Source organism: Homalodisca vitripennis, chromosome 4 (assembly GCF_021130785.1).
Source record: "Homalodisca vitripennis isolate AUS2020 chromosome 4, UT_GWSS_2.1, whole genome shotgun sequence".
Classification (NCBI taxonomy): domain Eukaryota; kingdom Metazoa; phylum Arthropoda; class Insecta; order Hemiptera; family Cicadellidae; genus Homalodisca; species Homalodisca vitripennis.
Genome location: NC_060210.1, coordinates 75,234,818 through 75,306,906, shown reverse-complemented (window position 1 = coordinate 75,306,906; position 72,089 = coordinate 75,234,818).

Genomic DNA, 72,089 nt, shown 5'->3' with positions numbered 1-72,089 from the left:
TTTATTAATAATCACAAATATATATGAATATGATATATAATTATTGTTTTTTGATATTCATAACTAGAGACTTTTTCCACCTGATTTATTTGTTTGTTAAAACTAAATAATTTAAAATTTACTTCTCATAATCGCATCTAACTACAGAATAAAATAAGAATAATAAAGCATGTAATAATAATCCCAAAAGTATTAAAAATTCCAAATCAGTATGTTGAAAAAATTATTACTACAAAATTGCACCTTATGTTTTATATTATCACCCGCCAAACAATATAATTAAACACAACAACAACAACAATATTACATTAGTGAACCTATTTTAATTGCATTAAAAAACTTAGTTACAGGAAAAATGTGTTCACAAATATCAGGATAGGAATTGTATTGATAAATTTACCTCAGGTAATTGAAATAATAGCAATGTTAACATGCAGTAACTTTACATCTCCAGAGTCCTAATTAGGAAGTAGGCTCCAGAAATCACGAAGTTAATTAATTATAATTAGCAATTATCCGATAGCTGCAGAGAAGCTTGTTGTGAGTAACTAGTCTTGATACAAATTAATTACCCAGAACGATTTTGTTGGGTTACTATTATAATTGTATTCATTTAATGTTCTTGGCTTAACACATTTTATAACAATGTATTAAAACTAAATACCAGGAAACTTCAATCCAATTTTGTAATAGAAAATGGTATTTTAAAAACATATTATGTGAGTCTTGTTGAAAAGCCATTTAAATTTTAATCTATTATGACAAGGATTTTCCATTAGATTATGAAAGGGTTTGTTTTTTAAGTAATAAGTTTTAAAATGATAATTTCGTAATTAGATGAGTAATATGTATTTAAACTCAGATCGTAAAATATATGAATAATATCTACGTAAGAAGGTAATTGTCTTTGCGTAGATAATATTTATTACATGTTTATTTCTTTGTTAGCTTGATAAAATATATTTTGTTCAATCGTTACCTCAGATAAATTTAGTCCTAATAAACAGTAAATATATAGTCATTTCAGAATTATTGTTAATGTATGTACAATCTTTCAGCCCAGAGCGTCTCTCTACAATAGGCCTTCATAATGATGATCTTAGATACTAACATATCTATCAGTAGGAGCTTTATTTATTGTATATTAACTGAGACATTATTATATATCATATAATAAACATGTATAAAATGATATAGAAGTATGCATGTTTACTGTCAGTTACTTTATTGTTGGAATGAACCCCGAATTACAGAGAGTTATTTGTTTTAGCAAGTTCTTGATATAAGTTTGAGTTGGTTGCTAGTAGTAGAGCGGGAAGTCAGCTCGTTCAGTAGGACAAACCACATCATCACTATAGAAATTAAGGTTAGCCGCAGAGTTTTCATTTGTTTTACGATCCTGGAGTGGTGCCATATTGCAGTAATAATTCAGCTGTTGTGTAACTAACATCTGATGTTAATGTAGTCTGCCTTCAACCCACTATCTATAAAACACTAGGAATTAATTCACTAGATTTGTGTTTATAATGTGTATAGGGCCAGGTAATAGAATAGTTTTATAGGCGACAGCCAATTAATTCTATATAACCTACACAACGTGGTTTTCTATATGTCGAGAGAGAAAATTTTCTTAAGAAAGAAATAGATTTTCAGCCACCCTAATTTTGGTGAAAGTCGAACTGGGAGGATACCGAAAGGGTTGAATATAAAACACGCGCAATTCTCCACTGAAAATCGGGAATATCGTCAGCATAATCCTTTTAAATTAAATTCTCAACAATCCTGAGTTATGGGATCATTACTGAAAAATATTCTAGTCTTCTGATCCATTTTAGATTTAAGTTTAAAAAGCACCGGTCCGTTTTTATAAGTACCGTGAAATAACTAGATTTTCTATCCAATATTTAAAATTAAACATATAAGCTATTTTAGTCCAACGTGGAGGATTCCTAAAGTTGAAGTTCTTAGATTTTCAGTTAACACTCCTGTAGTGTAATACATAGTGGGGATCTATGTAACTTTGAAACGTAAGTTGATTTCGAGGTAATCCTCCTTTCAAGAATATATACAAGTATGCAGGTTTGAGAAGCCTAATGTGGCTAAAAATTGTTTACCTATGCAAAATGTAGTTTATTCTTCTGGTCTAAGTGTTTTGGTGACATAAAGTACTTGTCATACTTCCGTATAAAAAGCCTACTTCATTTAAAAAACAACTAAGGTGCATTTGGTAACAGTCTGTAAATATGTATAAAATTGACTTTGTCTTTTATATCTGCATTAAGCTAATGATCAAGGACTGCATTCTTGCTGAAATGTACAATTAAATGTATATTTTTACTCAAATTTATAATGTTATTATCAAGTTTACTTTTTGCTTTGTAGGCTATAAATATGAACAATTTTATGCAATAGTTTAAGTAATTGGATATATAATATTTAACAAAGTCTTTCAATTGATGACATTTTCTTATGTAATATATTTCTTATTATATTTCTCACAAATTTAAAGACCAATGAGGTGAATTCCAGTTTAGAAAAAAGAATAGGGTTATATATTAACCAGTAATCCTAAGAATGGCCCTATAGAATTTTAGTATAACTTTCACGGTTTTTATGTAATTGAATAATACACACACAAGCAGACATACACTATTAGATTTGTATATACCATTTTAAATTTAATAGTTATATCACCGTCAGACAACTAGATCAAGAGACTGGAATTCGCCACTTTAATGGTACGGATACAGTAATCTGACACTAATTTAACATTTGTATTCAGTCGATTTTAAGTCTATCAAGGTATGTTTCTAAGTTACTTTGCTTTGATATCCAAAGCTTGTAAGAAAACTGTAATCGTTTAGTTATATACGTGTTTGATTTAACTACCAATAAGATATGTGTAAACTGTAAAGTATATCTAGATAAATTCTGAGGATTCACACAGATATAACAATGTTAGTTTCGTATTTCCTTTACGACATAACAGTTAAGGAAAAATTCAAAATTGTTTATTTTTTGGACAAGTCCTCTTGAAACCAAAGGTTTCATCTTCAGGCAATTCCACAACTGTTAATAACAGTTAATTATTAGTTTAAGTTTGCTGCCTAAGTTTTATTTATAAGATCAAGAGCTTACATAATGTTATCTAAAATGACAATCTTTTCAATTTCTGTTTCGTACCTATAGTTTGCAACGAAAGAGAAGAGTTATTCGATACGTCATGTACAAATTACATAAAATGTTTTCATTATATTCAATATTAAATCATTTAGGCTTAGAGAGCTAAAACAATTGTTTAAGTTAATTAAAAAAATCAATTAAAACCTCTCTCAATATATAAAATAATTAGCTTTTAAGCTTGTAATGTTAAATTACAGTTTCCATGTATGTTATCTCACTAAGGACAAAGGCACAAATCAGTGTGTGTAGCTCCCCAGGGAGAGGTGTTGGTTGGATTACAATGTGGGTGGAGATTGTTGTGGATGATTACAAAACATCGTATATGCTTAAAAGCGCCATTTAAATCCACAAGAGTTGTTTTTGACAGACAACGATCATCTGTATACTAACAGCGAAACGTGTTACTTATTTGTGCTGTAATAAATCCTATTCTAGTTGAAAACAAAATTTCAGTGTTTGGTGCAAAAGAGATCACTAGGGAAAAAATATTGCTCATCAATATTCTTTATGTTCGTACTGCAAATTACATAACAATGTAATAAAAACGTAGTCAAGTGAATTAATTTAAATGTTACAAGAAAATTTATAACAACACATGCAGTACATAAAAATAATTTGAAAACTGAAAAATATAGAGCATTGGCTGTTGTTTGAACTCATATTTCAAAATAAGCTAAAGAACTGAATTGTTAACAAATAATTTACGCAAGCATTAGGCCATAGAAATTGGATTTATAGTCTTGAAAACATTGAGCTTAGATAAAAATAAATATTTGAGGGAAACATTTTATACTCTGCCACTAATTTTTTTACATTCAACAATTTATTGTACTGTTAAAATACAGGTAAATGAGTAACTAGGATTTCCATTGATATAAAAAAAAACCTTTCTAGCAGATTCTCAATTAATTAAAAACATGTTTCTTTTAACACAATATATATACATTAAACTGTATAAATGGCAATAGCCTTATTTAATTTCAATAAACATTACACACAAAAAGTGTGTAATGGTAGCACATTCACCCGGCAAGTGAGAGATCCGGGTTCGACTCCCGGCGGAGCAAGTACTTTTTGTGATTCAATGTTCATTGAAATTATATATATATATATATATATATATATATATATATATATATATATATATATATATATTATATCGCGTTTAGAAACGCACAGATATATTTTCATTATGGAAAAACTGATTTTTTAGCGATAGTTTTGTAAAAAACAAAGTAGAACAAGACTTTCCCGTAATACAACAAACGAAATGAAGACTTGATGTTAGATGGCTGTGGAAGGACGTATTGTGTTTGTTAAGTAAACTGAGGCCCGGTAATAAAGAGCAACAGAGACCGTGGGGCAGTCCCAGCTGTTCAATTGTGTTGTATACTGAATGTATTTAAAAGGAATAATGGTTCGATAGATATATGTAAAATATATGAGTCTTGACAGTCTAGAAGACGAAAGGAGGTAGTAAATTCCATCATATTTATACTGTCTTGTATGGCTTCAAGAATTTTGAAATTTGTTTAAAACAAATTATGTAAAATATATTTATTAGCATACGACAAAATACCCAAGCCAAGCAGTGTGTAATATTCTAGGTATTAGTATAGCCTCTTTCTGTTAGCGAATATAGTCTACGTTGAATTCAATAACAGCACACAAAACATTTAACAAGAAAATACCATTATTATCATATGTGTGTGACGTAACTCTTATACCGTAGAGTGTGTAGTAATGAATGAGGAAGATGGATATATGAAGTTGGTAAATACACTTCTGATGGTCAGTTTTATTTTTTTTACAATACAAAATGTAATAACTGACTTAAAAGAAACGATTATGACTGTGATTTCTATACTTTGTAATTAGGCTGTTCGATTATAAAGTTATTAGTTATATCCTTAGAAATAAATAAGAACATTGCAAAATCAGTAAAGCTAAATAATAACATAAATTTGAATATATGACAGTTTTAATACGCTTGTATAATATATATATATATAGGCTATTGCCACTTATACAAATTTAATAAACGTAAACAAAAGTCATTTGACAGGTATTTGGTCTTCCGATCATATGTTAGTTTGGTTATTTAAACGCATAAGGGACAGATACGGCCAAATACAAAATAATTGATTTGTTAAAAGTAAGGGCTCTGTGACGTAATGGTAGCATATTCACCCGGCAAGTGAGAGATCCGGGTTCGAGTCCCGGCGGAGCAAGTACTTTTTGTGATTCAATGTTGATTGAAATTATATATATATATATATATATATATATATATATATATATATATATATATATATATATATATTAGCCTAAACCCGCGGCTCCGCTCGCGTGGCAGTAGAGAGGGCTACATCAATCAAGCATCGAAAAGAAATACTGATTTTATTATACGTTTTTCCAATTAATTTATTGCTCTACTAATACATCGTAGCATATCATAAAATCTATTATAAAAGTTTTTTGTTTATTTTAATGCGTTTTGCTAAACAACGTTATTAGTTGTATTATTTGGAGCATAAATATAAAGGTTCTTCGGGTTTCCGACTCTTGAGCAAGCGACGTATAATTGACCGTGCGAGAAACATGAGGGTTCCAGATGGATTCCTGCGACGTTAAGTGATTGTCCTTGTGCCTTATTAATCGTCATTGCGAACGCAAGTCGAACGGGGAACTGAAGTCTCTTAAATTCAAATGGCAAGTCGGATGGAATTAAGGGGATGCGAGGGATGAAGACATCTTCCCCGGCAGATGTTCCCGACAAAATCGTTGCTTCAATGATATTTGGATGTAAATTTTTGACGGTTAGTCGAGTGCCGTTGCACAATTTTGGTGGTCGTAAGTTTCTCAACATCATTATCGGTGATCCTACTTTCAAGAGTAATTGATGTGACGGCATTCCTGATGGTTCAAGTGAGTTTAAAAACTCCACAGGGTAGTGTACAGCTTGTTCTGGATCAAACTGTCAAAAATAACAACAATTTTTTGTCGCATTATATATGTTTACAAAGAACAGCTGATTAAAAATTTGAAAAGACTCTTTCACTTAATAACATATGTTTGCTGCAATGCATTTCTTACGGGTATTTCTGTAACCAGTGGGGCGGAATCCTGAATCGGGAAAGGGATAAAAAGTATCCTATAACCTTCTACAGATCAAGACGAACAAATTAAAAAAAAAATTAGGCGAATCCGTCCAGCCGTTTGTGAGTGATGCTGTTACACACGAACAGTTTCATTTATATATATATATAGATATTCTGTTATAACATAAATTCCCTATCGTTATTGCAAGTATATTTTAGTATTAAATGTGTTAAGAACGAAACATAGAGCTACGAGAGAAAAGTGCCCTTTGTGTGGATTGTTTCCAGTTATATATCACAACAGAAGCTGGTACTCGCGATATATTACATGTCTGGTGGCTGCAATATCGCAACGGTCTACAGTCTCAAGGAACTTGTAACAAAATACTTGAAGTGAAATTACCAGAGTTATGTGTTTTTACATATACTAGCGTCCTACGAGCATCATACCTCTCACCCTGACTCTATACCATTGTAATGTTAATTATAACACGTAAAGAAGATAATTTAAGGTACATACCAGAAAATCAACCAACAATTGAATTGTAAGATAATTCTCTTCACACACCAAGGAGTGTTCGGACGGAAACTATACTAAAATAAAATGTGTTATGTTATCACCCTACTGGGAAGCACTCGTTTGCGTAAAAAGCTTGGCCGAGGCAAAATGTTGTGATAAAAAAGTTCAGGGTCATTACTTTTAACAACGTAATGCTTAAGGGATGACATTACGTTTTTCTACATGATGTAAAGTTGAACCAACCATCGAACACACACAAGCTTTTAAGTTTTAACAGCAGTCTAATCACAGTTTGATTACTTTTGTTTTTTTGAAAGAGAAGAATCATTATTTACCTAGGATCTGAGAGTTAATTTAAACTGTGTAAACGAGCAAAGAAATGTGTAGAAATATCCCTCCTAACAAAGCATGTGGACGTCAATCGCCCTAATTTTGATGGAGGTCTGAATGGTAAGGTATCAAATTGGTAAAAATATTCAACCATATTTTTCTCACATTGTATATTTCTTATTTAGATGTACGTAGAACGGACTGTCAGACACATAAATAATAGTTAATTGTACTACCTCAGATAACTAGATAATGAAATTACAAGTCGCAGTTTAAGAATCTATATAATTATGATAAATGACTCTGATTTAACATCCAGATCTGCGAAATTGTATGTTCTTGTGTTATACATTGCAAGCAAAGTACATGCTTTCTAGAGAAAGATATGTTATATACCTTTCTTATAGATTTGATTCCGTAATATTGAGAATCTATTTATTCATATTGAGTGTAGACTGTCTGAAAAGTATCTTTGCGCACTTAATCTTTTATTAAAATACTAGATTAATAAAAACGTTCACATACTGTAGTTTTTTTTAAATTCAAGCCTATGTAAGTTTACATTTTTTAAAATAATTTCAAAGTAAATTTAAATTTAAGAATGTTGCTTAATAGTGTCATAGTGTTATTTTTGTAATAATATGTAAACAGGCAATATTAAAATCAAATTGTCCCACATTACCCTTCTTATAGTTAGGATCTATAGATTTATAGGATGTTGTTGATTTATTTCTGTATTTGCATTAGCTCAATAAACACAATGTCCGCTTAAGACTTAGGAAGAAGTCACTTCCAAAGCTGTACTCGCCTTTCTTATTCATATTTATTTATTGTCTATTTAATTGGTGAGTTGTAAGGTTTCAGAATATTATCTTTTCACTCTGTGAACTCTATTGAATACGTGTTTGGAAAAAAAATGATATCATTTACGAGATATCATCACGACAATTAGGTTAACTAGTGTATTCTGTTCTACCTATGTACAGATTCCCTTTCCCAATATCTGTTCATTTTTAATACTATTCTGTGTTCTGCCTGTTTAAGTTTATTATGAATTCTTGCAATTTTTATTCTTTCTAGTGGTCGTGCTCGAAATTCCAATTGTAAATATCTGTAAACCTCTTCAATACCTTCAGTATTTTAGTAATAGTCTTTAAATACTATTTACTGTGATCCAAAGACAACTGGTCTAATAAAAAAAATAAATGTAAGAGGTTTAAAAATATCAGTTAAATATAGACAGTGATGTTTTTAATAATAACTTTAGCTGGAATTTGACACAACTGTACTAAATATAGAACTTGTGTAAACATTCTTAACGTGCATTATAAACTTTCCAAAAACTGAGCAGGCTGAGTATTGAAAAACTTAAACTTAAAAGTGAAAACATTTTTACCCTTCTATTCAAACCCGCCCTCTTTACAAAGGATACAACGATATTGTCATCCCTCTATCACATTATGTACACACCAATGACAGGTACAACAAGATATCTCACTTTTGGATATGAAATATACTTAAAAAAAATATATATATATATAAAACAATAAATAAAAAAACTATAAAAATTTATAATTTTTTTTACTTTCACAAAGTATTCTTGTATAAGTAATAAATATTACTAACGAAAGAGTATGGATTATACGAATGTTTTTGTAAGAAAAGTGGTCGAGTCTGGTACAAGACAAGAAGCCAATTAAATCTATTTAGAGACACAGGTTAGCCAACGGCACAAACAAGATTATTAAGAACGTGACGTGGGTGAGATAGTTGGTAGTGACACAGATTTACGCTATTCTCACCTTATATAATACATAGCAGTTGGAGAGTGAGGTACCCTTCTCATGTTAAGTTCTAAGTGTCCATGCGATGTAATAATCACACCACAACCATCCGCCTCTGTTCGAACTCATTGTTTATAGATTTATGCGATACAGTGCGAACATTTAAATACGACGATTACCGTAATATTTACTTTAATACAATAAAATGTGATGGTTTGTTACTAATGATATAAACATGTGATACATTTTATTGGGCCTACCAACCAGATCTTTAATGAAATGTATAACAATTTTTAATACTAATAGTTTCATATACATCTTACAGTTATAAGAGGGCAGCCTTGAAATGTTCTAAAACCACACAAATATATTACAGTTTTAAAGCGAAAAAACACTTCTAATTTTCAAATTGGTGTTATCCATAATCATTTAATGAAACCTGCCGAGCAAAGCACTTAATCTTGGTCCTAGGAGGTCTATTATAATACAATTCATCATTAGTTTGTAGCCTTACAACTTCCAAATTAATTTATTTCTGTATGGGCCGACACTAACAATGCATTAAAATAAACTTTATATTTATTTAGAATTTAAAACTGCCTCTTTAGAAGTTTTTTTAGCTCTCAAGACATCACCATTCAAAGTTGCTTGCTCGAAGGAATGGAAAAGTGGTAAATACAATACATTTTTTGTGATTTAATTTATTGCTATGATTAAATTTCTATGCGAAGCTCTCTAAAGCTATGCGTATTATAAGCACTTAAAAGTTATGGCAGCTTTTATTAAAGAGTGATAGTAAAAACAAATGTCGTGAGATTGAACAATCAGATACCGTACTTATATTTGATCTGAAACCTTAAGAATAAGTACTAGCAGCAAATACTAAAAGTAATGAATGGAAGAGGTGCACTAACAACACATTTTGCAATTATTTCTGAAAACTCCCCAAACTGAAAGTTCAAGGTGTCCTCCATAGAAAGCTTCTTTGGACTATACTGGTAAGGATATTGTTTAAAATCTTCCATTCCGGAATGAGGTAAATTTGTTCAAAAATGGAAATAATCCTTTATAACTTTTATGTTTAAGAGTGTGGATAAATTAGAATGAAACTATAGTACTGTTATTGTTGAGAGAAAATGCCCATATGACAAGGATATAATTGCTTAGACATGGGATGTGCAATATTTACGCGAAAATTTATCAATGAAAACATCTAAATATACATTGTTCTGATAGTAGACGTGTATACTAATTATGTAAACTACTTTGCGTATTTTTATGACATGATTAGTAGAATAGCTCATCTGCAAAATTGAAGCCTAATCATTCAATTTTAACATTCTAAGACCATCTCTAGACAATAACAAAACTCCTAATTCCTCGGGACATAATTAAAATAGTTAGATGATGTTGTCCGACTGTACCGAGCTTTTCTGCGTGAAATACTCCCAATAGACAGCGTTTTAATGAGGCCTACTCTACTTCAGCCTGCTCTGTATGTCTGCCAAAACATGCTTTATGCCTCATAATTCCTAAAAGAGTTCTACCGGTTTGGGTGGAAAATTTTAAAACAAAATCAAAACAAGAAGCGTTTATACCAATACATCAAATTGTTATTAATGTATAGCTTTAGTCAAACCTGTGAAATTTACTCGTTTGGCATTTCAATTTCTGACATACATGCGTAAAACTCCAAATGGAGTTTCATAATTCTGACAATTGTGTGGAAAATTTACAGAATACTTGTTGTATGGAGGGTCCACAATTACTAAATTGTTATAGTTGATAAAATAAATAAAGAAATACCCACCTTACATAGCGTTGATCTCACTAGTTATACTAGTTGTACAGTTTTTAGAGTGATTTACATCATATTATAGAGCCAGTATACAAGTAATATTCTTAACAAATTATAAAAAAGGTTATGTTTTGTGTAATCCAAAATAATTGCATTTAGTTTGTGAAATGATGTTTTAAAGAAGTAACACAAACAATACATTATTCTTTGTTAAATAGTTTTTGTTATATTTCAGATTTTTATTTAAAACTGTCTCTAACAATGCATTATGTAAGTTGAGTATTGCTCAAGCTTTTACATAAATGATATCAAACATAATATACGAATAACTATAAAATATAAGAAATACCATGTGTCCATATTCTTGTTGGAATTTTCAAATACGCAAGTAATGTCAAGTGTCACAGTTTCTGAGTTCGTTTTTGTGCCTGTGTCTTGTCTTATCCAATGACTCCTGTCTCAGTTTGTGTCGTAGAGATGTAATATTGGTAGCAGTAAAGGACAGTCGCTTGCACACTGTATTTATACAAACAATTCTCTCTGCGCTTTCATAGCGTTATTATTTCATTATATAAAATACTATTTGGGATATAAAATAGGGTAGGGATGTGCTTTATATTTCTGTGTAAAAACATCTTTAATACATTAACAGTGAATTTGGACAGAAATAATTAATTTCCAATAAATTGATTTTTTAACATTGATTCTTTAAAATGTATGAAGTATTTTATACCATAATGTATTTTTCGTTTAGATTTTTATGAATAATATTTTTACGATTTTTAACTATATTAAATATGTTAAAACCATATTTTGTTCGCTCCAAATACATTTGTAAGGACAAACGATTACAAAATAATATGTAACGCCTACGTGTCTTCACATTTTATAGAAAATTCCCCAGGGAAAATGTGTTATTTAGATCAACAAAACTCTTCAATGCTTTTCAAGCAATTCGTGATGAAAAATTCTTAAAATGATAAGTTCGTACTTAGAGAGTTCTCAAAATGCCAAAATTTGTTGATACAATCATAAAGACTGGTAACTATTTATACCTGTCAGTATTTTACTTACAGTGTTTTAGTAAAATTACCAATACAGTTGTCTTTTGTTTAGTAAAGGTAAGTTCTTTGACGAATGTAATAATGTAATAACAAACATAAAAATTGATGTTAATTGGACTAAAAATTAATGTTGCACAGGTAATTAATAATTTAGCGTCATTACAAATGTAACATTAATAAATAAATTCTCCTTTACAATTAAATGTATTTTAAACCATGAACTATGAGATTTACATATTATTAATGCATTATAAGAGTTCGAGGTTAATTCACGAATATAAATTTCCTACTTAGCTTGTTTATTGTTAAAATTTCTGGTGCGATGTGATGTTCAAATGAAGGCTGGCCTCGAATAAAAACAGCGCTCAGACGCCTCTGTTCACACTTTAAAGCGGTGTGCTGTTGTATGACAGTTTAATGTAAGCAACAATTTCGCCCCTTACCACCAGCGTCTAAAAATATTCAAGTCAGCCCAGTTAATATGTTTGCGTAACAGCAATCTGCATTGCAAACATATACATACATATATATATATATATATATATATATATATATATATATATATATATATATATATATATATACTATATACATACATATATATATTTAAACACATATGTGAAAGAAAAAGCCAAATACAAAATAATTTTATCCTAAAAAGTAAGGGCTCTGTGGTGTAATGGAAGCACATTCACCCGGCAAGTAATAGACCCGGGTTCGATTCCCGGCGGAGCAAGTACTTTTTGTGATTCAATGTTTATTGAAATTAAATTAAATTAGGCTATTGCCATTTATACAAATGTAATGAATATATGTGTGTATATATTTTATAATATTATTATGTATATGTTTGTTTTGTTGAAATTAAAAATGCCTGTATTATAGAGACAGAGTTAGGGATGTTGGGCTCTACAATTGTATTATATACAATGATATAGATTAGAAAATGATATAGAATCAAACAAGAAAAACAAACATTATAAATAAATACAGTAGATCAGCAGCTGATGGGCCATGGCATGACGTGTGTGAATAAGTTGACGAAAACTAAATTTATCTTAAATTAAGACCCCTTGGATGTCTTGTCTGAAGCACCAATTGGTGTGCAGTTTCACTTTTTTTTCAATTTAAATCTATTAAGGCTTTCGTTTGAATCTTCAGGGATCTTATTTATGCCTTTGACGGTGTAGCAATTTTCTATCTGATTTTGTTCATGGACATTGATAGCGTGACTGGTTAAAGGTTTTTCTATATCGCTATGGACAATTTCAAATCGATGGCCAGTTACTCGTATCCGTAAAGGATTCGATGTCTGGCCGACGTATTGTTTTTCACAAAATTTACAGTCAAATTGGTAAATAAGGTTTTTTTGTGTCACAGTTTATAGTTCATTTGATAGGATATACATGATTGGTTACATTACTTTTGAAATTTTGACTTGTAGACATAATCTTACAGGTTCTACAACGGGGTTTTTGGCAAGGTTTACAACCAAAGGACTGTGATTCCTTATTTTCCTTTTTTAGAGGATCAGTACAGACCAACATATGTTTAATGTTGGCGGGCTTTTTGAATACAACTCTTGGAGATTTTGAAAATAAGTCTTTAGTTTCTTGAAAATTTTGAAGTAGGTTAAAGGCTGTCTTCATGATTGCGTTGATTTTGTGAAGGCCAGGATAAAATTTTGTTATGAATTTCGGATCGTTTTGGGGAAAAGGGTTATTATTTTTGTTTGATGGTTGATTCAAATTGTTCTTTATAACTTTATCGGGATATCCTATATTTCTAAAACCACAAGTTAATTTACTGATATAATTAATAAAATCGTCCTCATTACTGCAAAGATTTTTCGCACGAATTGAAAGACTCTTCGGAATACTTTTTTTCACGTAAGTGGGGTGACAACTATTGTAATTCAAATACTGCATAGTATTTGTGTCTTTTACATGTATTTTAGTTTTTAACAAACCAGACTCTATAAAAACATCTACGTCTAAGAAAGTAAGAATTTCATGAGAAAATTTCCAAGTAAATTTGAGGGTTGAAAACGTGTTCAATGCATGTAGAAATTCTTGAAGGATTTCTTCACCATGATCCCACAGAAAAAATACATCATCAATAAAACGAAACCAAACTAAAGGAAGATGGTTCTGAGAATTTAGGAATTTTTCTTCCAATAATCCCATGAATAAATTGGCAAAAGAGGGAGTCATCCTTGTTCCCATGGCTGTGCCTTTGACTTGTAGATAAAATTTATTGTGAAATCTAAAACAGTTCATTGTTAAAACAAAATGTATAAGTTTTAGTAAGAAATTTGTAGAAGGTTTAGAGTCAATGGGTCTGCTGTTGAGAAAATGTTTAGCAGCATTTATACCATCATCATGTGGTATGGTTGTGTACAGTGATGTGACATCAACAGTAACTAGAATTGTGTTTTCCGAAACAGGTTGATTAACTTTTGATAGTTTTGAAATGAAGTCATCAGTGTTCTTTACATAGGAGGGTAGTTGTTTGACAAATGGTAGCAGCTGATCATCGATAAATGCAAAAATTCTCTCAGTTGGGCAACCGTAGCCGGTTACGATTGGACGTCCTGGAGGTGGTCTAATATTGAATTTTTGGAAGAAGATAAAAAGTTGGAGTTCTTGGAATTTTTGGAGTTAATAAATTTATTGTTTTAAGAGACAGTTCTTCATTTTTCCCATTTTGTTTAAGAAATTGTTTAATAATTTTATTAAATTCATTGGAAGCATCTTTATCAAGTGATTGGTATGTATTTGAGTCAGACTTTCTGCTTCAATGATGTAATCTTGCAGGTTTTGAATAAATACCTTATCTCCTTTGTCAGCCGGTGTTATTATAATGACCTTTTTATTTTGGAGTGATTTTATAGACTTTATTTCAATAGGCGTTAAGTTGTTTCTTCCTTTTAAGGAATCTTGAAATGAAGGATTAGATAGGTTTGACAATATGACGTTGATGAGCTGTTCAATGGGATGATCAGGGGCTAATGGTTGAGGTTCCCAGTCACTTTCTTATTTAAATTTATTTACACATGGAAGAGTATTAGAGGAATATGAGCTGTTTGTAGAAAAATAGTGTTTTATGCGAACCTTACGTGCAAATGTTAATGCATCATCCACTAAATTGATTTGGTCAAATTTGGGGGTAGGGCAAAAGGTAAGGCCTTTTTTCAAAACACTTCCCCTTCTGTGAGTAGGTACACAATTAGACAGATTTTCAATGTTTTTTTGATTGTCTTCAAAAAAATTATTAGGGTCAATATGAAGGTTTTTTTATATTATAGGTTGGTTTAGATTGATCAGAGATATCTACTTTGGGATTTTCATTTTCGAAAAAAAAAATTGAGTTTACAGGCAATATTGCAGAGTCTGACATTATATCTGAAATAATTTTGTGTCTAAGATCAAAGTCAACATTAGAAGATTTCGCGCTACACCAAAGATAGCTTAATTTTTTATACAAGTTGTTCATTTTTTCTCCATGAACGATTCTATTATCAATAAGAAAAGATTAATCTCCGGCATTGGATTTTTTCCATTAAATTCTGTAATAATCTTATTGTATATACATCTCAGCTCATTACCATGTAGTTTGCAAATTCTTTTGTATGATTGTAACACTACATTTGACATCATAAAGCTTGTTTTAAGAGCTAGTAGGTTAACGTCATGATGAAGAAAAACAGGCAATCCAGATGTAGGTAATTTTGTAACAAAACCTTTTGGACATACGCCTAAAAGAAGGCATGTACTGATAAACACGATATGACAGTTCAGCTTAGCAATTTTCATGGAATGAAATTTAAATTGTTTCATTAAAAAGTGGTAACTGTCTGATCTATTGATATTCATAATGAAGAAATTGAAAAACATAAACGATGAAATAAACAAAGGTGTATCAAGATAACAAATCAGAAACAAATTTAAAATGAATAGAATATAACTATTTACCAGAAGGTTTTTTTTCAATCTTCAAAGAGAGGTTAGGTGCCAAATGGCTCACACATTTACAGAAACAGGTTATTCTCTTCTTAACAAATAAACCACGGTATATTGGTTTGAAACATTTATAAATTTTCGTGTATCTAGGTACACTTCTTCAGATAAATATACATGTATAAATATTTACATAAATTGTGAAAAAACATTAGGTTAGAACTCAAACAAGAAAAACAAACATTATAAATAAATACAGTAGATCAGCAGCTGATGGGCCATGGCATGACGTGTGTGAATAAGTTGACGAAAACTAAATTTATCTTAAATTAAGACCCCTTGGATGTCTTGTCTGAAGCACCAATTGGTGTGCAGTTTCACTTTTTTTTCAATTTAAATCTATTAAGGCTTTCGTTTGAATCTTCAGGGATCTTATTTATGCCTTTGACGGTGTAGCAATTTTCTATCTGATTTTGTTCATGGACATTCATAGCGTGACTGGCTAAAGGTTTTTCTATATCGCTATGGACAATGTCATATCGATGGCCAGTTACTCGTATCCGTAAAGGATTCGATGTCTGGCCGACGTATTGTTTTTCACAAAATTTACAGTCAAATTGGTAAATAAGTTTTTTGTGTCACAGTTGTCTTATATATATTTATAATTACATAATAATATGCCGATCCTAGACAACTTTAGGAGCCAACAGTAAATCAATGTAGAAGACTATTCAAAGGACCATAAATTATTTAAAAAATCTTGTCCGAAACTGTTTCTTTTTAGTTTAAAATATATGCAAATTTATCAAGAATCTGTTGAGAAATACTGAAAAGTCTCAGAAAATTAATGAAAATATTCTAAAATCAATGTAAAATCACAAAAAACGTCAATAATCTCTCTAAATATAAATCTGTTCAAGTCTGTTTCTTGAAAAAAAAAAATTAATACATTTGTAAGCAGCTATCACAAATTTTTATAATTTATAGTGGTGTGATAAAAAAGCAATCGGAAATGCCAGAAGTTTAAAATAGAAGTCCAGAGACGCGGATATTGTTGGGAAAGCTAGTTTTAGAGTATTTATTTCAAATCGGTGTTTTTGATGACTTTTACACCAAACATTTGAACCCGACTAAACAGTATTATTGTATGAAGGTATCAATATGAATGACTATAAAGTAACAGATACAACCACAGAGGTTGGTAGTTAAAACTGAGTTAAATACTCATAAATAACAAAAAAAGGATGTTATAAATCAGTGAGTGGGGTGTAACCTAAAAGGAATGATGAATGTGTATACTGTTCGGGCAAAATTCTTTAACACCTCTAAGTGCTCTTAACTTCGTCATTTATTTTATTAAAACGTAACTAATCGTACCAGGTGTCAAAGTGAGAACATACTAAGATGAGTAAATTATTAAAATAAAAATACAACTAGTTTCTGGTAGTTGAAATGTATTTTATAGCAAAGATTTATAGCGTAATCATTTGTAACTGTCACACATCACCGTCACACACAATCGGATAGAGAGATTCTTAGAGGCTGAGTATTTATAGCTGTCGTTATTTAACACATTTTCACATCAGACAGTTGAGTGTAAGTGTGTCAAGCTAAAAAAGCAATTGGATGATATCTGAAAACAAAGAAACTTAAAAATAAAAAAAATAACAATAAAACAAATATAAACCAATGCAAACAATATTCGATTCCATAATTAACTAAAATATCAAGAATGTAAACGAGACTGCAATATTAAAGATATTTCAATATTCCTTGGATAAATAATGGAAACAGTAACCATATTTTTTTATGCCCGTAGCATAACTAATAATAATAAAACTTTGACTTAATCTCCAATCTTGAAATATATTTGTTAATTAAGTTATTCCTGGAATCGTTCAACATGATTTTTAATATGCCTCTTTGAGCGTACAATTGTAAAAAATAAGAGCATTTTCACTAACTGACTCACTTTCTCACTTAATGACAACTAGTAATTCATATTGCCATACAAAATCGATGTAATTAAAAATAGGTCTTTTGTAATAAAAAGGTAAAGTTACTAGAATCTCAAATAAAAACTATTGTCACTAGTTTATTTGTTTGTGTATCTTGAAAATCAAAATGTTGCAATTTACAAATCATTTTCGTGTAGTATCAAATAAGATAAAGTAATAACTACCAAGTATCAAGTAAAATACAACAAAGTAAGTTAAATCTTGACTTATACGTAATAATTTTTGTGTGTCATTTACACGTAAGACATATGTATATTTAAACGTGATAAACTTCGTTTATCATTATTAACGTGGAAATGAAGACACGAAAACATTGGTTTTAACCCTTCTCGACAATTTCTTAAGAAACTCTTAACACAATCGGTACATAAAACTTTTAAACCTTTTACATATCGATTCAAAGGAGTTAAAATATACTATTACGTAGAATTTAAGTAAATATAGTAAAATTAGGCCAGTATTTCCTAAAGAAATATTTTAAAGCTTATTTAAATGCGGAATAAAAGTGTATAACTATGCTTTCATTTGTTTAAGAATGGTATCTATATTGTTTCATGCATCAACAAATATTTAAATACAGTATTATATGTATGATGTAAGTACTTTCTTAGTCTTAGTATCCCTTTACGCTTCCTCGGAAGAAAGGTAGATCTCACATGTGACTGTTATCTCAAAGTTAAAACTGAAGATGCAATGTTTGTTTACACGTGTCACTTTCAAATAGTTTCACACTCCATTATCTTGAAACAAAAATCGTATGAGTTTATAAATATATAATTTTTTAAGTCGATTTTATTAGTTATTAATACTTTTATTGTTTGACATTAAGTAATATACTTACAAAAAAATATATATAAGTGTTGTCTTAAAACCAAGTTAATTTGAATCAGCTAGAAGTTATGGTAATTAGAGTGTTAACCATTATTTCCGCAACTCTGTTATATAATTTGTACGTTCGCTGTTTAAATATACATTACAGATTATAAACAGACGTAGGAACATACAGTAACTTAAATTACCTAGTGATTAAAGAAAGTGTTGTTTGCTATATGATGTGAAAATGAGATATAACATTCATTTTCTACAATTGTAATGCCTTCCATATTGACACCGGAAGAGATATAAAAAATTGCAAGTATATAGTTTTTTTGTTCCCATACATATTTTTGAAATGTGTTCATTGTCTATAATTGGAAATAATTGGGTTAAATGTTTTGCACAAATGGGAGTTTTTTGCAAAAAATTAAAATATTTTATTGGTTAACACGTTCTTGTACCAAGTTTAGTCTGGACGAGTTAGTAATGACGGCTGTTATCACGTGTTGCATATTGCACTTATATTACAAAACTGCACATAAGTTATTTAAATATATAATTTATTATTAATATAATTATAATATAAAATAATATAAATATAATTAATATATAAATATTTAAATTTCAGATTGTGGGAGTTTTTTGGGGTTGTGGGGATCATGGTCGGAGAGAATAAAAAAACTGTCCAAAAAAATCTGACGTGAGAGTGATTCTTTCGAGATGTTTTCTAACCTCAGGCATTAGGTTATTCTGGGCGCAAAATTACTGTAAAATAAGTCGGGCGCTCACATTGGAAGAGCAAAGATACCTGGCTGAGAAGATTCTTCGCTTAAGAAAGGTCTCTCTCTCTCTCTCTCTCTCTCTCTCTCTCTCTCTCTCTCTCTCTCTCTCTCTCTCTCTGAAACACCGATGAAGACAACCACTTCACTTCTCAAGAGTTTGGTTGTACTTGGTAGAAGAGATGCCTTCCACTTCAGTCCTAAACTGTAATATAATCCCCGCTGTTACTTAAAAAATACTTAAAGGCCGTATTTATTAAAACATTATGGCCATTCCTCTTAGTCTTTATGTAAAATTACAAGATTTAAACCTAGTTATAGTTTGTATTTAGTCCATTTAGGTTTAAATTATTGAAGTGAGTAATTGTGTAAAGCAATTTATATTGAAAATAAATTTGAAAAAGGCGTTTCATTATTATTGCATTACAATAGGTTGATTTATACGGAATTTCCTAAAAAATGTCAGAAAATTTCTTGTTGTCAGAGAATGTTTAAAAACATACTTCAATTATGTACTAATAAAATATATTTCATCCCTGAATACGAAGTTATACTTAAAATATTTACAAATTAAACAAGTTAAAACCTTTTACATCTATAGGTCATAATATTAACAAATATGTCAACATGTTTTGAAACAGTACGGAATACTCTCCTATATTGTTGAAAACAGTTTGGAATTAGATATTTTCAAACTAATTGAGAAAAATTTAAAAGGCAAATCTCCGGTTGTCAGAGTCCAAAACATATAATTAGTAACCAATATTGTTTTACTTAAAATTGATCACAATTTTTAAAGATTTGCTTGAACGATATATAACACTATAGTTAGTATTAGGATTTTTTATATTTGTCAGAATATCAGTCTCCAAGTAACGTGCGTCTCTTTAAAGTCTCTTTAAAGATTTTACCGCTTCAATAATGTTACTATTCATAATGTACTCAGTACATTTTTTGTAGTAAACTTTCATTTGTGATATTCTTAGTATTTTTGATAGTAGTGTAGTTATTAATCGTAGCAGGGAATTACTGTTTTAGCTGATCAATACAATAATTCTGGCTCCTTATCAAGGACCCACCTGGTCCTTCTTAAAAGCATGGTGTTGTCTGTCTGTCCGTGCGAATCTCTGATTGAAAGGATCTCGAAACAAGATACCCCGTATTGATTTTGGAGTGTGGGCAACAAAGCTAGCTTAATTTGCAAATCCTTTTATTTTCAGTAAAACAAGTCACAAAGTCAGATATATCGTTCTTTTTCATAAATATTGGTTGAGTGTTAAAATATGGGATTCACCTATTTTTATATACAAACATTAAACTAATTTATTTATATATGGGTCATGTCACGACTCATTAGAATTTAGAAAGTGTAAGTTTGTTGTTACTGGTTGTTGGTTCTGAATTAAGGTACACTTACTATATGTTAAAACACCAACAATCAATCTCATACCATTGATATTAAATGTGAGTTCTAATCGTCGATTTACTGTGATACGAATAGAAGGTTTAGATTAGGTGTTTGTTTAAAAAACAAAGATCGATTTTACATTATATCAATTTTTGATGGGTTAATGAAAACATGGTAAAAACAACCTATGAATATAAATTTATGTTTGCACAAATTTTAATTGGATTTATGCACGTATTTATTATTTATTATTATTATTTAGTTAATTAGTTATTTTTACATAAACTTATAATATTCTGAGGGAAAATAAGAGATTGTTTATGTAATGGCGTCAGTAATGTTAAGAAATGTTACAACATATATCAGAGACAGTTTTCTCATTTAAAAGTAAATTACCATCTCATACATAAAGCTTATCGAAGCAGGCCGCAGACCCAGACTAATCTACGCAATGCCCTAAACTAATTTTGCCACCGTCGGCTACTGTTCTAGAGTCACACCTGGACCCGTGATTTGTACAGTTCACGTATTTTCTTGTGCGGAATAACTGTGCTAATTCTCATATATTTAGGATTTCTACATTAAACATATGAAATGACAAGTAAAGAGTCTAATCAATTTGAAGTGTTTATGTTTTAAAACATTGATGAAACGAGATTAAATACAATATAACTGACAATAAGGCAAGAAGGTTAAAAAATTAATAAAGGTTAATCCAATCCCCAGAAATTACGATTATATATTTGTTTACAATTTGTTATTGACGGGGGAAGGATTGTGAAGAAAATATTGCTTTCCGGAAAATTGCCATATTTTGTAATACAGATCATCTATAACACTACGTTTCGAAGTCTGCATCCTAATTTATTTCCCAAATGGATAACCAACTTAACACATAACTGAGCAACAGTGGTTTTGGAAGTCAGTGTAACTTTGTGACCTGTATTCTTTAGTTAGGATTCAATATTAGTTTTCTTAAGTGATTGTTTTCGAGACAGTGCGCATTTAATTATATGAAACTTGCTTGTCATTCTTCCTAAGTTATGCGTATCACAACGCTCCGGACTGATTGACCTGGATTGCGATTAGAAGTAATCTTAATTTAGTTTATGGATAAACAAAAACTTGTGTATTTATTTGCATCTTATAAAAACTGGAAAGTACCAATAATATAGATTGAATATAATATAGAAACAAAATTTCCTTCCAAGCTTCAATCCGTTGTATACATTAAACTAATGCCATTCTTTGTTTGTTTTTTACGAATAAAAGTTTGTAAAGATAACAGATTTGTCGGACACTTACCACCGTTAAGTAAAAAAATAAAAGGATGTAATTTGGGGCAAAGATGGACAACAAGAAGAAATCGTTAAAACCTAAATTGGACCTTATAAAAAAGGATATCCACATTATGTAATAAATAAGCGCAAAATAAATAATAGGAAATCCCCTAAGCCAGAAAACGTAAACAAAGAATTATTTACATACCTGTCAATGTCTTACGTGCCGGGACCGTGAGAGAGAATTAAAAGAGTAGGCAGGAAATGTATTAGAACCGCTTTCAAAACAAAACACTCTTAGACACTACGTCCCTAAAACCCAATCGTAAAATGGCACAAAGGGCTTAAAGATTTGTGTTTAGAGTATAACATATTCCTGTAATGGGGAATGATAGGTGATACAAAATGATTATGAAATATGAGAACCAATGGACCCAAAGAAAATACGAAAAGAGATATAGTAGAATAGTTTCAAAATTGCTTTGCACTGCTGCTCTGGAAATCATCACCAGATGATCATATTTGTGTCAGAGAGCAGACATGTGTTGTGTTGTAACTGTACAGCTTGTATTATATTACCGGTGAGTGGCCAAGCTGTACAGGCAGCAGAGCACCTCAGTCTCAGTGTCGTCATGTGTCAGACAGCCAGACATGTGTTGTGTTGTAACTGTACAGAATGTGATTATATTACGGGTGAGTGGCCAAGCTGTACAGGCAGCAGAGCACCTCAGTCTCAGTGTCGTCATGTGTCAGAGAGCAGACATGAGTTGTGTTGTAACTGTACAGGTTGTGATTATATTACCGGTGAGTGGCCAAGCTGTACAGGCAGCAGAGCACCTCAGTCTCAGTGTCGTCACGTGTCAGACAGCCAGACATGTGTTGTGTTGTAACTGTACAGATTGTGATTATATTACCGGTGAGTGGCCAAGCTGTACAGGCAGCAGAGCACCTCAGTCTCAGTGTCGTCATGTGTCAGACAGCCAGACATGTGTTGTGTTGTAACTGTACAGATTGTGATTATATTACCGGTGAGTGGCCAAGCTGTACAGGCAGCAGAGCACCTCAGTCTCAGTGTTGTCATGTGTCAGACAGCCAGACGTGTTGTGTTGTAACCGTACAGCTTGTGATTATATTACCGGTGAGTGGCCAAGCTGTACAGGCAGCAGAGCACCTCAGTCTCAGTGTTGTCATGTGTCAGACAGCCAGACGTGTTGTGTTGTACTGTACAGCTTGTGATTATATTACCGGTGAGTGGCCAAGCTGTACAGGCAGCAGAGCACCTCAGTCTCAGTGTCGTCATGTGTCAGACAGCCAGACATGTGTTGTGTTGTAACTGTACAGCTTGTATTATATTACGGGTGAGTGGCCAAGCTGTACAGGCAGCAGAGCACCCTAGTCTCGTTGTCGACATGTGTCAGACAGCCAGACATGTGTTGTGTTGTAACTGTACAGCTTGTATTATATTACGGGTGAGTGGCCAAGCAGTACAGGCAGCAGAGCACCGTAGTCTCGGTGTCGACATGTGTCAGGCGGCCAGACATGTGTTGTTTTGTAACTGTACAGATTGTATTATATTACGGGTGAGTGGCCAAGTTGTACAGCCAGCAGAACACCCTAGTCTCGGTGTCGACATGTGTCAGACGGCCAGACATGTGTTGTGTTGTAACCGTACAGCTTGTGATTATATTACCGGTGAGTGGCCAAGCTGTACAGGCAGCAGAGCACCTCAGTCTCAGTGTCGTCATGTGTCAGACAGCCAGACATGTGTTGTGTTGTAACTGTACAGATTGTGATTATATTACCGGTGAGTGGCCAAGCTGTACAGGCAGCAGAGCACCATAGTCTCGGTGTCGACATGTGTCAGGCGGCCAGACATGTGTTGTGTTGTAACCGTACAGCTTGTGATTATATTACCGGTGAGTGGCCAAGCTGTACAGGCAGCAGAGCACCTCAGTCTCAGTGTCGTCATGTGTCAGACAGCCAGACATGTGTTGTGTTGTAACTGTACAGATTGTGATTATATTACCGGTGAGTGGCCAAGCTGTACAGGCAGCAGAGCACCTCAGTCTCAGTGTCGTCATGTGTCAGACAGCCAGACATGTGTTGTGTTGTAACTGTACAGATTGTGATTATATTACCGGTGAGTGGCCAAGCTGTACAGGCAGCAGAGCACCTCAGTCTCAGTGTTGTCATGTGTCAGACAGCCAGACGTGTTGTGTTGTAACCGTACAGCTTGTGATTATATTACCGGAGAGTGGCCAAGCTGTACAGGCAGCAGAGCACCTCAGTCTCAGTGTTGTCATGTGTCAGACAGCCAGACGTGTTGTGTTGTACTGTACAGCTTGTGATTATATTACCGGTGAGTGGCCAAGCTGTACAGGCAGCAGAGCACCTCAGTCTCAGTGTCGTCATGTGTCAGACAGCCAGACATGTGTTGTGTTGTAACTGTACAGCTTGTATTATATTACGGGTGAGTGGCCAAGCTGTACAGCCAGCAGAACACCCTAGTCTCGGTGTCGACATGTGTCAGGCGGCCAGACATGTGTTGTGTTGTAACTGTCCGGTCCGGTCATTTACCGTGTATTGTGTAGCGATGTATTGTCAATAGAACACTGGCCTGTTAACCACAGTTTCCGAGTCATGTCGATGCTTGTAAATATATGGATTTAATATTTTGAAATATAAAATTATTTAAAAAAATATCATAACGTTTAAAGGTACTGTATGCTTTCAGTCGATAAGCAGTAACCATAGAAAATAACATTGAGTTTTTACTATGTTATTACTAGAATACTCAAAATATTTTATGGTCGCATGTATTTTATGCAAATTATTCACAACTATGGGATAAGTAATACTACAATACAGTACAACTTAAGGTAAGGAAGTTTAGAGCGAAACATTCTGTACAACTACACCGCTTGTATTTTGTATGGATGAGTTTCAACAAGGGCTAATAAGGTCTTTTTGTAATGAAGTTAAATGTTTGAACGATACTTAGGATAGTTTATATGAATTTAGAGCATCGATTTGGAGCAAGAGGGCATACAGGACTCTAATTTAGGGATTAAGTATTGACATAAATATTGCAGGACACATAACTGTTACCAAAGTAAAGTTATCGAGAAATTTTATAACGAACAAGATGGAAGATATGGAGAATTGTCAAAGAAAACTAATGTATCACTTCGGATTTAAAGAATTTAAATTATGTTTTGTATAATGTCTAATGTTGACAAAGCCTCTATAACATTATGTGTGTGTGTGTGTGTGTGTGTGTGTGTGTGTGTGTGTGTGTGTGTGTGTGTGTGTGTGTGTGTGTGTGTGTGTGTGTGTGTGTGTGAAACCAACCACTTTAAAGATACGCTTGTACAAGCTGGGAGCAGCAAACATATTATCTTTAGACAGGCATCAGCTGTTTTACATAGGCTACAAAAATTAAAAAAAATAATAATTTTAACATTTTAATAGCAATTCCAACGGTACTTTTTCATCAAAATCCGTTAACGCATAAGCGAGCATGCTCATTTTAAAGATACCCTTGCACAAGCCAGGAGCAACAAACAACTGATACCTCTCAACTGTGAACGTGTATGGCGCTGTCTGGTGCAAGCCTACCTTTAAAGTGGTCGTGATCACATATGCGTTGGCGGACTTCGTTGAAACAAGTACTGTTGAAATTGTTATATATGGAAACCATCACGGCAACGAGAAAAATCGAAGAATACATAAGTTTCAAAACAGACTGAGTTAAATCGTATAAACAAGCTTCATTACTTGAAGGCTTTTAATCCTTATTATTAATTTTCTTGTCATTATAACAATTAGTAATTAAATACGAAATTTCATATAGCAATGATTAAAACTTTTAACAAAGAGTATGGTTTTAATAACTACGGACTTTCATAGGCGGAAAACCATTCCCAGAATTCTAAAGCACTTTTAATAGTGTCTTCTTGACAAAATCACCCAGTTAGACTGAAAAGAAAAGACCTTCAAGAGTTAAAGACCTTAAAGCGCTCTCCTCTGCTCCTTGCAATTTTACTAATGAATAATTAAGTGCGCAGTTTATATTCATTTAGTTAAATATTACGAGTAGAATGTCAAATGAGGTAAAGAAAATATTTTTTATTGAGTTTGTGAAATGTATAGTATATCTCTATTGTGGAAATAACATTCAGTGCAGCGTGCAAGTTAATCTTCTTTGAAAGTGGTTTCTATGTAAATCTATATGATTAGAAATACCAACGCACTGAACATTAAGTATTATATGAGCAGTAAGTACTCTAAGTGTTGATCATTAAAAATGACAGTGAATACAAATTACTAATAATTACCTATGTGTATGAATTTATCTTCCTTGCTATTAGCATACCTTGTTGTTGCATTGATTATAAAACGGTGTTTACTGTACGATAAAATAAAATGAAAATAGTTTGTGTTTATATATTAATTTATTACCTTTAGGCAGCAATCAATAATAACATAACAATTAATAGTTTTGGTAATAAACAAAGCTGTAAAATGAAATGTATATATGTATATGTATATATGTATTTATATTTTGTTTAAAATTGATGGTACACTTTTCCCGATGTTTGCAGTGGAAACCGCTATATCACACAGTACTCGCTTTTAGTAATTAAATTAGTAATAATTATACTAATTTAATTACTACTAATACTTTTAGTAATTATATATATATATATATATATATATATATATATATATATATATATATATATATATCCTTCACAAATATGTTTGAATAAGGAGATTAAAACGTGATAAATTAAACAAATATCAGCTAGATAAAAGATTATACTATTCATTTTGAATAACTTTTAAATCCAAATTAATGTGTGAACGTAACACTACGTTTCTTCGATTAGCTTGTAACAATTACCTGTCTAGAAGAATGTTTAACACCAATAAACATAGAAAGTAACGGTCTAGTAGTACTGATTCATCCACAGTGGTACTGTCATCAAACATTTAGACTGTAATGTACATTGCGTGTTGATACTGATGGGTCGCCCAATACTGACGTGACGTGTGACAGACCGGTTCAGTATCATCGTCAACTGCTCCAGCCTTTATATCGTTAGTAAACATTTCATCGCTGATGTGATTGGTGGATTTTCTGTAATAAGCCCTAGAATAAATGTAAATCTTTTACACAATGTCAGGGATCACTCTTAAGTGAAAAAGCAGCAATGAGAGTAACGTTTGTGAATGTGTTGCCCCGAATTCCGAGAATTTACTACTCGTTGACTGTTCTCTAATTCTCTCCTTAGCTGTGGCCGGGACATCACTGTCAACATCTGGTCAATCCAGTATATTGTCCGAACAATGTAGTAAACATGTGAATATATTTTAAACAAAAAACATTATTACTGGTAGTAGGCGTTTACTCCTTAAATACTTTAAACATTTTCTTGATTAAGCCTTGCTATTTGTTTTGTATATCAAGTACATGGTATGCTAAGAAAGTCGTCTTTAATTTAGCATTATCTTTATGTCTTTAAACCTACTATATCACTGATAGAAGGTATTGAGATAAGATAATAATTTGGCGTTATAACCTAGAACACAGTATACAAGTTTTCCGTATAAAAAAACTATTTTCCACTTTTTACCCAACCTTCAGAGGAACGAAATGATAAAACTAAAGTCTATAGTAGTAATTTTGTTTTGACAAGGCTAGATTTACCTCTTACTTGAAAAATAACATTTAAGCATTGTACTAAGTTTATGTGGTTGGAAGTAGTTCTGAAATTATTGCATAGAAGGGTAGGGAATGATACCTTTGCCAACCTCCACCACTGCCAACTCTGATACCTTTTGCCAACATTGAATAAATAATATTTTTGTTAGCGTAGGCATATATTTAATATAAGTTCATTTCTTATTCATGATAGTATTATTTGCAGAGTTATGTAAGATTGGGTGCTTGGCGAAAAATGCTTAGTATTTCAGTTAATATATATGTTTAAGATTCGTAAAACTATTTAAAAATTTGAGAATTTCAGTCTCGATATTATTTTACATTTATTTTACGATCACTCTGTATTTACAAAGCAGAAAAATCTATTAATAAAATCATAAATGAAATTTCAGCCATAAATAAAAAAATGTAAGCCCTATCTCTAATATCGTGATACAAGTAAAGGGAAGCAATATCGACTAAACTGCTGATCTTTGCTCTTGCACTAGTCAAACACATTACGTGGAAATTGGTTTTCAATTCATATCACTTTGTAAAAGTTGCGTCAATGTATACAATATGGAAGTTGTTAAAGCAAATCTTCGTTTCAGTATATCGAATATCAGATGGACAGAATAGATTTGCTTTGTGACTGATTTGTAATTTTTATGGCAATAAACTGTGACGAAAGAAATGTTATAATTGTGTTTATCTTTATATATATTTTTGGCTTCACAAAATGAATTGAAGTCTGAAAAACGTTGCAATATAATATGAAGCCTAAAACCAATAACAAAAATTCCAGACACAAGTAAAAGAAAAATGATTTTTAATAAGTAATATTGGTCCTAAATATTAAAAGATTATTAAGGGATCATTAAACCTGGAACTAAAAATGGTAATTGTTGAAATGTAAAAGTATATTTTCTAATAATATTAGGCTATGGGTCATGTTAGGTAAATGTCAGATAATAATCTTCTTGAATAGCACTATTGTGCGTACTCTTCTTTCTTAATTGTCCGTCTCATATGGAATTATTCAACACTTAAACAACAAATTCCGCCGAGAGGTATTCCTTCATATTTTGGCGAATAAGTCCACCCCACTTATGAAAGATTACACGTAAATATAATGTAGAATGCCTTCAAAGTCTTTTCGTGCCTATAAAGAAACAGATATTTCACCGTCGATAGATTCATTAGCAGTTATTATTATTATTAGCTCAGGCAAATAGACACTCCGACAACTCAGTAGCTGCTTCCCGAGAAGAACACGACACTATAATTCTGGATTTATTTATAACCAGCACAATGCGTACTTAGAAGTTATTTATGTTTTAATATTCGATACATGTAAATTTTTACTTTATTGCAAATATAAAAAATATTGTCATGCATTAAAGAAATTTGATTATAAAAAACTTCAAAATGAAAAAGTATTCAAAAAACATGAGTCAGGCAATTAACTGGTGATATTCTTGCATGTATTCTGGCGATTCTTCTTCCGTGTCCTGCTACAATATTTTTTATTTAATTTATGACACAATATGTTTTCTTTATTTACAATAGTGCATATTATGTTCTAAGAGAGATACAATTTAACTACGATATATCCTTAATTATAGTTATATGTTTTGTTTTATACTACACTAAACCTACAACGCAAACGGCACCAGAAAAGTAGTTCTTTTCATTTTCCTCTAATGCTAGGTTTGGTTGTTTGTCGTGTGGTCACAGTAGTCGACAAGGTTTTTAGTACATTTGGAACGTTGTACCGCCCCACTCCCCTATAATTGTAGGATGATATGTTCTGCACATCTTTGGCAGTCTTTATATTACTGATTAATGCGAAGAGTTCATATACTAAGATATATAATTTATATTGCTGAATTCAAAACTATGGCAGTAATATATAGGAATGAATGTTGACGTTGACGTTGACGTTGAAGTGTAATAGCAAAATGTCTTTGTATTATGAAAAATATAATATTTTTACATTTCTCGTCTTATAAAAAAGTGTAGGAATGCGTCATACCACGTGTTTCTTAACAAGCTTTGCTCATATTTGTGAGGCGCTTACTTGTCTAAAATGCTTTGCACTCACCCACATCCAACGGACAAACATTTATTATAATTGAACCCAATTTTATCTTTGTAAAAATTAGAACTCCAGCACAATTTAAAGACCTAAATTCAGTAAGTTCTCGATATTGATATTGATTGCGAAAAACAGAAAAACCGACACAGAAAAGAAACATTTTACTAGCCCACTGAGAGGTAGAAAAATATGCCAAATTTCAAGTTTATAAGTTAATCTATTTCCGTAATATCCTGCGAAAAGTTAGTCTCTGCTGATGTTCAAATAACTCCGTAGCATACATCTTCATAGAATTAGATGTTAAGAACATTAAAATTAAGCTCCATGAACGATTCGGTGTATTACTTTTCCAAATATCGTGTAAAACAAACAGCCATCAGAGTACAATAAAATAGTCCAAATATGCGTGTTATTTAAGACGATTCTTACTCTTAATTTAGTTCCCTTCTTATCCTGGATTTATCTGTTTTGAAAATTTAAATAGGCTACATTTAAAATTTTATAATAATTTTATATAAAAGTAGCATAATGATAATATGGAGAAATTGAAAATCTGTTATATGTGTTTATTTGATCTTAGTTTGATTAGATTAAACAACACAAAACAATAAGATGAGATAAACAAGTTTTTAAATTAAACAATCACTTTTGAACCAATGTGAGCCATCGCCACCCATTGACATGTAGCTGACCGTATACGTCTCGCCGGTTTGTGAACAGCATCTTCTGGACATTTCAACTCTACATAGACTATTTTTTGACAAATAAAATTAACTATCGATTACGAAAACTTCGATATGTATTTGAACACATAGAGTACTGTATTATTATAAGTTTGATACCAAAAAATAAACAGAGGATAAATTTTATATTTTCAAATCTTAAAACTGTGGGCTTAGATGTACAAATAATGATATGACAAATTATTTACTCTAATACATTAAACCTTTTATAATGTTATAATAATAAGATTGAATAAGATTTACACACGTATATTTGAATACAAGATTACTACTAGTTATTTAACGAAAGAATACACACACATAGCGAATTTTGGTATAATTCAAAATTATAATAATTATAGTGGTTATTAAGTTTTTGCAAGGGTAAGTCCTTCAGCATTAACAAGCTTTGATGAAATCTCAAAGAACATTATAGTAGTATTTAACGCACTTTCATTTGGAATTGTCTGAACGATTTGCTATGATTCGTCAATCAGTAACAAATGACTTATAACTCAGTAAAATAAGGCAAAATAAGGATGCAACCTCGGAAAGAAAGATAATAAGCTAAAAATTTGCATACGTCTTTATTTTTATGGTATAAAACTTACCTCAAAAGTCTCATATAATCACGTGTACGCGTCTTTAGATATTTAAGGTCAAAGTTCACGAAAATCAGTTTTTTGCAAATATCTCATTTCCCTTACGTTAAATGATTTTGAAGGTGGGTGGTTAGAGAAATTGTAGAACGGAAAATTCTCTTCAACTTTTGTCTGAAGTAATTTTATGTGCGTTCAACTCTTTTTGAGATTCAGCGCAAAGAGTAGGGGACCGCTTACCTGTATATACGATAATGCGAGGTCATCCAGTAGAATACAATAAATAAATTAGTTATATTGTTAATTATTCATTTACTATTATTATTATTACTTAATACTATTATTATTGTTATTATTATTATCATTATTATTAAATATTTAATATACCGAGACGAAACCACTACAACATATATCATCAATGGTGGTTTTCTCTTGCATCGCGTTGTATGGAATAAAGATGATACTATCTCTGATATTTTAAATAAATACGTCAAATATTTACAAAAACATTATGGGTCAAGTATCGTTGTATTTGATGGTTACTCAGACAACACTAAGAACATTTAAGCAATGGAACAATTAAGAAGAACTGCTAGTTTGTCAAAATCTTACGAACTCGCTCTGATGAAACAATGGAGGTGCTATCAGCCAAGAAAGATTTTTATCGAATTCATCTAATACAAAAATATTTATAAACATGCTTATCATTAAATTAAAAACTGTTAATATCACTACAAAACAAGCCACAGATGATGCTGATGTTCTCAATGTAGAAACAGCTATTGCAGAATCTGAACTTAAAAAAAAAAAACTTCTGTCATTGGCGAAGATATTGATTTGCTAGTTATCTTGATAGGACGTGCTCAATCACATCAACAAGAAATCTTTTTCCAAAAAATGGGTAAGGGTAATGTGGAGACAAAACTGTATTCATCGAAAAGTTTTGATAAATACCCTCATTCTAAGAAACACTTATTAATTTTACACGCATTTAGTGGATGTGATACGACTTCTCGGCTTTATAAAAAGGTAAAATATCGTTTATTAAAATGTTCGAAAAACATCTCGATTTAAATCAATCAGCTGAACTATTTAAACAAAAAAACTGCTCTGTACAAGAATTATTTGAAAATGGAGTACGTATTTTCTTAGCAACGTATAATGCTCCGAAATCAGAAGACGATATAGACTCTTTTCGATACACCCAGTTTCATTAAATCAAAAAAACTCAACAAACCAGTGCAGTTATCAAGTCTTCCTCCTTATGCTGTACTTGAGTACAGCAGCTCGTCAGCATATCCTTCGTGTCTATTATTAGACCCAAATTAGGTTGGGAAATGATTTAGAACCCCAGGGATTCGGCTGGGTACTGCAAAATGAACTCCTGGGACCAATAACAACATTATTACCACCAGCACCAGAAGAACTGCTGAATACTATATTTTGAAATTGCAAGAAAGGTTGTGCTAGAAATCAGGATTGCGATGCACTTTTAATTTGTGGGCAGTGTAATGGACAATCATGCCTCAACGCTTCATCAACTTCAGATGGTTTCAATGAAGAAAGTGAATATGCACCTTATATTTTGTATCTTTCTATTCTGATAATTTAGTAAACAAGAATGATGATAATGAATCCGATATTGAACAGCCAGAGGAAGAAGAAGAAGAATAAGGAGTGGAGGAGGAGGAGGAGGAGGACGAGGAGGAGGAGGAGGAGGAGAAGAAGAAGACGATGAACAAGAAGAAAATTAAAACAAAAAAATTAATCACTAATTATGAAAACAAATATTTTATATTTGTAATTTTAAGAAATTGATTATTGGATCAATAAATAAATATATAATTAAACTTAATTTGAAATATTTCTTTTAATATTGTATGTTTGGTAAAAATAAAATGGGTATTACTTAGAGAATATATCATTTATAATAATTAATATCTATAAATATGGTATATTAAATAATAATAAAAATTTAATTATAATGATAATAATGGTAACAATAATAATAGTATTAAGTAATAATAATAATAATAATAGTAAGTGAATAATTAACAATATAACTCATTTATCTATTGTATTCTACTGGCTGACCTCGCATTATCGTATACACAGGTAAGCGGTCCCCTACTCTTTGCGCTGTATCCCAAAAAGGGTTGAACGTACATAAAATTACTTCAAACAAAAGTTGAAGAGAATTTTCCGTTCTACAATTTCTTTAACTACCTTCAAAGTCATTTAGCGTAAGGAAAACGAGATATTTGCAAAAAACTGATTTTCGTGAACTTTGACCTTAAATATCTAAAGACGCGTACACTTGATTATATGAGACTTTTGAAGTAAGTTTTATACCATCAAAATAAAGACGTATGCAAAATTTTAGCTTATTATCTTTCATTCCGAGGTTGCATCCTTATTTTACCGGACTATTATCTGGTTTATAGTTTTATCAGTAGTAACACCTATCACATGTTTGTAACATTAGGAGTAAATATGCTACATAGTGGCCTAGCGGCACCAGACTGCATCACTACCAACATAGTTGACGTTGGGCAGTGATGGGAAACTGATACCGTACGTGATTATATATTTTATTTGAATGTTCATTTGGTAAATTTGTGGCATAGCTACTCAATAGAACATTTCAGAATTATATTAGACTTTATCACTTTGGACAGTAACGTGAGGTAACACATTATTGCAGTTAGTCCTGAAATAAACTTTGCGTTGCTTCTGGAGTAAGAGGGTATTTATGATGGGTAAGGTTGAGCGCATAAGTCAACTTCTGTCAAGTATCCATGAAGATATAACAAGAATTGTGATCCAGCCGCATCCAGTCAAAGCTGGTAAGGAAAACACTCCCTTATGTTTAGGCTTGCCACAGCCTTTAACACTAAGGGAGCCCCATCCACTACAATAATCCTCCTCCTCAGACCTATATACCAGCTCTTTTTACTCCATTATCTTAGCTTATTATGGTTCACATTAAACGTACAATAACTTACCATTTCTACAAAATAGTAATTATATTTATTATATATTAATTAATTTTATTTTTCAATATATTTTTAAATCTTTAATTTTCTTTATCACTAATAATGCAATGTCTTAAACATGCCAATAATTAACTTTGACCTCTAAATATAAAATGTCCCTAATAAGTGTTAGGCAGGTGAAAAACAAGGCAGCTAACTTGTTACAGGCTTATGTTGTTTGTCATAACCGTACAATAATTGCAACAAGGCTAATTAGTTAGCAATTAAAGTTCGCGTCTTCTTCACAATAAAATAAAAAAGATATCATATCATAAAAACTGTTTTACTAACTGCGAGTTGACGCAATTATCTTAAAATGTGTTAATTATATATAAAAACTAGTAAAAATTGTAGTTCAAATAAAATATCAAAAGGAATTTTTTAGACACCATTTTATCCAAATGAATAAAAAAGTAGGCTTCCGTAAGTAACTTATGAAAATAAAATGTATCTTTATATCTCAATTCGGCCTTTCGCCCAAAAGAATTAAATAAAAATTATAATATCAAAATAAATTGTTATAGATGTTCTTAAAAAATACTACAAATAAATCAAAATATATAACCTCTCTATAACAGTTTAAAATCTTTATTGACAAGAACAAATGAACCAAAATAGGAAAGTAAACTATAATAATATTATATTGTTGAATAAATGATATAAGAATATAAAATAAAATTTAGAAAACGTTTATTTTTACATCAATAAGAAAATAATAATTGTCACTTGAAAATAAAATGAAATGTAATTAATAATACGGCGTATGCATAAAATTTGAAACAAATGTTCTGATATTATAACTTTACATTTTTAAAAAGATATTATCACATTTTTTTAATTTATAGATTCAAACAAATTGAGATAAAGACACCGTACACATTTCTATAAATATTTAAAACTAATAGAAATACGATTAGAAAATATTGAACAACTTATGAAAAGTTGAAAAAACACACCTGGTGTTTATTAAAAAACCACAAGAATACCAATTACAACTCTCCAACTTGATACCATGCTTATCCAAGCACAATGTTTGTACCCTTAGGCAGAGGCCTGGTAGGGAGAAGACGCTCTAATACATATATGTCTGGCATGTCCTGCAAAACGAATAAACCTAGTAACATTTATATTCTCAGAAATGTGTGGTAATTCATGAATGACTCTTGAAGTCCTCAGACAGCTGACGCTAACAAGCCGACAATAACAATCTACTCAACTTGACACCGACTACTTGACTTCTCATGAGCTCGTTAACGTTTTCTGCATGTCCTGTAAAACGAATAAACCTAGTAACATTTATATTCTCAGAAAAGTGTGGTAATTCATAAATGACTCTTGAAGTACTCAGACAGCTGACGCTAACAAGCCGACAACAACAATCTACTCAACTTAACACCAACAACTTGACTTCTCATGAGCTCGTTAACGTTTTCTGCATGTTCTGTGTTTTGTACTTTCATAATGTAACATTTTAAAAGTTACTATTACTCATTAAAATACACATTAAAATAATCGTTGGAGGAGAGTTATTTTGTGCGCCTACTGTGTTGGCGTACTTAAGTAAAGCTAATTAACATAAGTTACATTCGCAAATTTTCTTGTGTACACACATTTTTATACCTATCATTACATGCGGTTTATACTATTTCGTGGGCGAACGATCATTTACAATTGCGTCATTGTGCGATGATAATTAATGGCCTGCCATACACATTCTGTCGGCGTCAGTGTTACATCTGACGTTAAATGCTTGACAAAATACATATCACAATAATACTTCAAGGGCATTATATAATTAATTAAGTGCCTTTCCATGTGAGACAAATGTAAATAACAGTCAATATTTGTTACGTAGTGGTATTATAATAAAATAAGATATCATAAGCCCCAATTTTAGTGTGGTGAATGTAATTATTGTTTATAATTCTGGCATGTGTTTAGTTTTGGTTGACAGAGATTTTTTAGTGAAGCCTATAAGTGGAGGTACAGCAAACATATTATTTCTTTATATTTTTCTGTAATCATTATATCTTGAAACGTACTGACTTTATAATACTTGAAGCTTTATTTCCATTTCAGGAAAATCTAGTAAGACGAAATTACATATAAGTCCATGGGTTTTGGATAAGCGTTAGCGATTACTTTTACATTGACGAAATATCATAAAATAAAAAAATTCAGTACAATCGTAGGATATTTTAACATGTGATTATTGGGGGATTGGATTGTAAGACTTACCATTATAATATATCTGGCCATTTTAAGCAGCAGTTTATATTTATATAGACAAAATAGAGTTTGGTGATGGTGTATGTCGCGCAATGGGATGTGACTGAGCGTTAGCACAGCGTATTTCAGGGTGTTATCTCGAGGGAATGAATGAAGATATATACTTTGATTTTTTATATTTTGCTTATCCATCACTATGGATTCTGACATAACCCTAAGGGTTTTGATGCCTATCTATCTGTGTATCTATTTTACGCTGGCTATCTCAAGATCAATTTCAACTATGGAATGTTTTGCATGGAAAATTTTGTATGTAACGTACTTTTTTTACTTAGGCAACGTCGTATTTAATATTGCGCATGTTGCAGTTTAGAATTTGGTTGATCAAATGACTCGTAAAGTCGTATTGCTACTCTTCTCAGGATATCTAGAAACCGCTTATTTTATTTGTGAACTTCAAATTTTGTATAAAACTTCATTCCTGATAGAAAAAACTAGCTCGATGAAAAAGCCTGCATTCCCATGGGTATTGAGCGGCATTGCAGTCCATCCCTAGAGAGCCGGCAGAGGTTCTTTTATGTAATTCAAAGTATCTCTCTGACTGCATTTTTGCCAGCAGGACATCTTAAGAATGAAATAAGCTATAGATGCTGCGAATAGTCGTAGTTTATAAACATGAAACTTCCCTAGCCATTTCATTGAACCTCGTTACGCGACACAATGAGTGACGTACTCACCACTTACATATGCACACTAGATGCATAAGGCACTACTTATTTCTTAGGTTGGAGATTCCAAACACTTTCCATGATTTATGGACCTTGATAGTAGAAATAAAATAATATCAGATATTATACAGATTCAAGGAGCATATCATTCCGCGCCTTATTTTGTTAATGGGAGTGCCGATGGCCAAGTGGTCTAAGTCGTTGGACTTTGGGTCTGAGCTAGAGATAGCGCAGGTTCAAATCCTGTCTGTGACCGTTGCACTTTTTATCAGTACAATCAACCTTCGTACTGTATCGACTCTCCCCCTTATTCTGTTTGATAAGATCCTCGCACAGGCCAGTGGCCCATGAGGACGGACAGAATAAGGCTTAAAAGGGGATCGGCCTCTCCTTAAAAAAAATTAAAAAAATTCAATCGATGTTTCTGCATAAAATAAATACTTTAAAACAACTGTGAAATAGTTTGGAACTGATTATGGCCGTCGTACTTCATCTACCAATAATGGAGTGGTATTTTCTCAAAGATCCTGACATGAGGCAGACCCTAACCCCAATTAACACCCATCCAGAATATCCTGTCACTATAGAAGCAGCACAGAAGTCTAAGACTAAGTGAAATTTCTCCGCTTCTTGTCCTAAGAGAACAGAAAAAGAAGGATGTCGCCAATGTAATACAAAGCTTTCCACATAACTTTCACGATGCACCCAACGTTATTGAGGCAAGTTTATGTAATGCTAGCAGGACTGGATTACAATCCATACAGTATATTCAACATAGTTTACAATATATTTGGTTAATATTCTGTTCAGAGCGTAATATTTAGGTTAACTTTTTCAGTTACCTTTAATAAATAAATTAGAGCAAGTAATTTTGTACATCTTAGAAATTTCAGGCAGCGTAATATTATCAATTAAAGATAAATTTTAGAACTAATAGATTCGATTCTTGATTGTTAAATTTAATTCGTTTTATGAATTGTCCCTTGTATAAAATGCTTTTCAAGGTTGACTTTTTGATTGTTTAATACTTTTCCATATTACTTGGTAGAGTCTTTACTTCAAACTTGCAATGAAAATTGAATACGTTTCTACAGACTTAAGCCCTACATTCGTATTGTATTTAATCTTTATAACCGTCCCAGCTAATCAGTTATGTTTTAGAGTGGAGAATGCAAGGTTCATACAGTTTTTTTCAATTTGAATCACACCATATCACTTTTTGTTATTCGTATTTTCAAGGAGCCATTTCTAAATTTCGTTACAAAATATTTCAAAAAGTAATGAAATTCGTTTAACAGGTTTAAGGCCTATTGTGGTATTATTATATTTATTTCGGTGCAAATCCATATTATTCAGTGTTGTTTTATTAACACATATTTTACGGTGATATAAATTTTAAGATACCAATGAATCCACGTATCTTTCTGTAAACATATAAACGAAACATAGTGTAATAATACACAAATACTACATTGCATTTTAATGAGGTTAGTTTGGTTCAGCTAAAATACAAAATCTAATTGATGAATAACAGTAATAACAGAATCGAATTTTTACTTTAAGTTATGTGTTTGATAGACAGAATATAAAAGAGAAAAGACTCTATGAGGTTCCCCCAGAGCAGCCTTGTTATTTGTTTTCACTGAGGGCCCCTGGCAGCTAGCCGAATAATGTATTCACTGTAGACAACCACTACGCTATTGCTTTTTGAATATGCATATTAAGTTTTAATATAACGTTCGAAAGATTTTGATGTTCAAATGTATAAATAACATTTATAATACGTAGTTGAAAATATAGTCAAAATATTTGTAGAATTTTGTTATTATGAATATAATAATAAACACCAGAAAAAACTAAAAAAAAACCTATACGCTATTCGTGGTAAATCGGAATTTTAATGTAACCATGTCGACCAGGTCGAATTCAGTAGAGGTAAATAAAAGTTGCAGTGAGGCCTTGCTTAGAAAGGTAACACAGTTATATATAGTATAACAATTTTATAAATTAAACATATAAACTAATAATTCATCTTTAGCTTGACATTTAGAGATGGTGGCTACACGTTAATCTTGTACACATATTAGATAATTAATTGATTTACTTATATATGAAATAGTTTAACAAGTCCTCTAAGGCATATTAACTATATTTGTTCCAAATTATAACGATATTAATCAACATTAATATGTAGTTATATGTATGTTATATGTAGTTGCATTTAGTTATGATAAAATATACCCCTCAATATTTTAAATAGGCTATAAATTAGAAAGAAGTTAAAATAAAATATTATAATATACAATTTTGGTAATTTTTATCAGTTGCCATTCTTAGATATTGACATTATTTACAAATAACAGTCACAAAAGTGGTGTGCTCCTTGTATATGGAACCTTGGATTCATGTCAACGGGACTAGATGTCTGCTTTCCCCATAAAATAACGCTGACTTCTAGTCAATAGATTACACAAGACTCTACCAAGTCCAAAACAAACAATATGGCTTCTGTGGTTGACAATATTCATTTCAAATAAAAATGTCATATAAAGGCCGAAACATTTCTCTTTTTCCACTAGCGTTAATTTTTTTTTAAAGGTTTTATTATCTATAAAACTAGTTTAGCTAAAGAAACCAAATTCACCACATCCTTTTCAATGGAAAAGAGAGAAAAAATGTCATTATTTTTGTAATATTAACATAATGGCGTCTTTTTAAACTTTTAAGAGTCAAATAATAATAAAAAAACAGTGCAGTTATAAAAATATTAATAGGTACCAACTATTTGAAAATTTAAATATAATCCCAACGGTAATTTTCTCCAATTAAATCCGTCAACACATAAGCGAGCACAACCACTTTAAAGATACGTTTGCACAACCTGGGAGCGCCAAACATGTCACAATTAAAAGGCACCAGTTGTTTGTTCCTATCAGTTAATTTAAATAATACTTTACTAGATTTATGACAGTTTATCTGTGCACAACATTAGCACAATGTCACAACATTAGCACTTGATCACCCTGCAGATGTCCGAGCGAACATTGATTTCCTCCCACGCTTTGATCAGGACTTCTAGGTCAACAGATTCGCTCGCAGCCTGATGAGTTGCTTTAAGTGTTCAGTACACGAGCACGTACGCTATGACGATGCAAATGTTTAGAAAAGTTTAAGGCAACCTTATCATAAAAAACTTTGGGGCTTATACAATTTTTATTCAGCCCATTTCCAAACAGAAAATAACAGCAAAGACATACCTCTCTATTTTGTCATAAGGCCTCAAAGCATGCAATAGTCGTGGTTAATAACGATTAAATTCCAGTATTTTATTTATAACATTGCAAATTGCAGACTTAGGGACATTCAACTCAAGACCAAGTTTCCGCAAATATATTTTTGGACTTATGACAAAACTATTTTCCATGTTTTCTTATCCTGTTTTTAGTCTACCTATCCGCGTTTTGTTCAATAAATTGCCCGTATCCATAAAATTCTTATTAAATCGACAAATATGTCTATCAGAGGGATTTTCATAGAACACATAACGATACTCAAATTGCACTTAAATCACAGAAGTAAACTTTGCTAGATACAAAATGCATTTAAATTTTCATTTTTTAGTTACCAAGTTACCATGACTACGTTTTCATAAAACGTTCACCACACTTTACTAGATGACAGCATGGGTAACTAAACTAATGAAAACAAAACTTTGTAAATATCTACTCTAATTTACATCTTTTCTGCGATCAGTAATAGAGTAGCTATATACAATAAAAGTGTGACATGACTTTTTGGACAGACCGTATATGAAAACAAAGGCAAGACAAACTATCAGAAACAGCAATACGTGAGCAATCTCAGGGAGAACAAAGTGAGACATATTGCACGAAATAGATTTAATCTAATGAGTAACTAACCTGTCCCAATGGGATTTTAAATGCGTGTTAGATGGAAGTACTGTTTGATATATCGTTGTTAGGTGTTCACTATTTGTGTAATGAACCACAACAAACATCAATCGCATTGAAACCTGACTAACAATGTGGCTGTACCACTCACTTGGGAACTGAACCTATTTGATCTTTGTCTAGGGTTATTCAACGTACTGGAATATAACATTAAACAATTTATCTTTTCGCCTTTACGTTTAACATTATTATTGTTATAGAAATATAATACAATCTGCCATTGAATGTTCATCTCTATGGGTCACTATAACATCCTGTAAATTCGTTGTATTTAAAGGAATCGTAACATAAACAATAATAAAATACAACAGACTAGAAAGATTCAATTTATGTCTTTCTATACATCTCGAGAACGAACTGGCCTACAGACTAACAATTCTGATTTAGAACTTTAGAACAGTTCTATATAAATAAAATAATCGCACGTGTCACTCCATGGGTTTTGCTGAGTATGAACGAAGAATCTTACATTGGTCTTATGCTTAACCATGATGACAATGAGAAAATCGGTGGATAATCAAATGTATAAGTAAATTCAATAGTAATATACTAATTTAACATTTTTGTGGCATATTGATACATTAAGTATAAATGTTCGTATGATATCATAAGACGAATATCATTGGTACACTTGAAAATATTCATTCCTATATAACCTAGAATGTGTTCTCCGATGTCCATGGACAAGAATGAAAATGGTCCAGTCAATATGATCTAGTTTAGCTGATCATTCAGTAATCTGGCCAAATTTCTCATCTGTTAGTACAACAGGAGATTTCATTTAAGTATAGTCTTGAAATTTCCAATGACGGCTGTAAATTTGTATATAGGTTAAGTGACTTCTAATACTCTTACTTTATTATATTCTAAGCCTACGAGTTAAAGATATAATCCAATTGTTTCTTCTTTTTCAACAAAGTTATGATTTTCTTATATTTACCAGATGACGTCGTCTTTCATTGATAATATAACATACAATTTAGTGGCTTTGAGGATTTGTTCGTTAAATTTTTATTTAACTTTTAGTACAAATATAACGAACTCGAATGATTTTCCCACCTAACTCTCTTGGATCAGACACTGAAAATGTTAACAAGAATATTACTACTATAGTAAATATAGGTAACACTTTTAACTTTTGGAATATACTTGTGTTCGTTGTCAGTCAAAACTACTCTTGTGGTTTAAAATGGTGCTTTTAAGTATTTACGAGGTTTCGTAATCATCCACAACAGTAGCCAGCTACATTGTAATCCAACCAACACCTCTCCTCGTGGAGTTACCAACACTGATTTGTGCCTTTGTCCTTAGTGAAGTAAAATGTCATTTAAAATTTAACGTTTGAAATTGTATTTGCACTTGGTGGAAGTTTTATCAGATTATTTTAGTTAGATTGAATAGCTTTTGTAACTCCTAAGCACTTTTATTTATATTTAGATTAATATTTAAGCTTTCCATAATATTTGTAATATTGTATGTATTACAAAATGGGTCAGAAATACTTAGTTTACTGTCTGTCTGTATTTAACTTTTTTCAGAAAAAAGTAAAAATAAAGAGTATAAATTATGTACAGATATTGTTCTTGAAATCTCAAAGCAAGAGTAAAGTTAATATTAATTGTAAGTAATTCATGCAAATATCTTTGTGTCTTTTGTATCAATAATATATCAAGTTATTTGGCCTTTAATCAAAAACGTTTTTCTGTGATTCCGAAATTACTAATGCATAGTAAGAAAAATAATGTTTATGATTACTTGACCATGTAATTGAACATTAGAATATTTTTAGGTTCATACAAATCTGACTCTGATGCCTCCGGCCATACCCCACACTGATACAAAGAAATGTAAAACATATTTCTAGTTGGTACCTATACCGTTATTAAGTTAATACGAAGTAAAGGGTTTGAGGATTTAATCACAAATTCTCGAAATAACTATCGACTATTATAAACTAATTTGTATGGATTTATTTATATGAACAAGAGTTACAGTTCCAAGCCAGTAGTCTCTAAATAAATTATTCTTAGTATTCGACACCAATGAAGAAAAATTTTTTGAACGTTACATGGCCGTATAGGGAAAATCTTAAGGTTTCGGGGCATCTAGGGGAATTTGACAGTCTTAGGTTTTTAGATGGAATATGGAAATCACTATGTATATAGATAACTCAACGGTAATACCTGGTAATCCGTTTACACTCACGTTTCTTATTTCAATTTACTTTGCTGTAACATTGGTAACCTGATAGTTTAATATTAGAATTCTCTATTAGATAGAATTTTAGCAAATTGCTTTAAATAAAGAGGGTATCTTATTTGTGACTATACTATTTAAAGGCAAGACTTAAACTATAATGTAATAATATTACTCCAATCAATGAAAGTCTGTTTCATTTCGGTTTAAAACGGTTCACTTCATATAGAACTGTGGATTTAAACCTTATATTCTACTGCATAACTAGAGCGAATGAGGTCATAGTGGTGTATGAGTTCTAGAATAGAGACGAACTAAATTAACATAAAGCGGTGGTTACAAACAGCTGAAATATTACTGCAATACGTATTCACTTCACTAGAGAAATGAAAACCTTAATCTCTGTTGTGATGATATGGTGTGGCCTGCTAGAAGAGGGAACTTCCTGAAACTAAAAAGGTTATTAAATACTAAATACTTTGAGGATCTTGGTGGTGTAAGTCATAAACAATATCAAATCATTAGGTGACTTCTGAAGTCGATCAATTCAACCGTAAAATGCTACTGATAGTAATTTAGGACTTCTTGTCTTATAGTTTATATTCCAATATCACGTAATCTATAGATAGAATGGTATCTATTGAAGTTTTGTGGCTTTTGTATAAGATTACCATCCCGTGTATTTGACATACAATGGAATCGAATTTCTTAACTATCAAGTTTGGTTTTGATACATGAATATTAACAAAATTGTTTCGACCGTTTTCGAGATTAGCGGTTCGAGATTAACACACGTAGTGTTTTTTTTATCTCTAAGATTATAATTTTAGTGATGTAGTTAAGCTACATTATTTAAATGAGCCATATACTACATTAATTGGCTTAAGTCGCCATGAATTTGTAAATGAAGAATATTTTTTGTTTTTATTGTCTATATATAAAATAAACTACAAAATTAAAAGAAAATATTATTTACTCTGTGGATTATTGAAGGATATACAGTGTATAACAGCTACTTTTGGAGCACGTAAATTGTGCAATTAAATTTCGTACCGAACTTAATTCAAATACGTGAATGCACTTATATGATTTACATTTTTCTAAGTTTTTTTTATAAGTTACTTTTAAACGAGTATAAACAAACACAACCCGCTTACGCAAACACTTATGACTCACTTTGGTTGTTTTTAGCAAACCAATGCTTGTATGTATATAAAAAAGATATTTAAGTTGTCGATATTATATCTATCTCTACATTTGTAACTTAACACTAAAGAAGTCTGAGTTGCTTGCCTTACAAATGGCTATATTTATTGTAAAATATATAGGAACTTACATACCACGTCAATAGCATATCATATCAAACTCATCAGCTCAACATAATTTCACTGTTTCAATTGCTATCCAATACCGTAAATTTCAAAACTACACATATGTCCTCATACCCTAATGAAGGGGTAGCTTCCAGCATAACAGCGTAAGAGAACTTCCTCATGACTGACCAGGGCATTGTAAGGGGGTACCTTCATATGACCATTTACCTATAACAGTTCTTTTTATAATATGTTACGTATATTATATGAAAATTAGAGTAAAGTTTCAAAAGCCCTGATAATACATGTTTTCTCAAGCCAACCATGGGTAGATCAAATGCTTACTTTAACAACTAGAAAATCTCTGTTACACCAGTATTTGTAAGTATTTCACTCCTATACTAAAATACGTTCATCCAATTATCGAATAATAAGTTTACATTTTATTATTTCAAACACGTTCGCTTATAATGCCTTAAAATTCAATTACTAAACCAAGAATTACATTACAAACCAATATTTTAAAATAAGATTGACAATTTACATAATGTGAATTTGAGTGTTAGAATTATAGGTAAGACTTTTGATCATATAAATACGTTATTTTTAACCCTCTCTGGACTTGAGTTATAGAATTGTACTTTTAATTTTTATTACAAATTAATATTTTTGACTAGAATACCAAATACCATAATAGGTAAGCTGAAGATATATATACATACCTAGTTCTGTTTTTTATTATGATAAGGGAATATGTTTTTAATACAACGTTCTAGCTTGTAGTATTCTTATTCTTAACATTGAAAACTATATTAATTAAAGGGAATTTTAATATAAAAACATTGAAAAGGAAGTATTTATTTCATTATTATTATTAATATGTATGAGGGAGAGAAATATAATTAGCTTAATTAATTATTACGTTTTAAATTAAATTGAGAATTAAGAATGTGATGGAAGAAAATAGACAAAATTAACTAACAGTAAAATTAAGATAACACAACAAGAAATTAAGTAATTTTTATTATTACATTTATAGGTAATGTATTTCTGATTTATGAAAAACTAGACATAAATGATATGTAAATTGCCACAGAATTGATATTTCCTGTGTTTTTATTTATCGTTTGTTGAGGCTTTTTCTTTATAGAACATTAGAGGTAAAAATGAATTTCAATTAAATTAAATACGCTACCAACTTAAAAATTATCTTGTGTATAAGTAATTTGAATCAAGCCCTTTGAAAGATTTGAGCGGAATTAATCCCAACGAGCCTCTTTGCACCTATTGGTTTATTGCTTATTATAATTAATTAAGTTCCTTAATTCTGGAGCCTACATCTTAATTAGCAATCTAGAGATTTAAAGTTACTAAGATTAACCCTTTTAACCCCAGCCATTTTTCCATGGACTTGCCAGAAAGCCCATGGCAATAAGGGTCCGTAGTGCAGATCTAGTTTTCTTATTTTTGAAGATAACTTTTAGGTTTTTGTTTTAAATTGTTCACAAATAAGTGTACTCTTAGATGTAATAGTTAAAAAGTACTTTTACAGAATGATTAGTTTTTTTAGCGTATTTATACATAAAAAAATTTTTAATTTTTTAAATTTTTTATAGTTTGGACATACTTAAAAGGGTAGAACAAAAAAATGTAGCCCCTGAAAAATGAAGCAATTTTGTTGTACACATATTTCTTACTACACAAACAAAATTTGAAGAACTTTCCTTGATAAATGCAGGAGATATATCCAATTAATTGTATTGCTGCATAAGCACTTCTTCATATATTTCCACATACACGTCAGTAGAAGTATACAGATATGTCTTGTTACTTGTACACAAAATTCCCTGGCAGGAACATCTTCAAAAACATTGTAGAGAGCCCTAAGAAATTTAACTAGATTCCACTTAGCCCCTGATTTGAACACATTTTTGAGGATGTGCAAACCACAGGTGCCTATAAATAAAAAGTATAGGATCATCATCATTATTCTCAGTCTGAAGTTCCTACTCCAGATCTTTCACAGACTTTAAATTTACATTAAGTCTATCGATAGACAATGAAAAATGTTTTTTTATACATTTATGTGCTTTGATTGACTTCTGAATTTTAAAATCAAATTGCTCCCAGTGCTTTTAGTCAAAGAAGTAGAGGTAAAATATCTTGTGGTCACTTCATGACTTACAGGATCCCAATACCTTAGTGCAATACCCATTTACTATTCTGGCTAACTTTATTCATGCTTTCGTCCAATATAGAAACAAAGGCAGATGATTCCTGGACTTCCTTGTCCAGTAGGTCTCGAAAATACTCAACAATACCAAAGTTCACCAAATAACCAATTTTAATACGCTTAAGTGAAATTTTTCCTGCGATTTGACTATCCATAAATTGACTCAAACACTTTGGATGCAACTCCTGATAGCAGGAAAACCAGCCTAAAACAGCTACCACAAAACTTTCCAGGACCAACTTTTGAATTTCAATGACTTTCCATGACCTACTTTATTTCCATGACTTTCCAGGAATTCCAGAAGCGTGGCCACATGTATGTATATTGCGATAGAGTTAAATAATTACAGAGTTTTGGAGTTAGACTTGCATCATAACTGAAGTAATGTTAAATCCAATTTACTTCACACTGATCTCCCCACAAATCACATCAATTTCAAAATCGATAATTAATTATGAGAGTTTACAGCCTTATATATGGCATTTATCTTAGTCAGTTGAAATATTTAAGAAACTTATTCTAGAAATCAAAATAAAACATTGTCTTCTTCAAAGCCTTTGTCTACCAAATCACCCGAATCATGTTCATGATCAAATTCAGCCACAGAGATCATTGTAAAATATTCATATTTAATATGTTTATTATGTAATTGTTGAAATTAGTAACTATGGTTATTACACATTCAGCAAAATATCATTCTAAATTCCAAGTTAGTGTGACCAATACATAAAATCTGAAGTATTAGTAAAACATTCACTGGAGGAAAAAACTACAGTCCACAAGACATATACTACACCTATAAATGTTCCATCCGGGTCTGAGATATTTGTTCAATATTTTGAATATTCTGAAATCGGCTAAGCTGAAACGAACACTTTAAATGTCAGTGAGCGGCTGGGACATCAACCCATGCAGCAAAAATTCTCCGTTGATTAAGAAGATTTTAACGGACACCAACACTAAATGTCAGTGAGCAGCCGGGACATCAACCCATGCAGCAAAAATTCTCCGTTGATTAAGAAGATTTTAACTGACACCAACACTAAATGTCAGTGAGCTCAAATGATATGTCAGTGAGCAGCCGGGACATCAACCCATGCAGCAAAAATTCTCCGTTGATTAAGAAGATTTTAACGGACACCAACACTAAATGTCAGTGAGCAGCCGGGACATCAACCCATGCAGCAAAAATTCTCCGTTGATTAAGAAGATTTTAACTGACACAAACACTAAATGTCAGTGAGCAGCCGGGACATCAACCCATGCAGCAAAAATTCTCTGTTGATTAAGAAGATTTTAACTGACACCAACACTAAATGTCAGTGAGCGGCTGGGACATCAATCCATGCAGCAAAAATTCTCCGTTGATTAAGAAGATTTTAACGGACACCAACACTAAATGTCAGTGAGCAGCCGGGACATCAACCCATGCAGCAAAAATTCTCCGTTGATAAAGAAGATTTTAACTGACATCAACACTCTAAATGTCAGTGAGCGGCTGGGACATCAACCCATGCAGCAAAAATTCTCCGTTGATAAAGAAGATTTTAACTGACACCAACACTAAATGTCAGTGAGCAGCCGGGACATCAACCCATGCAGCAAAAATTCTCTGTTGATAAAGAAGATTTTAACTGACACCAACACTAAATGTCAGTGAGCGGCTGGGACATCAACCCATGCAGCAAAAATTCTCCGTTGATTAAGAAGATTTTAACGGACACCAACACTAAATGTCAGTGAGCAGCCGGGACATCAACCCATGCAGCAAAAATTCTCCGTTGATAAAGAAGATTTTAACTGACATCAACACTCTAAATGTCAGTGAGCGGCTGGGACATCAACCCATGCAGCAAAAATTCTCCGTTGATAAAGAAGATTTTAACTGACACCAACACTAAATGTCAGTGAGCAGCCGGGACATCAACCCATGCAGCAAAAATTCTCTGTTGATAAAGAAGATTTTAACTGACACCAACACTAAATGTCAGTGAGCAGCCGGGACATAAACCCATGCAGCTGAAATTGTCCATTGATAATGAAGATTTTAACTGACACCAACACTCTAAATGTCTGTGAGCGGCTGGGACGTCAACCCATGCAGCTGAAATTGTCCTTTGATAAAGAAGATTTTAAACTCACCCTCTAAATCTGTCATCAGGCCCGGACTTCAATGAAAGCACCAGAACTCATATCAATAACATATTACTTGCACGACAAACTATGTTTTCCCCAGTGTAAACTTTTCACTAACCCCCTAAAATTTTGGTAATTTACTGTTTATAACTAATTCTTAAATTCTGTAATAGCTTAGTGGACTCAAGTATTGCCTGTACTTGGGGGGTGGCGGAGGGTAGCTCGCAAATAAAAATGTTGATAATATTTCTTGTGTTTATTTACAACACTAATATGAAACTAAAAATGAAATATCTGAGTTTAATTAACCAAAAATTTAAAAAAATTAAATATTACTATGAATACTCGTATAATTAGTGTATTCAAAAGTACGTGAAACTAATATTTTTTTACATTCTTGCTGTCTGAATATTGCCAATGGATACGTGACAGTTTGTTGAATCGTGTAAATATAACACATATACCTTCAAAACCCTTTAATACTTTCTGGAGTAAATATATATATATATATATATATATATATATATATATATATATATATAGTCAGTAGAAGTATACAGATATGTATACTTGTTTTTGCACTTTTGAAATAATAACAATTGTAAAATAACACAAACTAATTGTAATGGTTTGTAAGACTAAAACTTGTTTAATTTTTCAAAAAAGTAAATAAAATAATATTTATAATATATACATTTTATATAAACAACTCAATTCATTGTCTTCAAAAATAGCACAATCGCCACTAATAATAGGGTACTTTGGGATTATACCGACCACACCAGTATGAAGAACACAAAAATATAAATTTATAGAAACAAACATGATAGAACGAAAAAAACAACTCTTTAATTACAAAATTACAAGCATTTCCAGGCATTGTGATTGGTATTGTTGTCGCTGTTATCTTATCTTTCTCGAGAATCCCGATTACGACAGGCCACGCGGCATCACGTGATTTTCACGGTACATAATTGCCTTTCCATTACAATTCAATTTATATTTCTGATCAGATCTAGAATTTGATATTTTACTGATATGTACTATCTCGAGGGATGTTTTTCTTTCGTTGTGATCAGCGCGAAGGCATGGCACTCGCATTTGGGTGGCGGAGTGTGATCAAGAATAAAAACAAGTTTTGAGTGTTTTTTCAATAAAGAGTTTAGTTTTAGTTTGATCATGTTTGTTTTTATTGAATTTTTGTGTTTGGAGAAATGTAGAGGTAAAACACGGAAGTACAACAAAGCGACGCACCAGCTGAACGGGCGGCGAGACTCTGCAATCACTTTATCTACTACACCGCTCGACTTTGACCTCTGTCTAAGGATGGGGAGGGGTTTGCGATAAGACAATTCCTGTTTTATATTGACGAAATATTGTTCTACGCTAATCTAGTAATCAGTAGAAGCAAAATGTCAAATAACGATTCATGTCTGGGTTTGGTCGGTATAATCCCAAAGTACCAATAATAGTGTTTATCAAAGTGTTTTCACTCACTGGTAACTTTTCTCTACGACGTTTACTCATGTTTTTTTTACTAATAATACAATAAATCACACGAAAAACAACCGCTTTCAATTACGCAAACTAATTGAGGTTATAAGTCAGCATACAACAACAATGCAACTGAAGTCGTCTGACAGCTGACATCGACAAATAAACTACGCTCAATGACGACGACATACAATGCCAATTGGAAGGTTTATTGTTTTTGCATGTAGCCCGTTTCTTCACCGACTACTATACCGAAACTGATGGCATTTGGACATATTATTAGCCAGCTACATTAAATTATCGAGACCTTCGGTATATCGGACGTTGGGCATTTTAGCTAGACCACCTCTGTCCGATATATCGGACGCCGGGGCTAAAAGGGTTAAAAGAGGTAAAGGTATCTAAGAAATTTTGGTTTAATTTTCTATCCGATTTTTGTGAACAAGTTTTACTTAAACATAACGAAATTGTAATATTTACATAAATAACGAGACCATAATAAAAACCACAAAATAAGCATAACTGAAATAAGATACTAATTATACACTTTTTGATCAACGATAATTTAGACCATTTAAATCAATATTTGGATCCAAACTTATATACGTTTGGATTGTATATGTGTAATGTTTGACTACTATCTAAGAATAAGGTATGACGTTCTTACTACAAAGTATGGTAATATGCAATATTACAGTCTCGTTATTTTAACTTTTCATTATAAAATATATACAAACACTGGATAAAAATCTCTTGGCGGTGGCAGTTATTAACAGTGTACTTTATTTTTGTGCTAGGTTCCTAAAATCTGTGTAAAAATACAACTATTATCTTAAATTATATAGCTGCACTCAGGAAATTACCGTTTTCAGCTACGAAAGTAATTTTAAACTTGCCCACTGTCTTGAAATTATTGCCCATATTTAAATGAAAATTCAAAGTTTCCACTTTATTATACAGAGTGAGAGGTCTATATTTCAAAACTACTCTGACAATGTTTTGCCTACAGTATATTATAATGCTCAATAATAGCTTACATTAGTAAATATTGACAGTCCTTATTGAAAGTCAATAACCCCCTACTTTTATGTAATATTAATATCATCCACTCGTAAAAACAAGTATTGTGATATTATTAATTTAAAAACTCTTTATGCAACAATGAATACGTAGGATAATGAATAAATGTTTCGTAACAACGTAAAGTCGACATGTGTAAGATAATATCAGTTGCAACTCATACTAATTAAACTGTAAAATCCCTTCTCTCGAAAATATAATGTAATACTACATTCCTAAAAGAGGAAGTAAAATCCCTTCAAGATATAGAAGATCAGCTCCTCAACAGCCCAAGCACTCCCAGGTCTACAGGTACGCTGGATGATGCCACAGAGCAACTCGGCAACCTCAGAATGAAGAGGCCCAATCTCACCACTGCTCAAAGAAGAGAAGCACTAAAGGCTAAACTTCTTGAAAAGGGTGAAGCTTTTGACCCTTCCAAGTGGAGGAGGGGGAAAAAGAAGAAGAAAAAGAATCCCGAACGGCAGGAGGTCTCAACTCCGGGCCCAACTGCGGGTACCAAGGCGGGGGTGGGGTCGGCCAAACGCCCCAGAGGCACCTTGGTCACCCCGCCCTCCGCTGAGGGACCCGCAAAGAAGGCTAGGAGGGAAACCCAAAAGCCCGAAGCCCACGATCCCGAGGCCTCTGGTAGCACACCCAAGGCTACCTACAGAGAGGTCGCAGCGATTAAAATGGCCATAGCCCTCGAAGGCTACCCGGAAGCAAAGCTTAGTGCAGAGCAAGGAGAAGCCATCGAGGACGCAATTATGGAAGAAATCCAACCCCTGGAGGATGGTTCCGTTCCATCGTTTGCGGGCACCTACCTAGAGAAAGGTGTTTTAATTGCTTCCTGCATCAACGAACACACCAAACGTTGGCTGGAAGAAGTTATCCAAAGAATAAAACCTCTGGGAGATGATATCTCTCTGAGAGTGGGTCTGCGTAAGGACATCTTGAGGTCCACCAGGGTGTTTTTCGGAGCTCACCCGAAGCTTCTGAAGAAGACACCTGAAAAGGTACTTGAGATGTTCAATAAGCAGAACCCCAACCTGAATGTAAACGAGTGGAAAATCCTTCCATCCAAGCCAGACCCGAAAGGTTACGGATTCGTCTGCTTCCTGGACGAGGTCTGCTACAAGGCTGTGAAGGCTTCCAACTGTAGAGCCAACTTAGGACTCTGGCAGGTCTCAATTGTCTCCTCGACAGTCAAGGACAATGCCACGAGTTCTACAAATCAACCTCCAGCACAGTAGGGCTGCCTCGGCAGCCTTCTGCCAGTTCTTCCTCCAGGAGGGATTTGATCTGGCACTGATTCAAGAACCATGGCTTCACCAAGGGAGAGTGGCGGGCCTAAATGAAACCAAAGGTAAGTTAATTTACTGTACCTCTCTAAGGAATGTCAGAACCTGCATCCTGTTGAGGAGAGGCTTGGATTTTCTAACCCTCAACGAATTCTGCTCCAGAGATCTCACTGTGGGCACACTGACCTGGAAGAATGGAGGTATAGTGCAGAGCACAATTGTAGGCTCCGTATACTTGCCATATGATGCCAGGGAACTCCCTCCATCAAGAGACCTAGAGCTCCTGGTGGAAGAAGCACAAGCCAGACGTCAACAACTTCTTCTAGGTTGTGACGCCAACGCCCATCACTCTGCTGGATGGGGCAGCACCAACACTAACCCTAGAGGTGAGGCACTTTTACAATTTCTTCTAAGTAGGGACCTATTTATATGTAATAAAGGTAACCGCCCTACGTTCGCAACACGAATTAGACAAGAAGTTATTGACATAACAATCTGCACACAAGGAATACTTGGAATGGTTGATAAGTGGCACGTAAACGAAGAGGCCTCATTATCGGATCACAGGTATATCCTCTTCAACTTGCAAGATGAGGCTGCAGAGGTCCTCTATCGTAATCCCAGGAGGACTGACTGGTTGGGATATAAGTCTGACCTTCAGTCACAGTTGGGATCGGTAGGCGGAAGGGTGCGATGCTTCACAGACATAGATCAGATAGCTTCTGACCTGCAGAATGCTATAATCAATAGCTTCCATGACAATTGCCCATTGCGACGGGGGAAGAGTCGAACCAATAGTAAGTGGTGGACTGCAGACCTCGCTCGCAAAAGGGCTAATGTCAGGAAGCTGTACAATCAATGCAAAAGGAGCCGTATCTGGGAGTCCTATCATAGAGCTCTAACAGAATACAGCCTAGCAATTAAAAAAGCAAAACAAAGTTCCTGGAGGCAGTTTACACAGAAGGTAAATGAGTTAAGCGCGGCAGCTAGACTGCAACGCTTGCTAGCCTCAAGTCCAACCGGTCACTTGGGATCTTTAAGGTCCCAGGGAGGTCAACACACTTCCGGGTCTAGTGATAGCCTCAAACTTCTCCTTGAGACTCACTTCCCTGATTGTATCTTTGAGAATGACGACACTGGAACGTCTGGTAATCACGAGGCAGGCTCACGGCCAAGAGCTTGTCGTGGTAGCTGGGCCATTGCCAGAAGGATTGTCACTCTCTCTAAAGCCAAATGGGCAATTTCTAAATTTGCCCCTTTCAAATCTGCAGGAGGGGATGGAATCTTTCCGGCCCTGCTTCAACAAGGGCCGGAGAATCTCCTTACCCTTCTATGTGAACTATTCAGGGCGAGCCTAGCCTATGGGTACATACCACAAGTCTGGCGTCTCAACAGGGTGGTCTTCATCCCTAAAAAAGGGAGAGCGGACTACTCTGTCCCTAAATCTTTTCGTCCCATCAGTTTATCTTCGTTTCTACTGAAAACATTAGAAAGACTGGTGGAGAGGCACCTGAGAAAGGGAGTTCTCTCAGACACTCCCCTTCATCGCAACCAACATGCATACCAGCAAGGCAAATCCTGTGAATCAGCACTGCACCAATTAGTCAGTAGGATTGAGGATAGCCTGTCCGCCAAGGAATTGGCATTGTGCACCTTCATAGACATTGAAGGAGCTTTCGACAATGCCAAATTCACTGCAATGGTAAGTGGAGCACAGCGACGTGGCCTCGAGCCAGCTCTGTGCCGGTGGCTTAGGGCCATGCTGTGCTCCAGACGGATCAGGGCCGATCTCAATGAAGTATCGCTTGTGATCGCACCCACAAGGGGATGTCCTCAAGGAGGCATCCTGTCACCTCTACTGTGGAATCTAGTAGTAGATGGTCTACTTGAGGACCTTACTAACAACGGAATCTATGTCCAAGGATATGCAGACGACATAGTCCTTATGGTACAGGGAAAATACACAAATGTTGTTGTTGATATCATGAATACCAACCTTCAACATGTACACAACTGGTGTCAGGGAGAGGGACTGAAAGTAAATCCCTCTAAGACAGTAGTTGTACCATTCACTAGAAAAAAGAACCTAGAGTCTCTTTCTAGGCTGAAACTCGCATCCACTCAGCTGGAGTGGTCAAAGACAGTCAAATATTTAGGACTGACTCTAGACCATAAGCTTACGTGGAATGATCATCTTAATAATATCCTGCACAAAGCAAAGTGGGCGCTCATGACGTCCAGGAGACTAGCAGGAATCTCATGGGGCGTAAAACCCCATATAGCACTATGGCTTTACAAAGCAGTTGTAAGGCCTCAAATCACTTATGGTTCATTAGTCTGGTGGACAAAGGTGAATCAGGTAACTGCCAAAGCCAAGCTTGAAAGCTTACAAAGGCTTGGCACAATCTTTGTAACCGGAGCATTCAGGAGCAGTCCCTCAGCGACCCTCGAGGTGGCTTTAGGACTTCTACCTCTTGATGTTCATATAAAAGCTGAAGCGCGTAAGTAAGCTTATCGGCTGATGGTTGCTGGCTTGTGGAGGAATGGCGCGTCTAACGCGAGCCATGGCGCCATCACTGAAGCTGTAAACCCAAGCGCTATTCTCGAAATGGTCTCCGACACAATGAGAACGGAGTTCGTATTCAATAAGCCATTCTCTGTTGACTTCTACTCCAGAGATGAGTGGAAATCGCAAGACAACATCCCAACAATAAGAAAGAGCTTTGTCTGGTACACGGATGGCTCGCTTATTAAGGGTAGAACTGGATATGGAGTGTTTAGTCAATCCCCTAGAACTGCCCTTAGCGGCAGTTTGGGTCGGAACTGCTCCATATTTCAAGCCGAAATCTATGGTATCCTAGCCTGTGCCAACCTAGGCCTCACCAGAAGGTACCAGGAAATGAACATCTGTATAATGTCAGACAGTCAGGCAGCTCTTAAAGCTCTTGACTCCAACAGCATTTCATCCAAGCTTGTGTGGGAGTGCTTTAACACTCTCTGCAAGCTTGGATCACGCAACTGTGTGCGTCTTGGTTGGGTACCGGGCCACACAGGCATAGGTGGCAACGAATGCGCCGACAGGCTTGCCAAAAGCGGAGCAAGCATACCATACACCGGTCCAGAACCGAGTTGTGGTATAAGCAAGTCAGCCGCTTATCAAAGTATAAACAAATGGTCCAGGAAGACACACCGCTTGCGGTGGCAGAGTCACCAAGGACAAGCACTCGGCAAAAGACTGCTTGCCGATTCTAGCTCCGGATTCACCAGATGGCTGATGGGGCTGGGGAGGGATCGGGTTAAGCAAGTGATTGCCTTGATCACTGGACACGGCCACTTCAGGAAACACCTAAACACTCTAGGTTTACGAAATGAGGACTCGGAGTGTAGACTCTGCAATAAGTCTGAAGAGACTGCAAAACACATAATACTGGACTGTGAGAGACTGGGAGCAAGGAGAAGGGCTCTTTTCGGTGATAAACAACCAGGCGACGAACCAGATGCTAGTATCGGGGAAAAGCTTCTTAGCCTAATTAAGGGCACGAAGATAGGCTTACCCCTCTAACATCAAAGGGGCACACAATAAGCTCAGGTTGACGTGTGAGGATCTAGGAATCCACCCCAATATCCCAAAGGAAAAAAAAAAAAAAAAAAAAAAAACATTCCTAAAAGGTGAATAGTTATTTAATAGCTAGCAAATAAAATTCTATTTACTTATAGTAACAGAAACGAAGTATATTAATGTAGTGACAATTCGTAAAATTTAATCTCCAAAATTAAAACTAGTAGATACATAAATTTTGAATACTAAACGTGAATACAGAATAATGAAGTAGGAAAAAAGAAATTAAGAGCATAAAAATATGTTCCCGACATTTGTTTCTACGAAAATATATAATTTCTTATATACGGAAGTCTGGAAATTCGTCTACCTGTCTATAACTATCGATGGAAAACGTTTAGTTAAATATTTTATACATTGTTCTTTAAAACTATGTAGACCATTTCATGCAATAAAACATTAGCGAAAGAACAACTAGATTTACACTCAATAAAAGTAAATCATGAAAGTGAATTTATAGACAATAGAATCATGTTTAGTATTTGTAGTTTTTATCACGTACAATTTCTAGGTAAGTTTTATAAATGATGTATTCTCCATGAGAAGACAGGCAGATATGTGAAACGATCTCTGTTCGACTAATGTTTTATGGACAAACACATATTATTTCATGAACCGGTTATAGTATGGCGAATTCATAAGAAACATTTTGGGTTTCTATTTAAAGATACAATACAGTGTAGTATTGTAAACACAATAATATTTTATACAGTGGGTAGCTATTACTTTTATTTAGTTGTCCTACATAAAATGCTATGGTAAAATATGAAAAGAAAAAAGTCCAAAGCAAAAAAAAAAAAAAAAAAACGTTAAACTTATGTAAACTAACCATAAAAAAATCATTCAAACCATTTTTAAGTGGATGTCCTAGTTCGGTTCTGTCAACTTCACGTACATAAAATCTCCTAAAATACTAAATTAATCGATTTACTCTTATTTAGATGTACTTAACACTACAATTATCTATCGAAAAACTGCTCTAGTAAAACACTAATGCGCTCTAAAACGTTATTAATAAATAGTTACATATCTTATAGACCATAGGTATAAAATATTGTGCAGTAACAGAAATAAACTTTTCAAATCAGACACAAAGATATGAACACAAAAATGAGTGATAAAATACAGCCATAAACTTTCATTACATTAGTGCTAATTTACAAAACAAAAAAGTCAACAGTAACAAATATCCAGCAGAAGCCACATGGCGCTGTGGCTTCATAAATAATCCTCAGAAAGGAAAGTAAAACCTCTCTCCCTTTATTAAATAACAGTTTCCCTTACGGCTCTATTTTAAACTCTGTGTGTAGTTAAAAACATACTACTACTTCATCATTTTAGTGATTTGTGTTCTATTATGTTATATATTTGAAATAAATAATTAACTCCTTAGTTACTGAATTTTAAATAATATTACCTTATAACCAGCAAGCATTATACTGTACTAACCGTTACCCACAGCAACGCACGAAATTTCTAAAGTCTGTAACCTACTTATTCGAAGCACTAATGATTAATGACTCGTATTATGTTGGTCCCCTTTGATATTTCTCAAACGTAAGTAGCCATACGATCAGGTATAAATTATGCCAAGCGTGAGACGATCAGGTTGAGGAAACATCTCTTATATGAAGTTTTGCGCGAACAGGAGCAATCTGGATTAAAAGTGTTATATTTACGATGCCACATCTGAGTGACTGACTCTGACTCTGTTGCCCTAATCAAGAAAATATATACTACATAGGTCTCCAAAACCAACTCGGTTAAAAAACCACTTATTTATAATTTTTGTAATCTACTTCAAATCTAAAATGTTTTCAGCGTCATATCAGAATTTGCTACATTGTCCTGATCAGTAGCATATATGTAAACACATGCGACTGAGAAGCCTTCTTCATGTTTTAAGGACCTTCTTCAGGCCGTTTAAAATAATGTCCAGGCTAATGTATTTATGGTATCAAATAAAAGTTAACTTTTGTGTCCTGACCAAGATAATATCAACATACGTTGGTCTAAGAAACCTATAACTGTCAAAAAAGTTCTAGTTCTTATATCTATTGCTATCTTCTTTCAGTCAAAGATATTTCAATTGACATAGTTGAATTGGCATTATTGCCACGATGAAGAAAATATACATACCGTATTATACTGAGAAGTCTACTACGGTAAAAAAAAACTTACTTTCCCTGTATAAGGCGTACATCCTTAGGAAGTTTATGCAACATTTCAATAAGCATTGATTGGTTCTGAATCTTCAAGTCTTGTTATTCGGACTGTAGTCTAATAAAGAAAGGCTCGTTGAAGAAAAATAGTGTAGAGATTCCACATCATGATGTCAAGGAACTCAACTAGTCTTGAGTATCTAGACATTCTTGAAAATAAACATTCAGATTTTTTCTCATTAAGGGTAGTGGGTAGTGAAACAGTGTTTTAATAATATTTCCAATTATTTATATAGTTTTAATTTTCACTAGCTTAATCTGGTATAAATGTTATAAAGCACCTTTGACTTTTTTATCTGCATTACACTACAAATCAAAATAAAAATTTAAACAAATGTTATATTCTCTTTAACGTACTTTTTAATCATTAATGAAAGTTTAAAAGTGATAGAAGTTTGGTTTACAGTACTCCCATCATGGTTTTTAATATGTTAAGGATAATAGGTTAACTTTTGGTTGTGAAACACAAATATTATACTCATAGTTAAAATGTTATTTAAATTAGTTAACCATAACGTTATAACGTTGTGTTGTCATAAAACAATGTTTACACACAAATGTTGATGACATTTAACAGGAACTTTAAAATTATATACCAACACTCTAGAAGCCATTATGGGGTTTCTCGATAGTTTCACAGACCATGGGAGCATAGCCGCGGGATTTTAGAAATAAGAATAAGCCTCTCTATTCATACCAGATCATTAGAATGTCCCTACAACATTTCATTGCAATTGGGAGAATAGTTTACGCTTGAAATTAAAAGAAACTTGTCTTTTATTTTCATTGGCCAGTAACCCAATAACCGAAAACCACTATCTTGCTCCCTTAGTTGCTTGATTTATTTTATCCTCTAAACCGATAGTAATTTTAGTTTTTATTTTAAGATTAGGGTCATTAGCAAAGAGGACTGCAGATTATGTAGTTAGGCAATGTGGAAAATAGTTTGCATACATTAGAAATAATAGTGGACTGAGCACAGCCCTGGAGAACGCCGCGATCATTCTGTTGACAGTAAAGTGAAACTGAAGTTTTTAAATGTAACTTTTGTTTCCTTTTTGATAAATATGAAGATAATAAGCTGTGAACTGGGCATCTCCAAAAATAAAATTCTAATTTTTTTAAATAATATAGTATGTTCAATACAATTAGATTCCAATTAGGTTCCTTAAACAAGCCGCCGAAAAGAGATGCAATATGATGCTTTTAGTCCATTGAAAATAAAGTTTTTTCAGTTAATTTAAATGTTTCCGAAACTATCAATATGCTTAGTTTAAAATCAAATTGGTATTTACACAAAATTCTGTGTTTAGGAATTCTGACTTTGACTATTACTGATAGAATTGAATATACTGCGTTAGGTAAATGAAGCACGAATTAGAGCGGAAGGTGATCAGTTAATAGAATAAATCTGGTTTAAAACTGGGCAGAGCGGACTTTTTACGAGAACGTTTTCTTAATTTTACAATGTTTATGAAGTGCGTGAGTGTTAAAAAGTTTATTTAATTCATTAATTACACTTTTCATATTCACGTAACATATTTAAAATTTGGGTGTGCTCTCTTATGCATCATCATTAAACCCACCGTAAAAGGTCACACAAGTAGGAGTAAACCATATTTTTAACAATGTGGTGTGAAGTTTTAACGTGTTTTCCGGATTTCTCACTCATCAAATACTAACGTATGGCACGAATGTGATATAAAATATTATACACACCAAGTATACTTGTATGTCACATATAAAATAGTTAACATTGAGAGGCTCTGTCACATGCAGAACCATTAAACCCTCTCCAGAACATCGGCTGAAGGTGTTAAATGAAGCATGGGGTTAGAGACGAAGATGTTCAGGCAAAGAGAATAATTCATATTTGAAGCAGTGTGGTGGAAACCTTTTACACGATTTCTGTATTTATCACTTTTACTGCGTTTATATAAAACACATATTTATTATTACAAGTACATTTATCATTTATACAAAACATTTCGAAACTGCATTATACAATACAAACGTTAAAATAATAATTAAAATGTAGAATATATCTATTTAGTATTTATGGATTTAGGTATAATAACTAAATGATTAAGAAACAAATATAGACGTTTTAATACTAAGATACGTTAGTATTTTATATATATATATATATATATATATATATATAATATATATATATTTGTGTCTAAATTCATCAATCGAAATAAAACATGACGTGTATGCCTTGTCAAGTTACAAAAGTTGTTTCACTTCATTCACGGAACGCATTAATTGTTTTACTTTACTTAACTTTGATGAATATCGAGTAGAATACATATCTCAATAAATATAAATGAATAAATGAATTAATTTCTAATCAATATAAACATAATTATAAACATTATCATTTTTGGAAATTGATTGACCACTTTTACAAGTAGTGTGGCCAGTTAGTAAATTGAAAAATACGAGAGTCTAGCATCATATATTACTTTGAGCCGCCATTTGGGTATCTACAAAAAATATGTATGCAATGATACAAAAAAGAAAATTACATATAATAAACAAACACATAAAATAAATAAATTATACACCACAATATATACACAAATATAATTAACAATAAATACTAATAAATATCAATACGTTACCAATAAACAATGATAAGAAGCAATATATAATATATACATAGACCATGAAACTCTTTACACCGTATGACATCACAGTACTCAAATAGCCAATGTGTTGCTGCAAAGTAAGCCAAATAATTACTTGTTGACAAAATTTTAATTTTTTTAAAGATACATATTTCCTCTGGTCAAGTACCAGAAGTGTATCATAAAAATAGCATACAATTCTTGTAAATGAGAATTTTATATTTAAGTATTGGTAGTTAAAAATGCAAACCTTAAGCATTCATATATTATACTCGTTTTCATTGAAACTACCTTTTTACTTACAATAAAACTGGGGTAGCTTTATAATCATGGAGTAATGAATTGTGAAAAATATGAGGGTGTCAGTATGAGTACAGTTTGTGAAATTACTTAAAAATATCGTTTTATTTATAACAAAATTGTAACGTACATAATATCCTTCTAAAAAATTATTAATTGACTGAGCATTAAGATATATTCTGCAAAAGGTATCTCACTCGGGTATCTGGAAAAATTTCATTTCTGTTTGACTATCTGTACGTATATCTGCATGATATCTCTAGACCGAACTGACCTATGTAGCTTAGTTTCTAAATACGCAACACCAAGTTCTAATCTGGTGAATATCACTCCATGGCATTTGGTTACTGCTTTGGGTTTTACCGTTAGCATATTTAGATTTGTCTACTGGGTAATTATGATAGCAATGGGTAAAGTAGATGATATAACGTAAGGTATCTCGAGAAAGATTTCATGTGTACTGCTTGAAAATTCAGTTATGCATAGACAAATGTAAGTTATGTCATGGTTCTCGTCCATACATGGGGTGAGACTGAACGTCATTGAAGCTCATTACTCAAAAAATTGTCACAGTTTCTCCTTTTACTGCTGGAGGATATTAATATTTCTTGATTGTTAAAATAATTTGTTCGCAGAACATCTCAATAATGAAATAAGCTCTAGATTTAAATTTTTTTGTTACTATGGCTTCGATGTCAAGACGTCATTATAGATTAATAAATTACAAAAAAACAAAAACAAAACAAACAAAAAGCAGTAGACACATTGTGACGATTGAATTTATTTGTATTTATTTGAACAGTTATATTTAAAATGTATTTACGTTGCATTTTCATGTACTCTTGAACAGACGATCTAGTGCAGACAGAATGACAAAACACATACGTATACTTTTTCTCATACAATTTGCGACAGTTTAACGGTCATTTCTAAGTCAATATTAAATATTAAGTGTAATTGAACTGGCAGTTTCAGAAGCTTCAAAATGAATAAGGTTTTTATAGGTATTTTTGTCATATACAATATATATTCTCGTACTACGAAAATACAAAGAACTGCGTCTTAAACTTTGGTTAACACTTAAAAACAGTGAGTAATGTGATCTTTAAACATTTCAAATATCACAGTTCTCAACATCTTTATTGAGCAAAAACTTCTGTTTACAAAACATTCTCCTAATGCAAGGCGCGTACGGAAGCTTCCTTCATTTGCATAATTCTACATTGTTTTTATTGTTAAAAGTCTTCTAAAGATGTCAACAAACTAAGTGAACATAAATAACATAATCAAACAGTTTATAAATAATTTTAGTGGCAGATTTACAGGATCAGAGATACTCAGTAAAACTGTGCATGTTTAGAATTGCACAAACCTCTATGGCTTAAGAGATAATAAGAAAAACCTTCCAAAGACGACAAGATTTTCAAAAATATTATATGTAACTAGAAATAAAAAAATGACAAATATTATCTTATACTACAAAAGTATCCTTGTTACCACAATAAGTGAAATGAAAACAACCTATAGCGATAACTAGGTGTTCCAAAGTACATGTCGTCTATAGTCAGAAAAATAGCATAGCAAAGTCCGGACTTTTGGCTGTATTATATATTAATAATGTAAAGAGATTTTGATTAATAATACTGTTGATTCAAAACACTAAACTTCTATACTTTTGCTAAGTGAAAAAAAATCTGAAATCTAAGTGCATCATAAAATTGATATTTGAGACAACTCAGGCATGATATGTATTGTACTAACATTGTCAGTAACATAACTTTTAGAAATTCTGATCTTACTAATCTATTACATTGACCAGCATCAACATGAGAACATTAAGTGCTAAAATACGAGCAGTTTCATAAAAAACCAATGTACGTAGTTCGTATGAGCGGGGAAACAGATAGTAATATATATATTACTATCTGTTTCCCCGCTCATATATATATATATATATATATATATATATATATATATATATATATATATATAATAATTAATTATTCAATTCTAGAATTCTATTAAACTCAAACTGTGGCATCAAGAACAAAATTCTTTGATAATGGAATTTTTTTAAATACGCCGGAATGTTATTCTAGTATTTACCCAAATTATTATTTTGTGATTATATAACCAAATACCTCTTCCCATTCACCCGGGTGGAGAAGTGGGCATTTCCACCGTTTGTTGCAGGCGTGCCAATATCCATGTGTTGCTGATTTCTCATTTGGGGTGAATTGGAAGACGCCTCATATGTTTCATGGATTAGTTTGCTGATTTGTCTCTTTTCCTTCCTTCCTTTATCCCTTCCTTCTCTTCGGGGTATGAAAATGTGCTGTTCTATTTTAATAATTGAAAATGTGATATTATTCTTCGTAATTGTTTCTAGTATTAGTGGTTCCTATTTCAATAAACTTCAGTTTTAAAGGCTAAATTTACCGATAGTAAGTTTACTAATTTTTAATAATTTAGTAACAATGTATGTGTAACATGTCAAAAGAAATAAGTCACATAAATTACAAAGACCGTAATAAAGCATTTAAGTACCGAATAATATAAAAGCATGATTGGCTATAGGGGTTCTATGAGTATAACAGTAAAACTATTAAATTACATCTATTTTCAATATCAAACTTATAAAATTGGTTTCGATTTAATTTACCTACGTGACCAAATTACAAACTTCCTAGGATATTATTATATCATTATAATATTACATTAGCAGGAAATGTAATATATTTTCCGTGTTATTCGTTGATCACATAATGAGTGGTATCTTGTATTATTTTATACTATGAAAAATATAGTGAATGGAGTTGTTCTGTACCTATGTGACGTTATTGAGTATAACTGTTAATATAGAACTTCTTGCTTAAGAGCTCTAGCAGATCGTAGTCTGTCTTATGTTAACTGCGTCTTCGCAGCCCAACAACAGTAATATTTTTTTTAACTGAGCATATATGAATCATTACACTGTACTCTTTCCTATCAAGGGAAGTATTACTGTTATATATTCACTTATTTCCAAAATAATACGTATGCACAATAAATTATAACTACTAATACATATACATTTTTTTATATTTATGTTTATTGTAGGAAAATTTTAAGCGTACATTTTTATGACAAATGTCTTGTAAAGAAGTTAACTGTTTGATTGATACGTCGGTATTAAACAATTGAATAGGCCTTGAAACGGCAGTAGAGATACAAGAACTAAGAGGAATTTTACACAATTAAGTAAATAATTACTGAAGTTTGTTTTTATATCTGCCTACGTATATTATATGTAACATAAATAAGGTGGCGTACAATATTTTGCCAAACATTATAATAGATTTAAAAGCTGTAGTATGTAGCAGGCTGCTATGTATAAAATGTTACAGCTTTTTCTGTGGGTGCACTATGAACGTTGTCTTTTGTTATAAAATCAGCTTGCAAAGGCAAACAAATAATACTTGAAAAGTAATGTTAACACATAGTATTGCACTGCTTTTACCATACAAATTAATACAAATTAACATATACATTAGTACATAGTTTATTTTGCTCGAATTTGCATAATAATTAAAGGCAATGATTTTTAATATTCCCAGCCGGGATATAGTAGTGAAAATGATATAAAAATTGTATCGAAAGTGATAACGTAATATTATAAGTAATTGCTGGTACCTATAACATCCGCACAACTGTCTCCACTTATTCATTTACAATTACATAAAACTATCACATTTTTTACAAACTCTCTCGCTATAAAACATTAAAGTTACATCAATAACAGTTTTTAGTTAAAAAGCCATTTTTATTAAAGCTCAGGATATACGTGTAAAAGTTGTGTCGAGCATGTAAAACTGCACATCAGTGGATACGCTTGTCATACAAATATAAAATCAGAAGGTAAAACACGTAAAATAAATGATTTTATCTATAGCAGATGCATCTTAAGTTTCTCGTCCCAGCAAGTCCGCACAAAACTTACACACACGCAACGTGTTGTTATAATGTATAGCAACGTGTTGTTATAAGTTTTATAACCAAAGTTAAACATAAGTACAATTAAAGGAACTAAAATCTTTAAAGTTTGCGCTTATCCATACAAAATAATACAATAAAAAAGTTACAAAGCAAAATTTCAAATGTTTGAGAAGGTCATAACAATGAAATAAAATAAACTTCAAGTGAATAGCTCTTAACAAAAAATACTGCTGGTTGTTTAAAATAGATATAAATCAAAATTTCTTTCGAGATGGATATATTCAACGTTTGCTATTAAGTAAGGATTTCTAAGTTTTCGCGAGCTGTTGGTCGTAAAGCCTATTAGGGAGACTCTCAGCCAATACAAGCTTTGATAAAACCTCAAAGTACTTTAAAGAACGTTTATCGCGCTTTCTTTCAGAACATCCTCAATGATTTAATAACTTCCAGTTACACTTTTATTATTTTTATATTTTCTCTTTTTCTTAAAAAGTTGACTACATCAATAATTTGCCATAGTTATTAGCCTCTTACATAAAGCAATACAATTCAATACGCTATTGTAATTGTTTTCCTTCTCATATAAATAAATATTGTAATACGACAAAACTTTACGTTATTAGGTCAAGCTGCTAAAATTAACAAATTTACTCGTAAATAAAAATCAGTAAACTAGTAACGAATCGTGTGTAAAGTCTTATCATAAAATTTTACAAAACGGTCGCAGAACACATTTACATCTTACAAAGCGACAGGATATTAAGGCTGGTTAAGGTAGGGGGCAGGGTTGCCACCTATCGAGCACCCATGAGGAGGGTTAACAGGCACTATCTCAGTGTTGTTACCTTGGAGGAAGGAGAAGTTACCTTTGGACCTCTATTAGGTTGCTCAGATCCTAAAGGAAATATTGGTTTGTTTTATACTCAGTATGTGTTTATAACCAGAAGTGAACCTTTCTGGGTTTATTAAACGCCTTAGGAGTTTTAGATTTTTATTTAGAGTGACAACAATAACGACGGTTCCTTTGTCTAAATTTATTGAAGTAAATAAAAGATGTTTCTTGTTGCAGACTGAGGATGTAATTTTACACTAAACTAAGCATCACAATTACTAACATAAATTTTGTGACCCAAAAACTCTTTGTTAAAATTATACTTTTTAAAAAACAGCGTGAACAGCATCTCAAAAATCTGAAAATTTTACCCATAAAAAACCTTTTTGTCTGTAAGGTTTTTCGAGCAGTTTTCAAAAAGAGCGGTAACAGTGGTATAAAAAATTTCTTTTATTCTAATTTTATTTTTATTTTATTTTTTATTTTTCTATTTATTTTAGCACAGTATGCCGTTTTTTTATAAGACCTAAAGTAAACAGATCATTCTTTGTAAAAACTGTTGTATACATAGGCCCGAAATACCTGATAATATAAAAGATTAAAATTGGCTCAATAACATTGACGATTTAGGCATTTTACTGTCTATTGTTTCCTAAGTTTGTCTGTCTATTATTTTATTATTATTAGTTGGTATGCGCTACAGAAGGCAAAAGAATACAATTTTAATTTATTACGGAAGAGTACTTCTTTTAATTGTAATTATAATATAGTTATATTACCAAAATAACCACCGAATACTGGTAAATGGTGTTTGTTTGTTTTTTCCAAGTTGTCATTTTAATATGTAATATAAATGAAAAAGATGGAAATAAATATATTGTATCCTATTCTAAATAATCTTACCTTCTAAACTATAGTACTCAATCGGGAAATGGACAACTCGAATAAAAAACACAAAAGGATGAACACTAATTATTAAAACTGAACTACAGAATGCAGGTCACAATACGTCTGCATTCATCGACCAACCACCTACGACTGAGTTAGGTTAATTATTTACATGAAGAAGAGATCAGATTGCAGATCTCGAAACGTAGTGTTACTGTTTTTTTTGTATCACTGAACGATGACAAATGTCTGGAAAATCCTGTTTCTTTCAGTTTCTCTGTATAATTAGAGGAGCAAATTTATATGCAATTCAATATGATGACGTTACATTTAATTTGTCTGTGCTTCATGGCAATGACGGGCAATTTATAAAAAGGGGCAAGCTTAAAATGAATTTTCATTCCTATTGAATATCACTATTGGTTAAAAGTACATAGTCGCACTAGTACATTTATTTGACATATTGGTTTTTCTTATTTAGTTTACAACGTATTTTCCAACAAAAATTAATACATTAGTACATTTTTATGAATGACAACAGTGTTGTGTAATGTAAAGAGATAGGCGTGATGACCTGACTGTTTTGTCAACAGTAACGAGCCAGACGTCACCAGCCAACAGGACAAAATGAGATTAACAAAGTCGTGACTGGAGACTTATTATTGCAGGCAGCGATGAGTGACATAATAAGGTCTTTCGTCTTAGATTTAGTTTAACAATTAAAGTAGTTATCCTAAAAGTGTAGTATATTAATGTATTGTAATGAAAGTTAGATTTGTTGGAATGATCCTTTGGTTTACACTAATGAATTAATTAGTATGTGATTATAATTATTTTCATTGTAGTATTATTTAAATTACAATATAAATATACTAAATGAACAAGGCATTTTACTACTATGCCATATATAACATATTGGGATAAATTCAGGTGTTTTGTTTTAAAATAAAAGAAAATAACTGCTTTTTATTCGTAATCTGGTAACTAAATGGATGGATTGCATACTTCTAAAACACGTTCATAAACAAAAAAATCTTAGAAGCCAATTATGTACTTGAATGGTAAAACAACATACTATACGTTTATTACAACATATCATAAGTTTATTACTAAATACAAACAATTTATTATTTTAGAAATTTTTACTTTTACATACATCACTGAAATCCCAATGACAATGGTCACTTGGATTATATTACATTACATTACATCTTAATCTCCAATATACGTTTTCAGTTAGGACATTTTGTTTGATATTTGTTGGCTGAGACTTAGCGAAGCTTATATATATATATATATATATATATATATATATATATATATATATATATATATATAAGTAGATAGTAATATGGGGTTCCTGGCGCACTTTCGGAGCCGACCGAAAAGCAATGTAAAATACTGTTCAATGTACCATAAAGGAAGCTGAGAAACAACACAGCAAATCTCAATGAAAAATTAACCGAATCTACAGTCGTTCGTCTCCAAAAGCGATCGGTACATTACTATCTACTCTGTGGAATGAAAAATTAACCAAATCTACAGCTGTTTGCTTCTACTTTCTTAAGCTGTGCTTTGTAAAATGTTGTCAAATCTGCTACGAATAAAGGAAAAATCTTCGAAATCTTAATAAAATTTAATCAATTTAAAACATTTTTACTAAAAACATACTGTACTTTAATAAAAAACTTTTCTACTAAATAAACAACATGAACTCACCAAGCTCTCTTCAGTTTCTAGCATTAAAACAGTGCAACAAAGATGAATTCAGTGAATTGCCGGTTTATTCTCAACAACAGTTGATACCGTCTTTAAATGAAACAGAATTAAAAGAACTTGTAGAGTCTTTTGCAGAAAGAACGAAAACTGCACACGTGTACACACAAAAAACGAAAAAAATAAGGGATTACATATTTAATATAATTACGAAAGATATTGAAAAGAAAGTAAAAAATAAACAAACAGAGAGTTTTCATCGTTTTTTTTATGACATTTTTCCCATATTATACGTCCTTTCAAGATAATCAAGACTTAATTGATGAATTTCTTAGGAATTTTTGTAAGTATCAAGATTTATCAACACAATTCATTAAAGAGCATTATAGAATTTTTCTTATAGAATATAGCCACATTTTGTGTGAAACAAAAGGTATTACTGTAGATAATATTCCATGTGATTCCTATGAAGAAAGACACCAACTATGGTTATCAAAACAGTACTATGACGTGGGGAGGGACTGCAAGTTTTAGAGTTAAGACTTTATTCTACAAAGTTAATTGTTATAATTTCTTTATCTTTAATAGTCTTCTTTCCAGTAACAATCAAGTGTAATTTTTCATTTTTGTTTAATTCTTTAATCTTTTTCTCATCCAAAACAGTCAAAAATCTGTTCGGCAAGTGTACTTTACAATCTTCCAACTCGGCAATTATTGTAAACCCGAATTTATCTTTCATTTTCTCCAAATTCAAGATTCTATGTTTCTTCCTTTCTTCCAATTCATTTAACTTCTTATACTCTTTAAACTTACATTCTCCAATATCATTTAACTCTTTCAAGAACTCCATTTAAATAGAAAAAATTCAAAGTCAAAAAGTGCAAAACCATTTCTCGGTCGACCTTTTCTCCTCCCTCTGTCTCTTTCTCTCTCCCTCTCTTTTTATGCCTATGACACGATCACTTCTGCCGTTTATAGGCTAGGATCTATATTCAGGCTAGAGAGAGAGAAGAGCGAGATACGGATAGAGAAATGGTTCCGGAATACGATCTGAATACTTCTGAACTTGGTGTTTCTCCGCTATGGCCACTCGCATTGAAACAGTTCAGAAGTAAACTTCCTAACCGACCAAACCGAATTCGCGGACATATATACTGAGCAAGAAACTACAACATCCAATCGAGAAGTAAAAATTTAAGAAATTAATTTAAAATATAATTTGAAAATTACAAGTAACAAAATGTACGCATATTTAAAATAGGTAAAATTATCTAACATTTTGAAAAAGAAAATGTTATAATAGTAAACGGGAACACAATTTTTATTCTTAAAAGCAAATCTGCATTACCGACATTTTAGTTCCGAAAGATTGCGCTGTGTGTATCAATGACAGTCGAGGTGTGCTACTACAGACCGACCATCACGATAATCGCTTCGCCTGCGTCATATCCGTAGTGATATCACGCCGTGAGAGGTGCAATCGTTGGTTTACAAGCACCATTTAGTTAAATAAATTTTTCTATCTAAATGGAGCGCGAAAAAATATCATGTCCGTTCTGCAAAATAGAAATTTTAAGAAAAAACTATGATCGCCATTATAATTCTAAAAGTCATGAAAAAAACAAGCAAATTTACAATAATGAACTAAATTATTTAAGACAGTGGGCTAGAGAAAATAAAATTGCCGATCACGAAAACATGTTTAATATTGAGAAATTACGTGAATTAAAGAGAAATTTCAAAGTTGAAAAGAAAAATCTCGACCTATTTAATGATGAAAAACTTCATTCAATAGCTGAAAAGTTGGCTATCGGTACTAACGATAAAACCAAGTCTGAAATGATCGAAGAAATTGATAAAACTCTTAAAGTAAAATCCGAAAATATCATTGATGTAGAAGTTTTATCCTCAATACACGGTCTTTTCAAGCAATACATTTTAACAAACTTGAACGACAATTCCATGTCAATTTACAAATATCTTTCAATTATGCGGTCAGAAATTAAAAGTTTAATCGAGAAATTTCAAGAAAATGTTAAAAATATGAAGGGCTATCTCTCTTTGGAATGTGAATACGAACGAACTTTAGTGAATGGTGAACCGCAAACATGTCTAATGTATTTTACTATCAAAGCAGACGAAATCTTTGACGTAAACGACTTTATTACTAAGCAATTTAATAAATTAACACATCGAGAACAAACGAATAATCCAAATAAAGGTTCCGGATGGACATTTAAAAGTTGTAAACAACTAGTTTTGAGCCTTAACAAACACGAAATGATGAATGCAGGATCATACATCGATTTACCAAAGAATATCAAAGATAAAAAAGCTTGTATAAATATAAAAAATAGAGATGATTTTTGCTTTATTTACTCAATAAGATGTGCTATTGAAAAACCAGAAAGAGACTGTGAACGTGTAAAGCAATACGAAAAATTTGTGAATGACGAAATATTTTCAGGTTTTGAGTATCCAATGTCTTTGAAAGATATACAAATATTTGAAAAACGAAGCTACAATTCCAAGTATAAGTATCCAACAATGTCTATCAATGTCTACAGTTTTGATGAAAATATTAACATTGTTCCGTTACAAATTTCTGAAAAATATGACGCTGAAACAAACATTGATTTATTGTATGTTAAACAAGATGATAAATCTCATTATGTTTTGATAACCGATTTAAATAAGCTTGTTTCTTCGCAGTTGTCTAAACATAAAGAAAGAAAATTTTTGTGTAGAAGATGTTTAAGCCATTTTTACAAATCTGGAGATTTAACAGATCACTTAGAAATTTGTAAAAATCATGAAGTTTGTAAGCCAATCATGCCATTTCCAGGTCAAACAACTAAATTTACTAATTATCAAAAGAAATTTAACCATCCGTACGTAATTTATATGGACTTTGAGAGCATATTAGAAAAAATTCCGACATGCAAGAACAATCCACAAAGATCGACTACAACCAAGATTCAGAGGCACATTCCTTATGGTTTTACTCTATATTTAGTGTCTAATGTGACCAATCGCATGTACA